At 40.6% G+C, this 57994-nt stretch overlaps 1 pseudogene; it reads right to left on the bottom strand.

Moving 5' to 3' along the window:
* Window positions 1–29837: 29837 nt before the first annotated feature.
* Window positions 29838–30417, bottom strand: LOC102425266 (annotated as a pseudogene).
* Between the last annotated feature and the right edge of the window lie 27577 nt (window positions 30418–57994).

Here is a 57994-nt window from a genome sequence, read left to right as displayed (position 1 = left end):
GGACAGGAATGGATTGCAAAAGCAGGGATTTGAGCACTTCAAAGAGAGTAGAATAGACCTGTCATGGTCTTTGGATCCTGCTCGCTGCTTTTACTATCTCTGTTTTCCCAGATGGCTCTGATGTTTCATGACAGCTCTAGCCATTTTCATGGTGTTACCCCCCAGGAGTTATGAGTACTGGACCTTTTCTTCCTGCCTCTGTCCCTCAAATCAAGATATGTACCAACTGTAGCCCTGACTGCAACTCAGATGATTGTATGCATGTAACTAAGTCAATGAGTGATGTATGCATGTGATCGGTTGCCTCATGTATGAATAGTTACCAGGGATAGAACCCACACCTGGGTTCTATCAGATGTGGATGTGGATTCTATCAGATAAATGTATGCATGCAAATAAGTTAATGAGTATACTGCATTTTCTGTTTTACCTAAGATGATCCAGCATTGGCCTCCAGATCAACACATGGCATACAGCAGCAATATTGAATGGAAGAAAAAATATGTACAAAAAAATAAAAATGTTTCTAAATTTTAAAAGATGTGTTTGGTAGTGCAATAACAGGAGTGCAATAAAAACAAGAACTCTATCCAGGAAGATTTACAAGCTGAAGAAAAGCATAAATTTTACAACTGTATGTACTCTGTCAGGATGAAGACACTCCTGAAATTCCAAGGTTTAATATGAGGCCCATATTTAATTGACACAATATTAATTCGTAAATTTTTATTATGGTTTAGAGAAGCAGTTCTTCCTGGGAGTGCAAGGCAGGCTATAAATGCTGTATTAAATATAAATTCAGGTTACTTTACAAAGAAGTCTCTAGTGGCCAATGAATTCATCCTTGACATTTTGTTTAAAGTCTTTTTATCTGAATTTTGAACTGCCTGGATATATTTTTGCATTTATATTGAAAAGATAATACTCTGTGTGTGTGTGTGTGTGTGTGTGTGTGTGTCTTGCTTAGCCAAAAAGAATGTGTGCATCAGCCTGTGCTGCCAAATAGTTAGAGCATCATTCCACACACTGAAGGGTCACTGGCTTGATTCCTGGTCAGGGAACATACCAAGGCTGTAGGTTCTATCCCTGGTTACAGTGCATACATGAGGCAACTGATCACATCCATGTTTTTTGCTCTTTCTCTCCCTCTCGTTTCCACTCTCTCTGGAATCAATGAAAAAAATGTCCTCAGGTGAGGATTAAAACTAAATAAATAAATAAAATGAAAATAATTTGTGTATGTTGTGAGTGATTGTTTATAGTCTAATGCAGGGGTCCTCAAACTTTTTAAACAGGGGGCCAGTTCACTGTCCCTCAGACTGTTGGAGGGCCGGACTATAGTTTAAAAAAAAACTATGAACAAATTCCTATGCACACTGCACATATCTTATTTTGAAGTAAAAAAACAAAACGGGAACAAATACAATATTTGTATTTGCATGTGGCCCGCGGGCTGTAGTTTGAGGACCCCTGGTCTAATGAAAATGTGATTTGACAAGCTTTTCTCATGTAAGGCATTTACATCGAATCTCAGATATAGGAATTTATTATAAAACTAGAGGCCCGGGGCATGGATTCATGCACCAGTGGGGTGGAGTCCCTCGGCGTGGCCTGCGGGAATGAGGCCAAAACCAGCAGTCCAACCCAGCCTGCCACTCCCGCCTGCCACTCCTGCTCATCCTGGTCCCGCTTCGCCTGCTGCCACCGCCACTCTGTAGGCTCGCTGCTGCTCCGCTGTGGTCTCTGGGCTTCAGTGGCCAGCCATGAGCCCGGTGTCTGGCACTCGTCTGTCAGCTGAGTGGCGCTCCCACTGTAGGAGCACACTGACTACCAGGGTGCAGCTCCTGCATTGAGCACCTTCCCCTGGTGGTCAGTCGCATCATAGCTACTGGCCAGTCCTCCAGTCACTTAGGCTTTTATATATATAGATATTTTATTCAAACATCATGCATTTTTTAGAAACTCTCTCAAATGTAAAGCAGCCTTCAAAAATGCTTTCCTAATATTTGAGCGATTAAACATAGCCTACTGGAATTGGTAGGGATAGAAGATCCTTTATCAATTCTGAAGGCCTTACATGGAAGTTAAGAAGCCATCACCACAATGCAGTGGATCCAACCAAATGAGCATGATTACATCTGATACTTGTGAAAGCTACTCTACTAAAATATATTTGACGCATTAGTCATACTAGTAGAATGATTGGTGTATTAGTCAGGGTTCTCTAGAGAAACAGAACCAATATGACATAGCCTATATAATAAAGAGATAATATGCAAATGGTAATCACGCCCTCATGCCTTCACGCCATAACGGCTCAGACACTCAACACTGGGGAGAGAGGAATGGGGACCAGCCAGGCATAAATGAGCTTGCAAGAGAGGAATGGGGACCAGCCAGGCTGCGGCCTGGAAGAGGGACAAGCCACCCGCCCCACAGTCCCAGGCACCAACGGCTGCACCTGCACCTGCAGCCTGGGAGAGGGACAATCTGCACACCCCACAGTCCCCATGGTCCCAGGCACCAGCGGCTGCACCTGCAGCCTGGGAGAGAGACAATCTGCACACCCCACAGTCCCGGGTGCCAGCGGCTGCGTCTGCACCCGCAGCCCGCCCACAGTGCTGGGCGCCAGCACCTGAGCCTGCAGCCCGGGAGAGGGACAAGCCACCCACCCTATGGTCCCAGGTGCCAGTGTCTATGGCTGCAGCCCAGGAGAGGGACAAGCCGTGCACCCTGTGGTCCTGGGCACCTGCGGCTGCAGCCAGCCCGAATCCTGAGTGCCTGCGGCCAGCCAGAGGGAGGGAAGCACAGATCCCAGGTGCCTAAGACCGGCTGGAGGAGGGAATCCTGGGTCCCAGGTGTGGGGCAAGGCAGATGCGGTTAGGGGCAATCAGGTCAGCAGGGAAGCAGTTAGGGGCAATCAGGCGAGTAGGGGAGCAGTTAGGGGCAATCAGGCAGGCAGGCAGAGGTGGTTAGGGACAATCAGGCAGGCAGGCAAAGGAGTTGGGGCTATCAGGCAGGCAGGCGAGCAGTTAGGAGCCAGTGGTCCCGGATTGCGAGAGGCAGTCGGATATCCCCCTAGGGGTCCCCAACTGGAGAGGGTGCAGGCTGGGCTAAGGAACCCCCACCCCATGCACAAATTTCATGCACTGGGCCTCTAGTAGAAATATATAGAAATAAATTTATTATTGGGCTTGGCTCATGCAATTATGGAGGCTGAGAAATCCCATGATCTGCCATCTCCAAGATGAAGACTCAGGAAAGCTGAACCTGAGGCCTGAGACCAGAGGAACCAATGGTGTAATCCCTGTTCTAGGTAGACATGAGAACCAGCAACACTGTTGTCTGGGGCAGGAAAGATGAACATCCAGCTCAAGCAGAGAGCAATTCACCTTTCCTCTGCCTTTTAGTTCTATTCAGGTCCTCCATGAATTAGATGATGCCCACCAGCACTGCTGAATGCTCAGGCTACTGATTCAAATGCTAACCATATCCAGAAACATCCTCACAGACATATCCAGAAATAATGTTTTATGTGGGCAGCCCTTAGCCCAGTCAAGTTGACATAAAATTAATCATCACATGGAGATTATGTATAGAAAATACTACAAAATCATTGCCACTTGTAGAAGGACTTAAAAAGTAGACAGACAGCCCTAGCTGGCTTGGCTCAATGGATAGAGCATCAGCCTGCGGACTGAAGGGTCCCAGGTTCGATTCCAGCCAAGGGCACGTGCCAGGGTTGCAGGCTCGGTCCCCAGAAGAGGGCGTACAAGAGGCAGCCAATCAATGATTCTCTCTCATCATTGATGTTTCTATCTCTCTCCCCCTCTCCCTTCCTCCCTAAAATCAATAAAATACATTTTTTAAAAGTAAAATAAAAATTACATAGACAATGAGCCAGCTGTGATTCCAAGATGGCTGCAGAGTAGCTGGAAGCTCCATCCACTTGCTCCCAGCCCCAGATCAGACTCTCAGCTAAACTACAGAGCAATCAACTTGAAAAACCAGTTGAAGTGTAGCTGTTCTGAAATATAAACAGGGAGCATGGAGGAAGACAGGAGCAGATTGGTAGGAGGGATGAAGATGCAGAGAGGGTGAGCACCTCTCGAATGTGCAGTAGCTGAGAAGCCAGAGGGATATCACAGCTGCAGGGCTCTCTCTCCCTGGGAGAGTGGGGTCTCAGCCCCACACAGGGATCCTCAATCCAGAGCAACAGAGGCAGGAAGAGTAGCCCATGTAGCATCGGGCAGTAGGAATCAGTGGGGATTCTGTCCACCTGGGAGACTTGTACCACACCATCCCAGGGAAGGAGCATTCCTATTCATAAAACACCAGCCTGGGAAGTTCACTCTGGGCTGTGACTGCTGGAGACGCCTTGCAGCTGTGCTCGGTTCCAGCAGAGGGGTCTGCTCTGTACACCCAGCATTGACTTTGAGGGGCCCTGTATTCTCTGGAAGGGCTTTGGGAAAAGAACTGGTCAGTGACTAAACTGTGTGGCTTGGGAAAAAAGATCAGTCTTGCCCACCTCAAGTGCACAGGCTGCACCCCTACCCCCATCCTGCTGGTGGGAATATAAATTGGTACAGCCACTATAGAAGACAATATAAGGCTTCTCAAAAAGCTAAAAATAGAACTACCATATGATCCGGCAATTCCACTTCTGGGTATTTAACTAAAGAATATAAAACTAATTAGAAAAGATATATGCACCTCTATGTTCACTGCAGCATTGTTTACAATAGTCAAGATACGGAAGCAACCTGTGTTCATCAATAGATGGATGGATAAAGAAAATGTGACATATATATATGAAATTCGTGCATGGGTAGGGTCTCTAGGCCTGGCTGGTGATCAGGGCCGATCTGTGGGGCAACCGGTGGGGTGATCGGGGGGGGGCCCCCACTGGCACCCACCTTGGCCAGCCTGACACTGTCCACTAGCCAGCCCTGCCCCCCACCGCCTCCACCAGTCGCCTCCCTCTGTGAGGCGACCGGCAGGGTGATTAGGGGGCCCCCACTGGCACCCATCTTGACTGGCTTGGGGCCTGCAGGCTGGGGGGAGCTCCTGCATTGAGCGTCTACCCCCTGGTGGTCAGTGCACATCATAGCAACTGGTCATTCTGCCGTTCGATTGATTTGCATATTAGGCTTTTATTATATAGGATATCCTCAACCATAAAAAAGAATGAAATCTTACTATCTTCAACAACATGGATGAACCTTGAAGGTGAAATAAGTCAGATGGAGAAAGACAAATACTATATTATTTCTTTCATATGTGGAACCAAAAAAAAAAACAAAACTAAAAAAATAACACCAAATCCATAGGTATAGAGAACATACTGATGATTATAAGAGGAAAAGTGCATTGTGGGGGGGAGGTGAAATGGGTGAAGGGGATCAATTGTATGATGAAAGACTGTAACTAGACTTTAATGGTGATCACTTTGTAGAGCAAGCAGACATCAAATTACAATGTTGTACACCTGAAACTTATATGATGTTATATACCTATTTTATCCCAATAAAAAATTAGAGCTTTTCCAAGGCATAAATTCTTATTTGGGATAGTCAAATATAAATCAGATTGTGAAGATAAATGAAATTTTGTTTATTTACTATTCCAAAAGTTTAGTTGTATTTGGATATTTTATTACTTTATTTATTTACTAGAGGCCCAGTGCACAAATTCATGCACGGGTGGGGTCCCTCTTGGTGGCCTGCAGGGATCAGGCCGAAACCCACAGTCCAACACCGCCTGCAGCTCCTACCTGCCACTGCCGCTCCTGCTCATCCAGGCCCCACTGTGCCTGACGCGGGTTCACGCCCAATCAGTCCCAATCAGGAGAGGCTCATGCTGCCTGCTGCAGCAGCACTTGCCAGCCATCAGCCCTGCTTCTGGCACCCTCCCAAGGGGAGTGGCCTGTGGGATTGGGCTGAAACTGGCTCTCTGACATCCCCCAGGGGGTCCTGGATTGCGAGAGGGCACAAGCCAGGCTGAGGGACCCCACCGGTGCATGATCGGGCCGGGGAGGGACCGCGGGAGGGCTCCAGGGCGTGTCCGGCCCATCTCGCTCAGTCACAATCAGTGGACCCCAGCAACAAGCTAACCTACTGGTCAGAGCATCTGCCCTCTGGTGGTCAGTGCACATTATAGCAACTGGTTGATCGGTCAACTGTCTGCCCCCTGGTGGTCAGTGCACATCATAGCAACTGGTCAACCAGTTGACTGTCTGCCCCCTGGGGTCAGTGCATGTCATAGCGAGCCGTTGAGCAGCCTAAGCATATCATTAGCACATTACGCTTTGACTGGCTGTCCGGTTGTTCTGCTGTTCTATTTGCATATCACCCTTTTATTACATAGGATTTATTTATTTATTTAAACTGTGTCAATTCTATTGTTAAAACCAGATATTGATTTTGATTCTTCTAAAAAACAAACACTAAAGAATAAAATAATTTATGTCAACAAATATTTTCTTCTTTTTTCTAACAGAAACTACTAGACGCTTTGGGTAAGAGCACACTTACTTTTCCATCCCAATCCCCACAATGACATACTTTCTTTTCACATATCATATTCATGTTTAACCCAGCACTGTGTTTAGAATAATTTTCAGTAATGGACCAAGCAGGAAAAGCACGAGGGCTTTAAAAATTATTGTGAGTGCCCTACCCGATACGATAGAGCATCAGCCCATGGAATGAAGGATCTCAGGTTCGATTCTGGTCAAGGGCACGTGCCTAGGTTGCAGACTTAATCCCCAGCCCTGGGTTAGGGGGTGAGAACAGGAGGCAACCAATTGATATGTCTCTCTCAAATCCATGTTTTTCTCTCTCTGTCTCTCCCCCTCCCTTCCACTCTCTCTAAGAATCAATGGAAAAATATCTGTGAGGATTAAAAAAAAATTTATTGTGAGTGAAAACAACAAAATGACATTAAAAGGCTGTCCATTTATTACAATTTACTATGGGAAGACATTTTGGTGTTGGAATAAATATTTCTTTCTTATTATGTTTTTAATTTACAGTAGGCAATGCTGTATTTACATACTGAGTTAGCACTTACATATTGAAATGCCAGCATCATTTACTAGAATATAGTAGAGGACAATCATTCCCATTTTATGCCTGAAGCAAATCACCACACTGTCAAAGGTCAATTTCATACAAGTGAACTTTTGAGAATACATTTTCAATTCTGTTTAGAAATAGTTATTTTTTCCCCTTCACATTTGTGTAGCATTCAAATTTCACCTGTAGGAATGACATCACCAAAATGGTGACATAAGTAACTCCAGCCTCCTCACCTGCCCCTCTCTCCCCCACCCTCCAGAAGGGTCAACAACTAGATAGCTATCACAAACAAAAACAGATCTGGGAGAGCTCTAGAATCCTATTAAGAAATTTTAGCAACACAGTAAGACAAAATACCTGAGAATAATCTCAAGAGAAGAGAAGGAACACAGCTTGATTTTGCCAGGATCATCCCATCCCCCAAGCCAGAATTGTTCAGCGCCAAGAGGGAACTCCCCAGCTAGAAAGAGCTCCCCTCATCAGGAAAGGAAGAGCAGGTGTGTAACCAGCTTCTCCCACCTATTGAGGCACTGCACAATGGTCCTACTTTGGTTTAACCCCCTCCTGACCAGAAAGCTGAGATGTATAGAGATGGCTAAGAGCAAGGAAGAAAAGCAAGGGCTACTAACAGCAGCCACCAGCAGGAACCATTGCAGTTCACACTGCAGACAAACCCAGGGTATTTTAAGATTGATGAAGCCTATGATTAACACAGCCACAGTGGACTACCTGCAGATTTCATCAAACTCTCACCCCACAGGTATTCACATTCACTGATGCCAGCCACCTGAGCCTCTCCCTGCTTCCCTGCGCCCAGGCCCTGTGGGAACACAGGAACAACACTAGCAGCCAGCTCAGGCCTCTGTAGCTGCGAGAGTGCAAGACACCAGTCTACACCACAGCAGCTGATCCCTACTCCCTTGCACATGTTCAGAGCTAGCCCCTCCAGCTGTGCACTTGTAAATGCCTGGCTCAAACTCCCATCACCAGCCTCCACTACAGTGTGCACACCCCCCAGGGGGACAGTATGCAACCATAAGAGAGCATTTCAATAGCCTGGGCCCCCACAGCTACTTGTGGGCCCAGATTATGCCATGTCTTCTATCACTGGTCTACACCACCATGCTCACCTATAGCTAGCCCTTCCAGATGTGCACCTACATAGCCTCACACAAACCCCCCATCACAAGCCTCCACAACAGAATGAATGTATGGTGAGGGGCAGGGGAAGTATATAGTTTGGAGAGCATGCTAATAGTAGGTACTATTACTATAGTACTTTCAACAAAAAAAGATAATTTTTAAAATATAATAGGTACAAAGGCCCTTGAGGAATCAGAGGAATAGCAAGGAAACCAGTGTGGCTGAGGTACCTTGACTCAGAAGTTTCAAGAAAGACAGTAGGGAATGAGGTCAGAGTAAGCAGAAGTCAATCCCCAAGGCTATGAATTATGATAAAGATATGAGTTTGATTCTCGGTGTGATGGAAAGTGTGGGGGGAATTGAGAGGAAAGGAGTGATATAATTTTATTTATTTTTAAGAAGAATCACTTTGTGTGTATATAGAGACTGTGGGAGTGATGGAAAGAGTGAACATAGGAGACAGGTAAGAAAGATACTGGAACAGTCCAAGTAAAATGTGATCATTGCTTGGATAGGGGAAATTGAGGCGGAGGTCTTAGGAAAGGAGAAAATTAAAGATTAATTTGGAAAACAGAAACAACAAATTTGCCTATAATTGGATATGGAAAATAAATGAATGAGAGGAATTCTGGATGAAGCCTAGGTTTTGGCCCTGAGCAAGGGGTGAATTATGGCGTTTGCCATCTCCTGAACAAAGAAACACTGAAAAATGAGCAGGTTTGGATGGATTTTTACCATGCTGATTTTGAAACTGGCATTAGACAGCAAAGTGGAACTGTCTAGTAATTCTTTAGTTATGAGTATGAAGTTCAAGGAAGTGTTCAAGGATGGAGACTTCCATTTGAATCACCAGATTTTTTTGTGTGTCATTTGGGGTTGTTGAACTGGATGATATCACTCCATTCAGTTATTCTAAACCTGAAACACATTCAATTCACTGGGGGAGCTTTCAAAAAAAATACTGATGCCCTCCCCCCATTCACCAGGCAACTGAATCCAAATCTCTATAGGGGGAGCAGGGTATTGGAGAATTTTTAAATCTCTTGTGAAAACATTCAAAATGGTGTTGGGAAGCCATGAAGGGAGAGTTGCCATGCACTACCACTCATCACAGCTTACATAACCAGCAAAAACAAGAAAGGTTTCTTCCCTGCTTGCCTCAGCAACAGCAACTATCCTCCACTTGCCGCCAATAAGAAATGGTCACAGCCTCGAGCTCTTCTTCCCCACCAATGGACTCCTGTTCAAGCCTCCCCCGTTTCCCCCTGGAACCCAATAAATGCTAAATTCTCTTCAGCATTGCCTATGGTTCACCATAGTTCACACATCCCAAGCTGAAATCCCTAAATAAACTCAATAACCTATTGTTTCATTTTTAAGGTTGACACTCTGATATGCAACCAGGTTTAAGAACCAGTGACTTATTGAAATGGTGTGGGTAAAGGTCTCAGCTCTGAACACTCCAAAATTTAGACATCTATATAAGCAGGTTACAACAAAGTAAGCTAGAAATAAGTAGTCACCAAGGCACTGGGAAAATTCGTGTCCCATAAGCCAAGAAAAGAAAGTGCTTCAAGGACAGATGAACTCAATGGAATGACATTGAGAGTTTGGTTAAGGTGAGGACTGAGCGTTTTCCAGTGGATTTGAAAACGTGAAGGTAGCTATACCAAGTGGATTTAAACAACAGACACTAAAGACTGATGTCAGGCATTCAAGAGAGGGAAGTAAAGAGAGGAAGTAACAGCATCTCTTTGCCATGTCCATTTGTCAGTTCTTTGCCCATTTTCAGGGGCCTAGTTAAAAGGCCCAGAAACGTCCACTAAATTTCACCAGCTGGAGGCAATGTCTCTATTGTTCAATTTCCACTTGCCCTTTCCTTTGAGATACCAACTTGAATTCTCATTTTATATAATAAAGAGCTAATATGCAAATGGTCATCACGCCTTCATGCCGTCACATTGTAATGGCTCAGACACTCAACACTGAGGAAAGAGGAATGGGGAGCAGCCAGGCACAAATGAGCTCGAGAGAGAGGAATGGGGACCAGACAGGCTGCGGCCTGGGAGAAGGACTAGCCACCCGACCCACAGTCCCAGACACCAGCGGCTGGGGCTGCAGCCTAGGAGAGGGACAAGCCATCCACCCCGTGGTCCTGGGTGCCAGCGGCTGCGACTGTGCCTGTGGCCCAGAAGAGGGACAAGCCACATGCCCCACAGTCCCAGGCAACAGCGGCTGTGCCTGCGCCTGCAGTCCGGGAGAGGAACAATCTACATGCCCAATGGTCCCCGGTGGTCCCGGGTGCCAGCACCTGCGGCTGGCACCCAGGACCAGCTGCCCACCCATGGTCCCCTGCGGCTGCAGCCACCCTGGGTGAAGCTGCTCCGGGTCCTGGGTGCCTGTGGCCGGCCAGAGGGAAGGAAGCCCGGGTCCTGGGTGCCTTCGACCAGCTGGAGGAGAGAATCCTGGGTCCCAGGTGTGGGGTGAGGCACAGGCAGTTAGAGGTGATCAGGCCGGTAGGGGAGCAGTTAGGGGTGATCAAGCAGGCAGACAGATGGGGTTAGGGGCGATCAGGCAGGCAGAGGTGTTTAGGAGCTATCAGGCAGGTAGGCAGAGGGGTTAGGGGCGATCAGGCAGGCAGAGGTGTTTAGGAGCTATCAGGCAGGTAGGCAGAGGGGTTAGGGGCGATCAGGCAGGCAGGCAGGCAGGCGGTTAGGAGCCAGCGGTCACGGATTGCAAGAGGCAGTCAGACATCCCCCAAGGGGTCCCGGATTGGAGAGGGTACAGGCAGAGCTGAGGGAACCCCCCATGCATGAATTTCGTGCACCAGGCCTCTAGTTATTTATGCTCTTTGTGAAGAGGGATCACATTTAGTTCATCTTTCTATGCCCCACAGTGAAGGAGTAATAGGTTCTCAGTAATTGTTCGCTCAAAATTCAGGAAAGTAAAAGCTTTGAAATGTGCTGCAAAACCAATAAGTGTTACTGAAGTACTGAGCAGAGTTCTAATGTCACATACCAGAAAGGGAAGACGCTGAAATTCACTTGGCTGTTTTGACTAAATGTGAAATATTGGGAGAGGAAAAAGGCAGAAGCAATCCAAGAGCTGAAAAAAGCAATCCAAGAGTTTTCTTAATTACCTTCATTATTGAGCACTGTGAGGCACTAAATGAGTTATATGACAAGCCACTGACCCATGCATAGATGACAACAAACCATGCATTCTCCTCTTAATCATATGTACACAACAGGCCTCACTTGAACCCCCAGCTCTGTCTAAAACCAGGTCATTGCCCAGAAAATGCTCCATTTGTAGTTAAGAAATTGCATGGTCATACTTTTTGTTTGTTTTCACTTCTCAATAATAAATATTTTACAACACGGGCAATTTTTGTAAAATCTGCCTAAATAAGTTAGTGAAAAATAACAACACAGAGGACATGGAGATTGGCAATAAGTATATATCCAGTCACAAAACATGGCATGTATTCTATTTTCCAGTGGCTTTGAATGTCCCAGAAGTGCTTAGTATTTACATAATTTTCTCTTTTATTTGTCTTTAGTCTATACCCAATAACAATTTTCAATTTAAATGTTTTGTAAATTAAATGTATCTCAAATATATGAACTATGTATAGACATTGGCTAGATTTTGTTTTTTAAAAATCTTACTGGACAAGATTGCCTCTCTTGAACCCCCGAGGCACTACACTCCCCTCCACTCTATAGACATGAGTACAATTGCTTCAGCTGTCACCTGTGAACTTGTTCCCCCCAAATAAAAAGTCTTTCCCCAAAATGATGAATAACCTCAAATGAGTAGAGCAAAGATGATTTATTCTCTCTATCTTCCTTTTTAAAAAATGAGATACACTGCCCGGCTGGCGTGGCTCAATGGTTGAATGTTGTCCTATAAACCAGGAGGTCACAGTTCAATTTCCGGCCAGGGCACATGCCCAGTTTGTGGGATAGATCCCCAGTGTAGGCATGCAAGAGGCAGCGGATCAATGATTCTCTCATCATTGAAGTCTCTATTTCTCTCTCCCTCTCCCTCCTCTCTGAAGTCAATAAAAATATATTTAAAAAATGAGATACAGGAAAACTAAACCAGAAAAAAATATTTTCCCCCAACTGTGGGAAAAAATTAAGAATGCATTTCTTATGAAAGAGCTCCATAAAAAATTAACTGCTAACTAAAACTAGAAATGAATTTTGAGCTTTCTCTAAATATATATGCTCCTTATTTTAACACTAGAGGCCCGATGCATGAAATTTGTGCATGGTGCAGTTCCTAGGCCTGGCTGGCGATTGAAGCACAAGTGTCTGGCATAGAAGGGCAGGTCCCAGCTGGTCTCTGGGCCCTGGACAGCACCTGAACCCCTGCTCGCACCCACGTTGGCCTGGCACTGTCCGCTCACCTGCTCCACTGTTGGGAGCCATTATAAATCACATATACATCTCCAGTTTACAGCATAATAGGTTTATGGCTCCTCCAAGCCAACTCCCGGTTTGGCCTGGAGTTAAAAGACAACCTTGCAGTTTAGCCTGGAGTTAAAAGATAACATACCCTCACCCTAAGCACACAACTGCTACATCTCCGCTGATAAGTTCATAGCTGCGACATTCCAGAGTCTGCTACATCCCTAGTGATAGGCTACTCCCTTGCCCACCCCTCTCCTCTAGAACAACATAAATACTACCCGCTGTAAAAATAAAATTGAGGCTTGATCAGAACTTTGTCTTGCCTCCATTTCTTCGCGTCTCCTATCCTCTCATTCCTTTGCAGGACTTGGTGTGGAGTACCCACGATGCGTGCCCTGCAGGTCGGGGCATAAACTGGCGCCCAGACCTCCATCATTATACCAAAAAATACTACGCAGGAACCAATTCCTGGAGCTTTAACTGTTTTTACTGATGGGTCATCAAATGGAAAAGCTGCCTATCATACTATAAATTCTGACCGAGTCATATTGACCAGTCATACTTCTGTGCAAAGAATTGAATTAAAAGCTATTAAGTCTGCGTTGCATATTTCCAACAGCCTATTAATATAATTTCTGATTCCTCTTATGCTTCGGGCCTAGTAAGTAGAATTGAAACTGCCCAGTTGAAATGGTTTAGCGACCAAAGTTTATTCTTACTATTTAAGCAGGTTCAGCAGATTGTACAGCAGAGAAAATACCCTTTTTTGGCTGTCCAATTTATTCCCCTACTTATAGGACTGGGGGTCTCTGGAGCTGTGGCCTCTGGCACAGCTGGATTGGGAACCGCATTACATACTTATAATAAATTATCTAATCAATTAATGATGTTCAGGCTCTTTCAGGTACTATCAATGATCTCCAAGACCAAATTGACTCCCTAGCAGAAGTAGTTTTACAAAATAGAAGAGGATTAGATTTACTTATAGCAGAGCAGGGAGGAATATGTTTAGCCCTACAGGAACGCTGCTGTTTTTATGCCAACAAATCTGGAATCGTCCGAGACAAGATAAGAAAACTCCAGGAAGATCTGGTCAAAAGGCAAAGAGAGCTGTTCGAAAACCCCCTTTGGAGCGGACTCAATGGCCTACTCCCCTACCTGCTTCCTGCACTTGGCCCCCTTGTCAGCTTACTGTTAATTTTTACCTTTGGTCCATGGGCTTTTAAGAAACTGACAAGTTTTGTCAAACAGCAAATTGATAGCATCCTGGCCAAACCCATTCAGATTCACTACCACCGTTTAGCTACTATAGACCGAGAACGTGATTATAATGATTGCCAGGGCTCCCTCCCCACAGGGACAGCATAAAGCCAGAGGAATGCTTACCTACACTCTATATAGAGGTATGGTATGGGTACCGTCTGGGTGCAGGGCAAAGCACTGCAAGGGAAGGTCAAAACAGAAAATCAAAATTTTCTCGACTGCCTCTGGATTTCTCTGTGAGCACACCTGGTTTGCATAGAGGTTGGTATCCATACATATATAATTGTTGGCTCTGCCTCTCCTCCCCAAAAGATACCAAGAGCCACCAGAGGTGAGATCTGCCGATCTCATGGGAGGAACCAGGTCACTACTCCCCCAGTCGGTTAATGCCCACCCTTAACTAAATGGAAAGGGAGGAATTGTTGGGAGCCATTATAAATCACATATACATCTCCAGTTTACAGCATAATAGGTTTATGGCTCCTCCAAGCCAACTCCCGGTTTGGCCTGGAGTTAAAAGACAACCTTGCAGTTTAGCCTGGAGTTAAAAGATAACATACCCTCACCCTAAGCACACAACTGCTACATCTCCGCTGATAAGCTCATAGCTGCGACATTCCAGAGTCTGCTATATCCCTAGTGATAGGCTACGCCCTTGCCCACCCCTCTCCTCTAGAACAACATAAATACTACCCGCTGTAAAAATAAAATTGAGGCTTGATCAGAACTTTGTCTTGCCTCCATTTCTTCGCGTCTCCTATCCTCTCATTCCTTTGCAGGATTTGGTGTGGAGTACCCACGATGCGTGCCCTGCAGGTCGGGGCACTCCACCATCCTTCCACAGACCCACTCTTGTCAGGGCTTATCGGGGCCAGCAGTGCTTCCACTGCTGCCCAATGCCAGTGCCATGTCATCAATGCCCACCATGTTCCACGTCGCCCCCTGGTGGTCAGTGCACGTCATAGTGAGTGGTCAAACTCCAGGTCTCCCTGTCAAACGACCACCCGGGGGAATAATTTGCATATTAAGCTTTTATTATATATGATGATATGTTTACCTGAAAGAATATGCTAAATCTGTTTAATGATTCAGGACTATTTTTTTCTGAATCAGAGCCACGAATCTCCCTTCTGATATTTCTCATAATGCAGATAAAATTATATATTGCGCAACATAGTGCTTACTATAACTAGTGAGGACTAAAGGGAAAATTATTACTCACTAGAAAGAATTGTCAATGCTTAGATATGTATGTATTACACAGAATATAGTTATTCTTCACAACAGAATACCCACAAAGCAAATAAGATATTAGTTTCATGCACTTTTATTCTGGTAAAACTACACATGAAAATAAAATCTTGGGCTGCTGTGAAAAATACTATATAAATTCCTGTCTCACAGAGATCTTAACATGTTTCTGATTTTATTAAATCTGATTGTTTTCATAATATCAAAGAGTCTCTGGTATATGTTGGAATGCCCTTTCTATCTAGTCCAGCCTCAACATCAACAAGGAATCTCCTTATAGCAAACTTGAAAGGTGTTCATATAGCACCTGAAACCTTACCAGCAACATGAAGCTCATGACTTTGTTAGGCAGTCCAATCCACTGTTACAAGCTCTAATTGTTATGAGGTTCTACCACAAATATTAAAATCATGAGCCCAAGTTACAATTAAGGAAGCCAGTCCAGATAGCACTGGCCTTCATCATTTAACACTAAGGAAATATCCTTAAGTCCTTTGCTGTCAAAAATTGCAAAAAGATTCTTTTTAACAAGCCCTGAATCAAAAACTTCTAATTGTTTGCTTTGTTGTTGTTGTTTTTAATATTTCCATGAGATAGAATTATGATTTATTAGAACAGATTTCATGACAAATCATATTACATACCCATTTTCTGAAAGACATCCATGAGACCACCAAAGGACATACTACAGAGGTACCTCTGAGAAGCCCAACAAATAAGTTAGCTATCCCAAGCGGAAGGCTGGATAAAAGAGGAGCATGAATTTGTGAATAAAAAAAATTGCACAGCAATCACCAAGAGGGGTGCGCATGAAGAAGGGCATCCTGAATAAAGGAGAATGGCCACTGCTTGTTCCCAAGGGACAGGCTGTGGGTAACGGTGCGGGGCATGAGGGGGGTGCACCTCCTCTGTGTGGACACAGCAGGCTCTCAAGGCCGGGGCCAGGTGGGAACCCTACTGCCTGTCACAAACATAAACATCAGGTGGGGGTTGGGACATAGGCGCACAGGACTCCTGTACTCTACCCACATCAGCTAAATGTAACCAGGGAGACACACATCACCCACTGCCTGCCCCATATTCCAGCACGAGGGCCTCTGGGTCTGGCCTCAGTGATTTCTCCCCCAGCAGTAGGTCCTGCCCTGCAATTCACAATCTCAAAGATGTAGAATTTGGCAAAAAGTTACACCCAGCTCATTTGTTTCACCTCCTACTTTACCACTGCACCCTGTCCTTAGCTTCACATATGTGTGTACATGTGCACATGTGTGCACATACATACATAGATATATGTGTGAATATATGTTGAATTCATAAGAATATTTATTACTTAGGAAGGCTTTGATTTTAAAAACTTCAGATAACTGGTGTATGTAAAACGGCAACTTAATATGACATTTGCAAATGTAGTTTACAATTGTTTCAAAGTGTTTTTAAGTGGGACCAAGTATTTTCCAAAAGTCTTTTAAAAGTGATTCTTACATTTTCTAGATTCTGAACAGTAAAATAGTAAGTTTTAAAGAGGCACCTAAAGCCCATGGAAGAATCAGGTGTTTTCATTTCTGACTTTCCTAAATTAAGCATCAGTGTTAAAAAAAACAAAAAACATTAACCCGATGCATATTATTTTCAGAATATAAAGGCCACCTTGAGAAGTCATGCGCAGACAGGCATATGCATGCAAACACAGCCTCACATTTTACATCTTATTAGTAGGATAGGTTAGGGGCACTAACTATTTCTTCTTTGACTCTGTACTCATAGTTTCTAGCTCAGTATCTTCCTGCTTGGTGTTCAGTGTCTTCCTCCTGGTGTATGCTAAAGGAATGATGCTCCCAGGAGATGGAGATAGGCGGGCAAGCTCTTTGGTAAGGTACTACTGTATCCTGCACAGCTATCTGTCCTCTCCCTGCTCTGACTCTGTGTTGGGAAGAGGAACTGATGTCCTTACTCTTCCTTACATCAATAGGAGCACTGTTCTTCCCAATATATAAAGGGTGGCTTAATGCAATGTTGTATTTCCTATTTCCCATGTCTGGGGGCTTTAACGATTGCCCATAAATTTCACCTCAAAATCCATAGGTAAATCCGATATTTACCTACCATGCTACCTCAGAGTCGCAGCATAGGTATGAAGATTTATTGTGGCACTCGACCATACATATAGTAAGCTAATATCATTATTCCTTCTGGTAAAACAAAACAAACTAAACGAAAATTTTGAGATTTTTTTCAAAGGCATTTGTTCTAAGAGCCTTTTAATGTCTTTTAGGGACTAAGATTTTTGAAAGATTGTAACTGATTTCCCCCAGAATCTGTACTCTCAGGGAAAAAAAAGAAAAAGAAAAAAAGAATACTGTTTTCTTTCCTTTCACCTTCGCTCTGGGTTACTTCCCTGGGGCTACATCTAGGTAGGATGAATTCAGAAAAGTCCTTTCTGAGCAGTACAATGGTACTCTTTCCTGCTGTGAACCAGACATTATTTCTTTTAATGCTGGCTAAGATGGCAGCAGATGGGCTGTGGCATTAAGCACTGCCAGATGTTTTGTGGCTTATATTCTGAGAGTCATCAATGTAACGCACGTAATTCTAACGTGTACTCATAAAGAGCTGAGCTGCAGTTCTAATAGGTGGTAGTTCCCACGTGCCCTCAGAAAGCTGTTTTCACCCAAAATCATTGCCAATCATGGCAAGTGACTACCTGGTCTATTTCCTGCATCTGAGAATATACCTATGCTTTCTCTAATATTAAACAGTGATTATTTCTTATCTAATAACTTCTAAAATTATCTATTTCCCCTTATACACAAGACTTTGGCTGGGTTCTGTTTTTATATGAGTCAATGCCTTTTTCTGAATTTGTTATCTTTTTAGTCCCTAAAAGACATTATTAAAAGGCTCTTTGAACAAATGCCTTTGAAAAAAAAAATAGACATATTCATTCTTTAAAACATCAATCTCTTTACTGCTACCCAAAATGAAAAAAAAACATGTGAAAAATCACAGATTTTATATGTTGTAAATGACATTACTATCTAATTAACTAAAAAAGCAATAAGGCATCTTAAAGTCACACATCTTAACTATAAATCTGATAGTTTCAAAATAATGTCTAAATCATTTCAGAGAGTGTATGTTAAAGTTGTTTACCATAAATTACTAAAATATTGGTAGAAGGTATGCTTTATTTTATCTCCTAACTAGTTTCCACTACTCTTCTATAAATCAGGGTGATGGTTTTCTTAGCACTGTCAAAAGTATATAGAGTATGGACATTATATGACCCTAAAAAATACCACAAAATAGCCTGAGTAACTTTTTTGGGTAACATTTTCAAATCTTTATGTGATTGTATGCAGTACAAAATATAAGATACATTTTCCTGCAAGGTCAATCAAATATGCAATTAAAAGTTACACTCACAGGTCTTCCTCCCATGCCTGTCAGTGCAAATTCTACAGGGCCATCTCTCCACCAATTTGTACATTTTAGAGAAACATTCATACAACCTGTATGACAAATGGCTTTAAACATTAAAAGTTCCAATTTACAATTTCTTCCGCACAGTGACCAGCATGGTGAATCTTCATTTGATAAAAGTCATGAAGATCTTTTATTCTTTAAAGTGACTGATTTTGGGGGTTGTGGCAGGGAAAAAAAGTGCAATCAGCACCAGGAAAGTGACAGGATAATGTTTAAAGAAGAACTAAACAAATGTCCATGTATTCTAGATGGTCTTTCTACCCCTTTCCTATACTTATTCAAGCAGATGGTCATTGCATATGACTCAACAGAAATGGAAAGAGGGGAATATAAAAATAACCAAATTTTGTCTTGTAGTTTCAAACATCTATGTTCAAAAAATAAGGGTCATTTTTATTCAGACTCTATGTTTAGAAGCTATCAGTAAATATAATTGAATTGCTCCTCTTCTGCATTTCCACCTCCTTAAAGTGAAAAAAAAATTCCTTTCTTTGGGTGAGACTAGTGATAGAGGAAGGGTGAAGCGTGGGAAAGGTCTGTCAGGGATTAGAAATTAGGAAGAAAGAATCAAACCTGGAATGAACAATAGACAGAAACAGACTAATAGAGACCACCAACCTATAGGACAATTTAGTTATCTTACTGCTGGTAAACGGTGAAGACTGAAAGCAAATTCTGTGTTGATAAATCAGCCTTAAGTAAAATCTTCCATTCTAAGTTTAATCAGGCATAATTTAGAACTAAAGGAGTAACTGAAAGTGGAAAATGGTAATAGGTCTCTCCGAAACCTAATGTCAGCCTTAAGCTAATACATCTATTATATATGCTCCCAGATGAGGGAAATAAAATTTATTTTCATGCACATGCAGAAATTTACACAAACATGAATAAAAGCAAAAATAAAGTTTCCAGTTTCCTGAAATTACCACACAAGAGTCATAAATAAAATACAGTAAAATAATCTTAGAAAAGTCAGCACACAGCACACTAACCCAAATATCTCAAAAAAAATGCACAATTTAGAATAATTTATAGGTAGAAGTGGGACTCAAATTAAAATTACAAAAGAAATCATAATGAACCACACTACATTTCAGACCTGGGTGTTTCAGCAAAGCATTGATAAAAGGGAGATGTATGGCCTCAACTGCATTTACTAGAACATAAGAAGGTCTGGAAATAAATGAATTCATACTTCACTGCAAGAAGATAAGGAAAAAACAAGAAAATAAAACACCTTAAATAGAAGAAAACAATAATAAACAAACACAATGATGAAACAAAAAAGCACCACAGATTTAGTAAAGAGATACATAACTTTTTACAGGAATAATGAAAAGAAAACTTTGTCTAGTATGACTTTATTTTTTAAAGAGAAGGAAGGTGTGAATACACATCATCAGTAATGAAAAATATTTAACTAATTATTAAGTAATCTATTACTTACAATTAAATACCATATGATCCAGCAATCCTACTTCAAAAGAAATGAAATCAGTATCTTGAAGAACTTTCTGCACTGCCATGTCCATTGCAACACAATTCACAATAGCCAAGATATTGAAACAACATAAATATCCTCCAACAGATGACTGAATAAAGTAAATTTTTTATATATATACAATGGAGTATTATCTGGCCATAAAAAGAGGAAATGCTGCCCTAGCTGGTGTGGCTTAGTTGGTTGGAGCATCATCCCATACACCAAAAGGTCATGAGTTAGATTCCCAGTCAGGACACATACCCGGATTGTGGGTTCAATCCCCGGGTCAGGGTGCATATGAAAGGCAACAGATCAATGTTTCTCTCTCACATCAATGTTTCTCCCTCTCCCGTCCTCTCTCTAAAATCAATTAGAAAAACATATCCTCAGGTGAGGATTAAAAAAGAAAAGGAAATGCTGACATATGTAACAATATGGATAAACCTGGAGGACTTTATGATAAAAGATATAAACCAGGCACAGAAAGACAAATACTGTATGTACTCACTCATATGTGGAATCTAGAAAAAAATCAAACTCATAGAAATAGACAGCAGAATGGTAGTTGCCAGGGGCTAGATAATAGAGGAAATGCACATGAAATTTTTTAAGGTAGTAAATCTTAAGCATTTTCACCATGCACACACAAAAATGGTAACTATATAAGGTGATGGATGTGTTAATTTACTTGGTTGTGGAAGTCATTTCATTATATATACAGAATGGGGCAAAAGTAGTTTACAGTTTTGAGTACACAAAACACAGAGTTTGTTCTTATATTATTATTTATTAATTATTGTATTATTTTCCATACAAACTACTATAAACGTATGTTTGCCCCCCCCCCCTGTATATATTCATCATATTACAGACTTGGAACATATATAATTTTTTATCAATTTTACCTAAATAAAGCTGAAATAAAGGTAAAAATAATATAATACAGTGGTCAATGTTCTAGGAATAAATATTAAAAATCTAGGTAACATGAAAAAAAACTCTAGAGCAATACAATACAGCAAAGTGGCCATCAAGAAGAACCTCATAAAATCAAAGAAAGAGTAATTAAATTTCTTCAATCACAAAGACCTCCAACCTACAGACTTCTTTTTTAAAAGTTAATTTCCACCATACAAAAAAATAAACTCAAAATGGATAAAGGACTTAAATGGAAGACAGGAAACCATAAAAATACTAGAGCAGTGGTTCTCAACCTTCCTAATGCCGCGACCTTTAATACAGTTCCTCATGTTGTGGTGACCCTCAACCATAAAATTATTTTCGTTGCTACTTCATAACTGTAATTTTGCTCCTGTTATGAATCATAATGTAAATATCTGATATGCAGGATGCATTTTCATTGTTAGAAATTGAACATAATTAAAGCATAGTGATTAATCACAAAAACAATATGTAATTATATATGTGTTTTCCGATGGTCTTAGGCGACCCCTGTGAAAGGGTCGTTCAACCCCCAAAGGGATAAATATTAAAAATTTTGATATTTATCAATTCACAGTTTGAGAACCGCTGTACTAGAGGAATCCAAAGGCAACAAAATCTCAGACATATGCCGAAGCAATTTCTTCACCGATACAGCTCCTAGGGCAGGGGTGGGCAAACTTTTTGACTCGAGGGCTACAATGGGTTCTTAAACTGGACCGGAGGGCCGGAACAAAAGCATGGATGGAGTGTTTGTGTGAACTAATATAAATTCAAAGTAAACATCATTACATAAAAGGGTACGGTCTTTTTTTTTTTTTAGTTTTATTCATTTCAAACGGGCCGGATCCGGCCCGCGGGCCGTAGTTTGCCCACGGCTGTCCTAGGGCATTGGAAACTAAAGAGAAAATAAACAAATGGGAATACATCAAAATAAAAAGCTTCTGCACAGCAAAAGAAACCATCAACAAAACAACAAGAAAGCCCACTGCATGGGAGAACATATTTGCCAATGTTATCACCGATAAGGGTTTAATCTCCAACATTTATAGGGAACTCATACAACTTAACAAAAGAAAGATAAACAATCCAATCAAAAAATGGACAAAGGACCAAAATAGACACTTTTCAAAAGAGGACATTCAGAAAGCCAAGAGACATATGTACATGCTCAAAGTCACTAATCATCCGAGAGATGCAAATCAAAACAACAATGAGGTACCATCTCACACCTGTCAGAATCTCATCAACAAATCAACAAAGGACAAGTGCTGGAGAGGATGCAGAGAAAAAGGAACACTGGTGCACTGCTGGTGGGAATGCAGCCTGGTGCAGCCACTATGGAAGACAGTATGGAGTTTCCTCAAAAAGTTAAAAATGGAACTCCCATTTAACCCAGCAATCCCACTTCTAGGAATATATCCCAAGAAAACAGAAACACCAATCAGAAAGGATATATGCACCCATATGTTCATAGCAGCACAATTTACCATAGCTAAGATCTGGAAACAGCCTAAGTGCCCATCAGCAGATGAATGGAATAGAAAACTGTGGTACATTTACACGATAGAATACTATGCTGCTGTAAAAAAGAAGGAATTCTTACCATTTGCAACATCATGGCTGGAACTGGAGAGCATTATGCTAAGTGAAATAAGCCAGTCAAAGAAAGAAAAATACCACAAGATCTCACTCATTTATGGATAATAAAGACCATTATAAACTGATGAACAAAAATAGATACAGAGTCAGAGCAGCATTGAACAGACTGTCAAACTACAGCAAGAAGGCCAGGGATGGTTGGGGGAGGTAAGAGATCAACCGAAGGACTTGTATGCATGCATATAAGTATAACCAATGGACACAAGACACTGGGGGGGTAGGGAAGGCCGGGGGAAGGTCAAAGGGGAAAAAAAAGGAGACATATGTAATACTCTTTGTAATACTTTAAGCAATAAAACAAAATTAAAAAAAGTTCATTTCAACTGTCTAAAAACTATTCCAATATATAGAACAGAAAAAAAGACAATTCCTAATTTTCTGAGTTTAGCAATGACTGTGGCTCCCCAAGTCAGAATAGCACAAAGAAGTAAAAACGAATATTAATCATATTTACCAACACAGAAGCAAAAATTCTAAAGGGTGTCAGCAAATCATAATCAACACTTTATTACAATAATAACATCATGACCAAGGGTTTTATCTCAAAATTGCAAGGATAGCACAATTTTAGAAAATGTGCCAACAAAGTTAATTCACTAAAATAGTATATCTAAATGAAATAAACATATAATAATTGACTGAATATATTCCAATATACCATTGGATGATATCCAGCAATCATTCTTTATGATAAAAATAAATAACCTTTGTAAACAACTTCCATAAATATAACACCAGATACCTATAGCAAATACATGTACAGTATAAGATGCAAAGTCTAGAATAATTTATATTAAATTGAGAAATAAAAAAGTCACCTCTAACCATGACTACTAATCAACATTGTCCTAAAGGTTCTAGCCACTGCAGTCAGACGAGAGAGAAAAGAAAATAGTGGAGAATGGATTAAAAATTGGAAAGTATGAAATAAAATATGATTTGTATAGGACATGATCATTTATGTAACCAATCCAAGATAATCAACCAACAAAACAATTAGAATTAAAAAGAGCATTTAGTAGTAACAATGCTTAGACACAAGATCAACACCGGACAAAGTTAATAATTACCCCGCAGAGCAACGAGGTATAGAAAAGAAAAAAAACGAATTCATAAGATCAAGACGTACCATTAAGTGCAGGTGCGACTCAAAACAGGACTATGAAATGTGGAATGGAGGCGTTTGGATGGATTTGAATGAAGCTGAGAATTATGAACTTTAAAGTTACCTCGTCTTCGCCAGCCACAGCCTCCATCCCTCCTTCCATCTAAGAAAGCCCCGCCTTCTGGTCTGGAAGTTTCAACACGGCGCTGGGCGGGACTTCCGGACTTGCGCACTGGAAGTCTTTCTTGGTTTCGGTTTCATCGCTGGTCGAGGCTTCTCCTCCTCTGGTTCTTCCACACCAAGCAGAGGGCGGTTTCGAGGTTGAGACCCACCTCCGTGCCTTTCCGGGCTCCAGGTTCCTGTAGGGCAGTGGTTCTCATCCTTGGCTGCACACTAGAATCACTTGGGAATCTTTTTAAAATCCTGATTTCTGGGCCTCACCCTCCGGAAATTCTGTTTCTTTGTTATGGGGTGGGGCCACGACATTAGTAACAAAGAAACAGAATTTTACGGAGGATGAGGCCCAGAAATCAGGATTTTAAAAAGATTCCCAGGTGATTCTAATGTGCAGCCAAGGTTGAGAACCACTGCTTTAAGGAGACTCCCTGGCCCTGATGGGCGCCCAGAACCTCACGCCTGGAGTTGGCCTGCGGTAGAAAAGCTCACCTTCTGGGGCCTTGGTGCTCTAGCGATGGCAGAGGCTGCAGCACAGAAGGGCCTCCGCCCAGAGTTTGGAACTTTCTAGCATGTGCACATGTACTGCATCCCAGAGAGAAGCAAGCTACTTGATAATTCTCAGAGGCCCCTGTGCTCTTCTGTGATGCTGCAGAATTTTGCAATGGCGGCTTTACAGTTTGGCAAGTGGGACTTGCAGTTTGCGGACACCTTATAATTATGCAACCTGGGCCTCAGAGACAGCCCAGTGTTCCTGACAAGGTAGACATAGCTCCAGCCAAGACAAAGATGATACAAGGGAGCTCTGGCCCTGGTTGTGGGAATCGAGTAGGGGATAAAAACAGATCTTCTGAGAGGGGTGTTGCTGTTCGAGTGTCACAGGTGAGAACTCTCAGGGTGGGTCCTTCCATCCAAAAGAGCCACCAGTGTGACCTGTGACCCGATCTTTTATTTAAAATTTTTTTTATTCATTTCAGAGAGGAAGGGAGAGGGAGAGATAGAAACATCAATGATGAGAGGGAATCATTGCCTAGCTGCCTCCTGCACTCCCCCACTGGGGATCAAGCCAGCAACCTGGGCATGTGCCCTAACCAGGTTGTATTTTTCCTCTCAGCATGATGAGGCAGATATTAGAGGAAGGAAAAAAAAAGTATATAAATGGACTGAATTAAAAGATTGGACTAGGCTGGTGATGCTAGATGGAGTAAATTGGGTTGTGTGATATTGAAGCTTTCCCAGGTATCTTTGATTACTTAACTCTGGAATCAACATATCAACTGCTGTATGGGCCACTGACAAACCACTAGATGCAATGCCTAGATAGTATTGCAGTAGCTTCATTCAACCGTGATATTCATATTTCCTATTCTTGCAGGAGTGCCTAGGAGGAGGATGGAAAATTTGTAAGCATATTTGCATTACCTGGTCTCAGAGGGAAAGTTTTGATGATAAACTCTAGCTCCTAACGGTTTATATAAGTAATCTATAGTAGCCCTGGCTGGTGTGGCTCAGTTGGAGTGTCATCTCTTACTCTGAAGGGTGGCAGATTCAATTCCCCATCAGGGCACATATCTGGGTTGCAAGTTCAATCCCCAGTTAGAGCGTATCTGGGAGGCAACAGATCAATGTTTCTCTCTCATCTCTCTCTCTCTCTCTCTCTCTCTCTCTCTCTCTCTCTCTCTCTGTTTCTCTATCCCTTTTCCCTCCCTCCCTCTTTCCAAAATCAATAAAAAGCATATCTGTGGTGAGGAAAAAATTAACCATAAATAATCCATAGTTAAAATTATTGTCTGATGGGCTTAAAAAGGATGAAAAGAGAAAGTAAACTAGGCTGCCCGTCTAATTGGTACAACTTTAGGGAATCAATCATTCTAAATTAAAATTACATATTTTTATTTATCAAAACATATCAACGTTCTGGTAATATTGAATAATATGGTGTGCCATTATCACTTTTTATTCTTTTGTTCATACAACACATTTATTGTTCACATACTAAAAATCGAGCACTGCACTAGATGGAAGTTATAGATTGTCAAAGAATAGCAACAGATGCTTACCTTCACAGAAGTTAAGGTTTAGTGGGGGAGACAGTCATTAAAGAAATAAACAAAAAATAAATCCATAATTATAAATTGTGATAAATATTTTGAAAGAATATACAAAGATGTAGTGGAAGAGTATATCAGGGAGAAAATAGTAATATTGGGGAGGTCTGAAAATGGCATTTTGAGAAAGTGACAAGTAGACTGGGATCTAAAAGATGAAAAAGGGTTAGTTTGGGTAAGAGTGAAAAATATGGATCATTCTAGAAAGGAAAAACAGCAATTTGATAATAAGAGAAATTCAGAGGTATTATCAAAACATTTTACATTATAGGGTATTAGAATTGGTTTAAATAATGGAAGTCAGTAGTTTTTATAAGAATTGTCCAACTTTAATTATTATTATCAAACAATCATACTTTTTTTCCTTTTTATTGAATTTTTGGGGTGACACTGTTAACAGAACAGGTTTCAGGTGTACAATTCCACAACACATCATCTGTACTCTGTATTGTGAGTTCACCACTCGAAGCCAAGTCTCCTTCCATCACCATTTATCACACTAATTTTCTAAAGTATTATTCCTAAAATCTTTCAAGATTCAGACTTTTTATTATAATGTATTGACTGTATCATTTGTTCAACTTCGAGTTATGAGCATTTAATATTGAAATTTTCTCTTCTAATTATGTCCTTGTCATTAGATTAGAAGAATGTTTCTTAGCTAGTAAGTTCAAAAAATTTTATAGACTTTTATGGTGTTAGATAACCACCTATTTAAACTGATTTTCAGTAAAGAATCCATATGGTAGAACCTTCTAATTCTATCAGGTAAACTAGAAACAATAAAATAGACATTCCAGACTGGAACTGAGCTGTTCTTGGCAGAGAATCCTTTTATTTTTGTTTTGTTTTGCCACAGCTTTTCCTTACCTGAAATTTCCTTAGTATCATTGGTCCTAGTGTCAGGAGATTAAACTGAAGTCCACTGTTTGATGTGGCGTAGAGTATATGGTACTTTGGCCTTGCACATCACGTTGTTAACCAGTTTTCTTCGAGTGGCATTATCTTTTGTTCCTAGGTGGAAGATTTGTAGCAGAATGGCATCCGGAAGTCATTGCAATTGTGGCAGTATTTCATGCAATTGTTGAAGAGTATTCTCTGTATAAGGATTTCAAAAACACTTTTCCAGTGGTTCATTACCTTCACAATATTCCTCTCTGTAATCTGCAAAATACTGGAGCACAGAGAGAAATAGTTTACCAAGATCTAGTGTTGATTTTTTTTAGCCAACAATTTTGTTGCATATCTACATGATGACCCCTTTGCTGGAGACAGTGAAGAGTTTCGACAGAAATAAAAGACAAGTTTCCTGGTCAGTCGTTTGATTTAATGAGAAAGAATAAAAAAAAACAAAGAAAATTATGCATATGTCAAAAACATTTGTAGAGCCAACTATAGATGTTCCCATTAAGTGCTTAAGTGTTTAGAATGATAAAAAAGCTAAAAGAAGAGGTTTCATTGTAAAATTGTAATTGCTGGTTTTGATAAGGTTTTTAATGAATGAGGCATATGATTTTGACACTGAAATGTGGGGATGACATTCTGGCAGATTAAGTGGCATTTTTTAGTGATATAGAGGCCAAAGAGAACACAATTTATGTGGAGGTTGGCCTGCAGGATTGACAAATACAGCCAAGAGTTGAATAGTCCAAAATCAGGTAGAATTAGAGGTCCTTAGGTTAAAAGAAGGGTTTCTGGCAACAAGAACACTGGAGTATTTTAAAGGCAAAGATCAAAATGACACCAAGGTAAAATCCTTACACTATGTATCAAAAATTAGACTACAGAAGGGGAAGGAGAAATATAGAGGAAGAGATATCAGTAAGAATTATTTGGTCACCTTTATGCATTGGGCAATAGTAGGAATGGAGAATGAAATCTTTAGGGAAGAATATTAGAATCAGTCATAACAGAAACCTTGGACATTATTCAATTCACATTTACTCTTCATCAAATTTTAACTGTGGAAATGAAATACATATTTATGTACTGTTATAATAACTAGGAAATACTTGCATGAAACAGAGATAGAATCAGAAATATAAAATGTTAATACTTGGTAATAGAACAATGTAAAGAGTTTCCAGAAATTTTACTGGGACATAATTCCCTTTACCTCTGTTCAGTTCACCAAGTCCCTCTCTCTTTTACATCATGTACTCATAGATCACTTGCCTGACATTAAGAGCATTGGTCGGAAGCAAAAATCATTAGAATTCCAACAAAAATAGGAATAGCAATGACAAACTATTTTTAAACTTATCATTACTATAGTATAATCTTATTTACAAATTATCTATAATAAATCATATCTCCTGGTATTCATTGCTTTTGTAGTCCCCTTTCCTTGAATTGGCACTGAATCAGTGAATTGCTGTGCCCCAATTAAATGCAATAGAAGTGATGCTGCCTAAGTCATGAACAATGGATCTGGTATGTAATGTGAGTCCCAAACCCTGGGATTACAGGTCTGGAACAGGAATTCTTGGTTACATATATAGACAATCCTCACCTAATCTTGGCTTCACCTCTGTGCCTTTCACCTAGCCCAGCCTCTCCTAACCTCTGCACCAACCACCTATTCCTGTTCAGACTAATTTTCAATCTTCTAGGACAGTGGTCGGCAAACTCATTAGTCAACAGAGCCAAATATCAACAGTACTTCTTCAAAATAGACTCGCCCAGGCCGAAAACCGACTTCTGCGCATGGGCCACGAAGTTTCAATCATACTGTACGTGCGTGCCAGCACGTGGTGTTTTGTGGAAGAGCCACACTCAAAGGGCCAAAGAGCCGCATGTGGCTCATGAGCCGCAGTTTGCTGACCACGGTTCTAGAAGAAGGAGATCAAGTAATGGGGCCACTCAGTTAAAATCTAGCTTTTCACAACACATTGTAGGTAGAGGGGCTCTAAGAGGACACTATGGCAGAAAAGCCAGCTCTAATTGGCTTATACATTCCAAATAGTTGATCTCCCTGATGATAAAACAAAGTATTCTTGCTGTGCAGACTCAGAGTTGCTGCACACCTATCCTGAGATTGCTGATGCAGCTGAGAACACAGTGCAGGAGTGAGGGCCTTAAAGTACACAAACACACAAAACCAGAATATGTATATTACAAAAAAAGTTAAAATGCATTAGGTATGTCATTCGCACATAACTGATGCAGTTGGCATCCTGGAGGAAGTGGGACCCATGGTGCAGTTGTCCAAGGGACCAAATAAATAAAGTTGCATTGGCCCAGAAATGGGGTGGGAGTGATCTTAGGGGCAGCAGGTCTGCAGCTGTTTCCCAACCAACCCTTTTGCCTATTGTCACAACCCATTGCTTGGGACAAGTCTCAGCACCCTATCCCAAGAGTGGGTTATGGGGAAAAACCCTGCCGTCTCCCTGAGAGATTCCCTCCCACAGAATGTAGTCCTTTTTGGTCTGATTTCTGTCCTCATGTTAATTTTTTTCTCTCTGGCAGGGGAAATATTAATACATACTAGTATCCTTCTTTAAAGGGAAAACAGCTTCCCTATTCAGGCCGTTTTCAAAGCTAGAAATCCTGGGGATGGAGACTCAAAGCTTGCAGGGAGGGAGTCTCCCCCAAAGCCCTCACAAACATTTGGATAGAGTATGGTTGGAGTTCCTTTGCCCCACCCATTACCCTGCTGCCAAGAAGGAAGAGGAGTGATGCTGTGGAACCCGGCCTGAGACACACGGCAGTACCAGCTGCTTCCTACCCATCCTGTCCCAACTTTCTCCATTGTGCCGATTGATGCCTGTTCCTTGAAACTTCCTGATCACAAAAGGACAGCCCCACCAAATGACTGATGCTCTGGCAGAAGTGGCACATCTTGGGCTGGGGTGTCAGCTTTCAACCCTTGGCATGATGGTCTAGACCTCCTCAGTTGTGCCACCTGTCTCCCTGATTTGCACTTCTGCATATTCTTCCCTTTTGGACTCCTCTCACTCCCAATACACAACACCCAACCAGCGCCAGTGTCTCGGATAGATTCATGGCCCTCAGAAGACTTCTTAAAAATGAACTCCACTGCCTCACCCTCCTTCAGCCTCCAGCAGCCCTCCAGGTACAGCTTACTCTGTTGCACAAAGACATCCACTGGTGGGTTCAGCACGACCCCAGTGGGGGAAGTCATGGACCGGGAGCCAAACCCCATGTGCACACTGAACACGTAGAGATGCAGGGAACGGTGCAGTAGCTGTGGCTCCACTGCTGCCCTGGCCGAGTCATCTGGTGCCTCCTCCAGTACCTTGTCACAGCCACCTGCAAACTGCTGGGCTGACAAGGAGCCCATGGTAGTCGGCTAAGGCCACAGACCTGGGCCCCGGGTCAGTCAGCTGCCGGCCCCAGATAAGTCCGAAGGCCCCTCCTTTCATTTTTATTTCTGGAATATTTTATGACTACATCCTTAATGGTCAAGGTTTTCACAATGATCTAATAGAATATGTATTTTATGAAGAATTTGACCTTGTCCCTTACAAATATAAATGGATTTTTCTCGACATAGAATTGTGTTAAGGAATAAAAATATTTTTTTCTGAAATTGATCCGTATATGTACAAAAAGAAGAGAAAATAGATAACCTTATTTCTTAGCCTTACTAAAAATTAGTTTCTATTGCTTCTTTTCAGCAGGTCTGATATTTGAATATAGTTGCAACTCTGACTTAATGGAGTAGATTGGCCTTTTGCACAAAGGACAGACATGTAGTTAGACAGCTGGCTTGACATTTCTTCCCACCTCCAATCAAGGAGATTTTAAAAGATAAATGGTGGACTCTTGGGATCATTATTATCAGAACTAAAATATATATAGCTATGAAGAGGCTATTTTCTTGAAAATTATCTCTAGGTGTTAACATAATTCATGTAGATGCATTTATTATGCTTCATATTCAAATGTGAACCCTTTAAGAGTGTTCATGCAAACATCCAGTTCAGTATGATGTTGTATAAGACACAATTTGAAGAAAAGTATGGGCCTCATTTTTCCTTTGGGCCCTCTAGAACAATATTATCCAATAAAAATAAAATGGCGGCCGCATCTGTAATTTTAAATTTTCCAGTAGCTTCATTTAAAAGTAAAAATGTAATTTCAAGAACATATTTTATTTAACCCAACATAAGTAAAACATTATCATTTCAATATTTAATCAATTTTAAAAATTATTCATGAAATGTTTTACATTCCTACTTCATATTCAGTCTTTGAAATTCAGTGTGCACTTGGATGTACAGCACATCTCAATTTAGACTGGCCATATTTCAAGTGCTGAGAACTGTTACAAGATAAACTGAGGCATATTAAAAACTTTAAGAGTTTATTTAAGCAAAAACAAATTTGAATTAGGCAACATCCAATCTAGCCAACAGGAGCTCTGAGGAGCTGTATAAAGTGAAAGATTTTTATAGACAGAAGAGAGCGGGATCAAAAAAGTTAAGCTAGGCAAAAAATTGGGTTGGTTATTGTAAGGTTACTTTTTTTAGGGGTAGCAGGTGTCTATCAGGCAGACTACTTAACCAGTGCTGATCAGTTGATTCCTGGTTGACTGGTATAAGATTCCATTTCTGGAAGGACAGAAACTGTAATTCTCAGTCTGATAATGTGGGACTTAGTATAAGTGACTCCATTTGGGGTCTGTTGTCTGTTTTAACAAAGCACACAACTACAGTATTAGACAGCATATCCTTAATGGTATGATCTTTATCAGTAACTTTAAAAAAAAACAATTTTGGAATGTGTGTTTATTTTAAGGAATAACAGCTTATTGGCTCTACTTTCTCTACCAATGCCCACGTGAAAAACAAAAATACAAGTAATTTGCCTCCTGTTGCCCAGCTTTAACCTGTCACTACTTTTCTTGAGGGCTACAAAAGTTGCTGGATAATAATTTAGAGTGGGAATAATGGTTCTTTGAGAGTTTAGTTCTAATGCCAGTAAAAGTGTACAATTCATATCAATCATCTGGAGGAAGAATAATAAAATTTAATATTTTCTAAATATCTATACAGTTTAATATACCTGAAAGATAGGTATTATGTTCAAATCAGGAAACTGTGGTTTACTCAGACTGTACAACTACTGTTATTCAGGCTTTCTGAGTATGAATTCGGGGTGGGGGGGTGTTTATTTGTTTTATTAGAAGGAAAAAAATAGTATAAAACCACATTTGATTTCATTTGTCAAATATTTATAGGCTACTTGAGGAATAACATAAATTTATCTGAATATACACTAGAATTTTTAAGGAAAATAAATCTTTAAAAAGGGAAAGAAAAAATCTTCATGGAACTATAAATGAAATAATATTGGGACATTCATTTTTTCAATCAAAGAATTTCAGAAAGTTACTTCAAATTTTTGTTGGGACCTATGCTATATTTTTTAGAACCTATAATTTTTTTATTAGAGATTACTTTTCCAGTGACCTCTAAAGACATTGTTAAATTATTAGTGGTTAATAGGGTTTTATTATAGCTTTGTTTAATGCCATAACAATAATAAACATAATATTTTAGTACAAAAATGATTAGGTTCCATTTTAGGGGGGGAGAATCCCTTCTCCCAGTTTAATTAGTTGAAGTGAATATTAAGCAAGCACACATTTTCAAAAGAAAATTCTCCTTTTTAAAATAAGACTATTATGGAATATAGTTTATTCAGCCTTACAATATGCTTCTTGATTGGAATTTTCATAGCAGAATGAATAGAGGGAAATCAGTTATATCTTTAATTTGTCTCTTTCAGTTTGTCTCTTTCACTTGGGGTTTATATCTTTAGGTCTTTAATTTATTTTTAGTTAATTTTTGTATGTGGTATAAAATTGGGGTCTGTCTTCGCTCTTTTGCATGTGGATATCTAGTTTTCCCAACACCATTAGCCCTTCCCCATTGTGTAGTCTTGACATCCTTGTTGAAGATAATTTGATCATATGCACAAGGGTTTATTTCTGATTTTTCTATTCTTTTCCATTGATCTATATGTCTGTCTTTGTGTCACCAGCACACCATCTTGATTACTGTCATTTTATACTGTTTTGAAAATAGGAGGTGTGAAGCCTCCAACTATTCTCTACTTTTTCAATATTATTTTGGCTAATGCATGTTTGTGGTACTGCAGACTCTCTGAGTCTAGTCTAAGCTATGGTATTCTCTTTTTTCAGAGGCCTTCAACCTGTTTCATGTTCCTGTCAGCATTTAGATTCAAACAAGACTTAATATAGCCTCTTAGCCCACTGAAAAGTCAGAATGTTGGATGTCTGTTCCACTCTTTCCTTCCCTCCCCAGTGAGAAGGTAGGCATTGGGATTTCCTCCACCACCACCACCCCCCCCCCCCGCCCCAATCATGCAGTACTGTCCTGTGGGGAGTGACTATGGAGAGTAAATGCCACAAATTTTTCTACTGGGCTCAGTGTGGTTCTTCTTGTCTGTGTCTCACCTGAAGTGCAGGATCCTCTTGACTGGTTTCTGGATTGCTCAAAAAGGCAATTAGTGTTGTTAAGTTGTTGTTTCTGTGAGTAAAGAAAAGTTTGGGGCTTCCTATTTCACCATCTTGCTGACATCTCTCTGATGGGAAGTTTAATATTTTAACTATAATGAAAAATTCCTTTCTAGTGAGTCTCTTACTTATTTAGAGACCCTAGAGAATTATATTTCAGGGATTTCCAAGAGATTGCATTGCTGGCAGCTCTTACCAATTAACATTGGCTGTGCAAAGTGCTGCTCTGTAAAGGACTTTGAAGAGGTGTCCAGGCCTACTGATAAGAGTGAAGTGATCAGTTAGTGATACTTGCCATGAATGTGGCAAGAATCTAGGAAGGAGCTGGTCATAATGAAAGGAGTTAAAGCAGAATCAGGTAGGCAGGAAAAGGGGTGGAAGAAGGAGGAATCGTGGAGCTAGCTGAAACCGCAAAATGATCTGCAAAAAAACAGGATGGATAGCAGAAAAACAGGAAAGCAGAAAAACAGGGTGTTTTGAAACAAGGATTTTTTTTTCTTGCAAGTGAAAAATAAAATGTTGCAAAAAGGCCAGAAACCAAGACACTGGGGGGTAGGGGAGGCCAGGGGAAGGTCAAGGGGAGAGTAAAAACAAGGAGACATATGTAATACTCTTTGTAATACTTTAAGCAATAAAAAAAAAGGCCAGGAACCAATCAGAGAGCAGCACAGACAAAGAGTGGGCCTTTAGCAGATGTAAGGGGAAGGGCAGAATGCTTAGGGGCAGCCCATTTGAATCCCCTCCCTGTGCGAGGAGCCTGTGTTTGTTTGCAATAAACTCCTGGCCTTATTTGAACTCCTCTGGTCCATGGCTTCATTCTTTGATTCCCTGAGACACGACCCCCGGGAAGGATTCCTGCTCACCGGTTCTGGTATCAATAAATGCCCATAGCTGCTATTCCCAGTTCCCACTCTTAAGATTCAGCCAACCATAGAATGTTATAATACCTTTATAACATGAGAGCATGCTTCTGTTAGATAGGTTGTAGTTCACAGAGAAAACAGTAAGTTTAAAATGGTTTTTTTTTTTGCTTTGTGTTCAAGGCTTATAAATGATGATAAGACCTAGATAAATTCTATGTTCCAGTATTTTGTTTCTCTATAACCAGGATTTTAAAATATGCAGGTGTCAGCCCATGAGGGGATTAAAACTAGCAATACTCTTTTAAATAAACTGGAATAAAAGAGAATAAAAATACTAGGGAACCTCATGTGGGTAGGAAGAAACTTTCCCCTAGCCTCAAGGTTCTTTGGCTAGTTTGGTGATGTCATTACGGGCAAAGTCCCTAGTTTAAATTCTTTGAGAGGTAAACGTTTCTCATAAACTTGCAGGGTCTCAGTAGCTTTCAGCTCAAAATAATTCACGAGCCAAAATAGTACATCTTAGGGAAGCCTGATTTGAACCTCTTCAATCACATGTGGCAAAGGTAGGGATTGTTTTGTGATACCCTTTTCAATGCTGTGTGTGTATGGACTGGATGATGATGTACAATAAATTACTCTGATTTGTGGTGACAACATTGTGAAAATCATTGGCATCTTTACTTCTGTGATAAAGCTGTAGCATTTGTTTGAACCGACATTGATCGTCTCTAATAAATAACTGAGTATTAAACCAGAACAAATGTCTAGGCCCAAATATATCATGTTACTTTTCTGTCTTAAACCCTAGACCAATTTTATAGGGCAATATATGGTTGATGATGTTTCTTACCCTGGCATATTCCTTTGTTTTAGTTGTTGATTTCTTTGACTATTGGAAACTTCCTTGGAGGCCAAGTCCTATTCCAGTTTTATAATGTATGCTAGGTTGACTAGGAAATTGATCATTGTCCAGTGTTTTACATTTTTATGTTTCCTTCTTTATAATTATAAGCATTGAATATTTTACTGTAGTATTTTAGATTTCCATTTATTATATGAATCCGTGGTTGTCGTATCTTCTGGAACTATTATAGATTGCCATTTCCCATTGTTTTTACAATTTAAATTTATTTGTAATAAATCATGTCTGCTGAAGTTGAATTATAAACTTGTGTATATCCTTGATTTCTATCTTTTCTCATCAGATGTCATTCATTGCCCTAAGTGTTGTCTCTATTCTCCTAAAATATACCATTTCCCCACTTACTTGCAAGCAAGGGTATTTTCTGGGGTCTGGGCCCTCTGAACCTGCCATGGACCAAGCTGTTGTGGCAATTTTGAAGATATGTTTTATGAATACCTCCCATTTCGCCACCTTATTATCAAAGTCGTTTTGTAGCATTCGTGACTGCATAAATGTTAAAATATCTCCTTGTTCTAAATTACATTCTCTTATCACTTCTGATTTATACCCAAAATGGCCACACTTCTTCACGTAAGATGTTATGCACAACTGTTCCTTGCTAAAATTAAAATGATTCCTGCCTAAAAGTAGCCTTATTAAATATTGAATTAAATCATTCCTAAATTACTTTTGACCCCTCCCTCCCTTTTATCCATTTTATTTGCTGAAAACAAAAATTAGAAGCAAATGAGCCCTGGCTCAGTGGTTAGAGGGTCAGCCCACATAGGTTCGATTTTTGGTCAAGAGCCATGTACCTGGGTTGCAGGTTTGAACTCTCTCTCTCTCTCTCTCTCTCTCTCTCTCTCTCTCTCTTTTCTCCTTCCTCCCATCCTCCCTCCTTCTTTCCTTCCCACTCTCTAAAAATCAATAGAAAAAATATCCTCAAGTGAGGATTAACAACAACAACAAAAATTAAAAGCAAAGGAAAATGATTATATCAGAAGAATTAAACTTTTCAATGTCTTTAATTAAAATTAATGTCTTCTTAAATTATTCAGTAATCACATAGTACTCATTTGGAGAACAAGAAATTTAAATTTAAAATGCTGACAGGTGCTCTTTTAGTATTTAATTTATTGATGAAAATTTATTTGTGAAAAGACACATACACATATGTATGTGTATATGCACATGGACAATATAATTACTTTAGTCAACTAATTAACTTTATGTGTTTAAAATTTATTTCCAAATTATTTATTGCTATTTCAAAGTCCTCAAGTGGCTTAGGTATGATTTGTACATTGCATTTAAATTTATTCTTTGAAAATGCTTTTTCTAAATATAAAAGCCAAAATTATAAAAGTTGTAAGTGGGAAGATGGTGGAAAAGTAGCACCGGAAATCTGCAAAAAAAAAAAAATCTTTTTGCTACTCTATGAACTCTTTCAAGGTAATAACAATTCATACTTGTTTCCCTACCATTCATCTGTCATGTAATCAGAACCAAGTAATTACCATCTAAATGCAAGAATATATAACTTAATTTGTGAAATTTTAAAGGGTAAAACTATTTTGCAATGTGAAGCAAGAAAATAAGGATATAACTTATTATAATAGGCACTGTTTGATAAATTGCCTCTAGAAATGTAGCCTTGTTTCATCGCCTATATTAGTTTCATAGAGTGGCCATAATAAATTACCACAAAGTGGGTGGCTCAAAACAACTGAAACTTATTTTCTCAAAGTTCTGGAGGCCAGCCTTCTGAAATTAAGGTCTCAGCAGGGTCACACTCCCTCCAAAGGCCCTGAGGGAGAATTTGTCCCTTCCCATTTTCAGCTTCTGTTGGCTACAAGCACTTCTTGTCTCTCTGCCACTCCAGTTTCTGTCTCAGGGTCACATTGCCTGTACCTCATCTGTTTGTGTTCTCTTTTCTATCTCAGATATCCCTCTCCCTTTGTCTTATAAGGGGTTTTATTGTAGTATTAAAGGCTGTTGACCAAGTGCAAATGAATCAGGAGCCTTTGGTTAGCTTTTGAGACAGCATAGAGGGACCTGGAGAGTATTATGCTAAGTGAAATAAGTTAGTCAGAGAGATACAAGTATCACATGATCTCATTCATATGTGGAATCTAAAGAACAAAATAAACAGATGAACAAAATGGATCCAGAGACATAGAAGCATGGAGCAGACTGTTGAATCTCAGGGGGAAGGTAGGTGAGGGTGGGTGGGAAGTGATTAACCAAAGAACTTAACTGCATATAAGCAGAATCCATGGACCCAGACAATAATGTAGTGAAGGCCTGAGTGGAAGGTAGGTGCGGGGTTGAGGGGGTTAATGGGTAGGAAAAAGGAACATCTGTAATACTTTTGACAATAAAGATAAGTTTTAAATAAATAGAATAGATAAAATGATGCAATAATGCCAAAAAAAAGAAATAAATTATAAAAATTGATTCCAGGGTCTTAGTGTTTGCAAACTGGAACCACAACTAGGCAATACCCAGAGTATCCCAAAGAAGAAAGAGAAGCTAAGCGTTCTCTTTGTTACTACTAGTTCTAGACTACGTTAGCTTCTTTGGCTGCATTTAAAAGTTATAAAACCTATGGCCAAATACTGTTCTTATAAATGAGATATTTTCCAGTATCTAATATGGAGTAACATTTGGTCTCAAAAATAGAGAATCAGGAATTACTGAATTGAGCAAGATGTTTTAGTTCATACGTGATTATTTTATTGTAAAACTCACAAAAGTCATCGAGCTTGAGGAATGATTATTGAGCAAGCAAGTTACCTAAATTTGTTTTTTCTCTTAGATATGCCATTTAGATCATCCTCTTGGTTAATTTTACATCTGGAATCTTGGAATTATGAGAAATGAACAGTAATCCTGGAGATTTTGTCCTGGATGTTAACAGGGGATTACCATTAAGTGCATTGAAAATGCCAAGTAACTTGCTGCTACTAGAATATTTATCACTTAAGAATTTGGGTCATCCCAGAGTATTATCATTTGAATTATTGACAAGTTTGTAAGTTTCTAAAATTTAAAAATAATTTTAAGACTCTCTTATGTAGTTTTCTTTCCAAATATAAAATATGAAATATAAACTTACAAAAATATATATGCTAGTCATGATCATAGCTGAGTTCCAAATAAACTGGATATATTTTATTTCTGGCCATATTAATAATTAATTATTGCAACACTCTCCAAGTTATTTGACTTTCTTTTTGTTGTTGTTGTTAACCCTCACCTGAGAATATTTTTCCATTGATTTTTAAAGAGAGTGGAAGAGAGAGGAAAAAACAGAGAGAAACATCGATGTGAGAGAAACACATGGATTGATTGCCTCCTGCACGAGCCCGGACCAGGGATAGGGACAGGGAGGAGCCTGCAACTGAAGTGCGTGCCCTTGACCAGATTCGAACCCTGGACCACGCTCTACCACTGAGCCAAACCAGCTAGGGCTCCAAGTAATTTGATTTTGACACACGAGCCATTATCTTGAGTTCAGGGTCAAAAGAAACTAGTCTTTTCTTGCCTTTCCTGATTTCCTGCCCATATTCCACCCTACTAGATAGTGCTGACAGCTCTGCTCCTCTCTCCTTGTTCTACCCTGTTTTCTCATTCCTTGGTCCCTGGCAGACACTAGAGCCAGTCAATCTACCTCAGTCACTTTTCTCTTCCCCCATGTAAGAGAACAAGCTCTGAAGATTTAGCATGACTACCTCTGCTTTCAAAGCGTATGATATCAAATATTTGCAGTGAATATTAAAAACCACATACTTTAGGATAAACAACAAAATGATAATTGCAATAGATTATTTTCATCGGAGGTTCTTGAAGTAAATTTTGAAGTCCTACTAAATAGATGTCGTCCCACATCTATTAAAATTTTTTTTATCATTTTTTATGTAATGATTTTAACAAATCTACAATCTAATTTATATCTTCTCAATACCTGACTCTTGTCAATGACTGGTGGCCAACAAATAATATCATGATATGATATTAGCTCCCAACTATCCTAATATACGAAATTAGAAATCACTAAATATTATATTGCTAAAATTCGTGTATATATTTTTATACTATAAAAATTATATTAAAATGTATATATAACAGTTCCTCAAATAACATCATTTGGTTCAAAATCCTTTTGTTATAATGTTAATGAAATGCCATAGGAAATTAATTCCTGCTTATATCAAATAGCCTACAGTAAAATTCATTTCATTATACATCATTTTACCATAGTTCCAAGAACTTATAACAAAATTAAGTGAGGACTTACTGTACATGCAGGTATCTAAACACTGTATTTTCCTGAATCATATATTTTTCCTGAATCATGATATTTTAGGACATACTTTACTTGTAACTGAAATTCATCATTAGAGGGAAATATTGTCATACCTTTTATATTATTACTTTTAGAGATGAGTCAAATCTGGGTTCCAATGGAAAACAAATGCAATATATAGCAGATGACACCTTACACTATGTTTTAGCATCCCTAACCGTGGCTTTCTAGTCCATTCATTATCATTATTTTATGAGTTAATCAAACATTATTGAACACCTAACATATACAGTATACCCCAGTATTAGGAAACAACTAAAAATAAAGTTATATGTGAGAAAAAAAAGCTATTCTATTTCATAGAACAAATGTGGGGGATATTGAAATTAATGGTAATGATAATAAAAAATAAAAATATATAGTTATGGTTATATTTAACTCTGGCTTTGCTTTCATTGCATAGTATTCATGTTTACATAAGAAAGTATTTAAAAATAATGATTACCCAAAAATAATCCAATAAGTAAGCATGGACTACTTACTAAGGCAAATAAGATAGAAAAAGACTTGTTTCCCTCCAACTTTTTATTATGAAAAAATATATAACCTGGTTATTAGTTTTTTAACTGTTGAGATATAGGAGTTCCATATATATTCTGGAGATTAACTTTTTATCAGATAGATGGTTTGCAGATACTTTCTCCCATTCTGTTGGTTGTATTTTCAATTGTTTTTTTCTTTGCCGTACAAAGGATTTTAGTTTGCTATAGTCCCACTTATTTATTTTTGGTTTTGTTGGTGCTTTTTTTTTATGTCATAACCACAAAATCATTGCAAAGACCAGTGCCATGAAGTTTTTATCCTATGTTTTCTTCTAAGAGTTTTATGATTTCAGGTCTTATGTCTAAGTCTACAATCCATTTTGAGTTGATATTATCTTATGGCATGCCTCCTGCATGCCCCCTACTCAGGATGGAGCCCACAACCCGGGCATGTGCCCTTGACCAGAATAAAACCCGGAACCCTTCAATCCACAGGCTAATGCTCTATCCACTGAGCCAAACCAGCTGGGGCTCTTTATTCTTTTTAATTCCATTTTGGTTTTGCTCCTATGAATGACAAAATTATTTGCAATGACCTGTCCTTGATGTCCTTGATGTTTTCTTCTGCTTGATATAGTCTGCTACTGAATCACTCCAGTGAGTCTTCCAATACAGTTATTGTGTTCTTCAGCTCCATCACTTCTGTTTGGTACATTTTTGTATTTTCTATATCTTTAGGGAAATTTTTATAATGTTCATACATTGTTCTTCACCTCAGTATCTTATAACAGTTATTTTGAATTCTATGTCAGGTAAACAATATAACTGTTTAAGGTTGTTTTCTAGATAGTTAACTTATTTCTTTGTTTGGAACATCTTTACCTGATTCTTCAACTTCCTTGACTTTCTGTGTTGGTGTCTACATATGAGACAAAACGTGCACCTGTCCGAAAAATCATGGATTGGCCTCGTACAGAAGAAGAGCTCTACCAAGCTGCCCAGCCAAAGATTCTGGAGGGCCTCTTCCAATGTCTTACCTCCACAGGAAGAAGCAGGTCGCTGTGGTTTTGCCTCTTCACTCTGCACTTATCCAGGTATTGGATACGTATGACATTTACCTGTTCAAACCACCACATGTGTCCCCCCGCTCCCCCCAGCAGCTAGACTGCACCATGCCTATCAGAGCGCCTAGAGTCCAGTTCAGATGCCATATCTAAGATGCAAGTCAGATGCCAGTTCTTTAGGCATCTCTGGAGAAATTGAGGCACAGGACACATGGACAAACTTTTTCCCTAGCCAGAGTGAAGCTGAGAGTTGGGAATATTCATCTGCTCACTCTGCTGAGCAAAGGGGATTATCTTATGGCATCTGTGAGCCCCAGCTATCGCCTGTACTGGACTCATCAGAGCCCCAGAGCTTCTGGAAAGACAGAAGCCAGTCTCTGGGGAGCCTGCTAAGAAAAGCTGGAGTCCTGTACAGGTGAACCAAGCCCTTTCCTCTCCTGGGTGGAGCTGAGAGATAGGGAGTCTCTACTTAATTGTACAGTAACGCACCAGGGGAAGGGAATCCAGTGAGTGAGTGTCCTGAATCTCCCCACTGGCTTTCGAGGGTCCCTGGGATGTAGGAGCCTTTCAGTTAGTTTATAGAGTTCTCACAAAGATAATTTGTTTATTACGTGTTGCTGATTTGGTGCGAGAGGAATGAGAGTCTAGGATTTCCTACTCTACCATCTTTTGACATCACTTCTCGACACTTGTGGTTGTTTGTGGGGGTTTTTATAAAATATTTTTAAAGATTCAAAAATTTCCTGCATTTAACATCTTAAATATATCCCATTTCACTAATCCAGTAGTTTGCTGCAGTTAATTTCTTGCCAATGATATTTATATTTCTTTCCTTGAAACCATGGAAGATATAATTTCAGTGAGTTTATATAAATTTTTGGCAAAAATAAATGATTTTTAATTGAATTACTAGTGGTACTATACTACCTCAATTAATCCTCACTAGTGTCCTCTCATATATAGTTATAGAAGAAGACCTTGAGGCCAGAGAGGCAAAACTACTTAAACCACATGGCTAGTAAGTGGTAGAACTAGAATAAAATATGAGTTTATGTAGTAATGAGCTTTCCAATGAAATAGATGGGCCCTTATATGTAATTATAGACTGAAAAACAAAGAGATAAAGATAGAGAAAGACCCACACATTGAGAAATTTTTTCATATTTGCTAAGTTGCAAGAGTATATGGAATGTAATTTTTTCTTACTTGCTTTTCAATATTTTTATGATAGAGCCAATAGTGAAATTAATTTACACACCTAATGGATGGTAGGTATACTTAATTTTATATATATATATATAACAACATATATAATCATATATATATATGTATATATATAACAACACATATATATACATATATATATATATAACAACATATATAATCAAGCTAATGCTGCTATAAAAATAAAGTTTAATTTTTCTTTATATTTCATAATAATTATCAAAGTTTATTGAGTATCAAGTGCTATGCTTTACAAAGATTGCATTACACTGCTAAATTGAAATTTCATTTTTTGGAAAGTTATCTGGAAAAATGCATTAGAAAAAATATAATTGAGTTTTCAAACATTTATCACTCATTTTGCAAATGTTGATATTAAATATTATATTATGCCCATTGCAGCATTTTTATTACAGCAAATACTTTAGCTCTCATTATATTCTTTTTGAGTTTCTGGCTTCTTTCACAATTCCTAAAATGGCACCTTAATCTAATATCATACAGTCTCAACGTATTTCAACTAATCATATTCACACCCTGAATGTATATGTGATAGGAGGATAAGTAAAACTTCATTGCACAATAGAAAAGCATGTTTTACATTTGTGCTTAGAATCAGTTTATTTCTTCTGACTTTATCAAGCCCAAAATTTAGTTTCACCGTGTTTTTATGTGTACCATGGGATAGACAATACACTATGAGCTTCAAATAAAAGGTATATTTCTAATATTGGGGATTCTAAAACAGCTTAAAAAATAATCCTGACTTCCTTTTATACACCCAGTAATTCCATGTGGTTAATGTACTGTGAGTACCACTAAACACCATTTACCAAGAGCTGCTCTAGGAATATTTATCGAGCAGGCATGCTGAAAATGAAACATGTGTACAAGGCAAGACATTAATCACATGAATATCAACCCTGCCTATACCCACTACACAAATATGCTGATTCAAACAAAAATATTGATTTTTCTCTTTTGCTTCTTTGCACAGCTGATCATACTTCCTCACTTCATCATAGAAGTATCTGTTCAGTTTCTTCCTTCTGTACTCAGAAAGGTTGTTCATCAAGCTTTAATAAACTTCCACTATGCTAAGATCTGTGTGTATGCTTAGACCAAGTCAAATTAATTAAATTTCAATAAGTATTTAAATCACAAAATTGCTTGAATTAAGCATAATCTATCCAGATTTTTTTTTGTTAATCCTCACCTGAGGATATTTTTCCATTGATTTTTAGAGAGAGTGGAAGAGAGAGGGAAAGACAGAGAGAAATATCAATGTGAGAGAAACACATCATTTGGTTGCCTCCTGACCAGGGCCCAGGCTGGGGAAGAGCCTGCAACTGAGGTATGTGCCCTTGACCGGAATCGAAACCGCGACCCTTCAGTCCACAGTTCTATCCACTGAGCCAAACTGGCTACGGCAATCTACCCAAATTTAAAAGATAGGTATAAGGTCAATACCAAATTGCAGGTATCTGACTTGGTTTTTATTACTCTACTTTTTATTAACATGAATACAAAAATGTAGCGGGTATTATTTTGCACATGATGTAAGTTTTCATTCCATTTTATCTGTACAGTATGCCTGAATAATAATTTTTTAAAACAACAATGGTTAATACTTTTTTTAGTGTGCCACACACTATACATTCTCACCACATACTATAGTGCAAGTATTGTTTTCAACCTCATTTATGGATCATGAAACTGAGACAGAGAAATCAAGATAAGATAGGTCAGGTCATAAGAAGTTGAGCAGAGATCTGAACACAGGATATCTGGCTTCAGTTTGTCTTCATGACATTTCAAAGCTACCTATAGTTTGCCTAGCAATTTTAACTCTCTTAGTGCCCATGGAAATTTTAGAAAGCATTTTAATGTTATTGTTACTCATTTTTACTTTAAGTCTTAATTGGGAAGAAAGTCAATGAAGAAATGGACTTTATATCTTGAAGAATACCAAAGAGCTCTGAAAACTGTCATCTGAGATGCAGTGGAATCAAATATAGTACAGGAATCCTGAGACCAATCAGTGCCTTTGGGTGACTAACATGTCTTTTCTAAAAATGTGTAATTTACTTTTAGAATAGTTATTTTGAGATTAACAGATATCTGACTAATACATGATCTCAACCAAATATTTGTGAAATATTCTTGATTGTCCAAAAAGTAAAAGAAATAAAACGCTAATCCTCATATAGAAGAGGAAATATAGATGAGATTAGTTTCTTTTATAAACTAAAGGAGAGCTAGATTAGCATGGTGATAATCAGTTCTGAATCTTAGTAGCTTTAGAAAATCTTAGTCTAGAAGTTGCAAGTAAAATTATTTACCAAACAAATCAAACAAGTAAGTAATCAACTCAAATCTTTTGTGGACCAGTTGAGTACTGGTTCTTGATTTCATTGTGAGTATCTTCTTCCAAGTTGTAACAAATCTCCAAGGATTTGTCTAAAGCTGGGCTTCAATCAATAACTCATCCTTTCAACTGCTGGTTCCAGCCTCCTTCAGCCTTTTCAATATATTGCTCTAACCTTTGTGATTGTTTTTTCCTGCCCCTTTCATCCTTGAATCATTTCTGTCTTCTTATTTTATTTGATTCATTTGGTTAGCATCCTTTTCAAACAAAAAACCCAGTTCATTGCAAAGTGTTTATTGAATGAAGTTTTGAAAATACATGATATATCATGTAAGTGCAGACATCTAAGGGAATTTTTAAAAATAAAACTTCAGGGTTTGTTTTTCTAGGTTGCTGTAACTATTGCTGATCGTGTCTCTTTTCTGAACTGAGGGAAATGGCTATGGATTATTATCTGCTTCATCTGTTTCTAGTTTAGATTCATGTAAAGAGATCTGCATTTCAAAAATCTTTAGGCTAGAATTGTTCTGTGCAGATTTTGAATCTTTAAATTAATTTGGCTGAGACATCCAAGTGCACATAACATACTCATTATGCTACTAGAATATCTAAATGAGATTGCATTACTGCATATCAGAAAAAAAAGGAATGGGTGGGAGCAGGGTGAATTGAGTACAGGGGGTCAAATATATGGTAACAGAAAGACACTAGACTCAGGATGGTGAGCATGCAATAGAGTATGCAGATAATAAATTACACTGTTGTACACCTGAAATTTATATAATGTTATTAACTAATGTTACTTCACAAATTTTTTTAAACGATGCAAACAGCAGCAAACAGCAAATGTGGAAATTGGGTGTTCTATTTGGTGTCATCTATACTAATAAAAGGGTAATATGCAAATTGGTCAGGACACCCTCACAGTAATGACCGAACAGCAGGCTACGTGGGTGACCAGGCTGTCAGGGGGGTTAGTGAGGGACGACCAAATGACTGAACAGCAGGCTGCATGGGGTGACCAGGCCGGCAGGGGGCGGCAGTGAGGGGCAACCAAACAACTGAACAGTAGGCTGTGTGGGGCAACCAGGATGATGTAGGGGGGTGGGGGGCAGTGAGGGGCAACCAGGCCAGCAGGGGGGAGGTAGTTGAGGGCGATCAGGCCGGTAGGCAGAGGCAGTTAGGAGCCAGTGGTCCCAGATTGTGAGAGGGATATCCCTGATTGAAGAGGGTGCAGGCTGGGCTGAGGTTCCCCCCACCCCCGCACAAATTTCGTGCACCAGGCCTCTAGTATATTATATTCTGATATTTTCTTTCTTGATTTTCAGTTGTTCTATTTTTAATTTTCAAAGAGTGAGCATTATCTTTTGATTTTTACTTTAATATTAGACTCCCTTGACTAAAGGTCAGAATAGCAAAACTGAAGGCAGAAGATATAAAATCAGAATGTTTTAATAACCCAGCATGGCTCTATGATTCCTTGCAGCCTGTGTCTATGGAAAGCTCTGTTGATTTCCAGTAAGCTAGAACATCCTGAAGCTCTGCTAAGTGTGCAAGCCAGATTTTGTCTCTTTACCTCTGCTTGTTTTATCTTTTAGAAACATTGAAATTAAAGCCTTAAAGATTTTATTGCCTGTCTTTTACAAGATTCTGCAATTAAGATGAGCTAAAAATATTAGTTGTTTTCTAAAACTGCACATGTTCACTGAGTTAATCTTTTTTCTTGGTCAAACTTTCATCACTGGGTATTTTTTAATTTTCCTCTCTGCACCCAAGTGGATAATTTAAGCAATGGCTAGGGTAATTGTGGATATTAATATTCTACTGCATATTGTGTTCAATAACAGCAGTATGTGTCTTAGCAGAGAAGCACAGAAAAACACCAGTATTCCAGGACATTTAGGGAAACAAGAAAAGCTGACTTTCTTCTTTCTGTAGCTTGTCTCATCTCAGTGGTTTCAAGTTATCTGATTTATATCATTCACTTAAGCCTTTACATATAATTATTCAGATACTCAATGTGCTTCTAAAAATCTCTTAACATAAATCTGATTTAAAGTCCCAACAAATAGAAGCTCTAGAAACAGATTGTTGGTGTTGCAATAAAGTAAAAAATATGTCAAATATCTGCAATGATGGAGTCTTCCTGCCAGGGCTCAACAAACTTTATCTGTAATGGGATAGATAGTAAATATTTTGGGGTTTGAAGCGCAAATGGTCTGTGTAACAACTATTCAACTCTGTCGTTATAGTGCAAAAGCAGCCATAGACTGTACTTATACAGATGTTCATGGCTACCTTCCAATATGACTTTATTTATAAAAGCAAGCATTGGGCACTAGTGCCAGTTCCTTCCTTATCCTCTTGACAGTAGACATTTTATTTTTTTAATATATTTTTATTGATTTCAGAGAGGAATGGAGAGGGAGAGAGAGAAACATCAATGATGAGAAAGAATGATTGATCGGCTGCCTCCTGCACTTCCCCTACTGGGGATCAAGCCTGCAACCCGGACACATGCCCTTGACAAAAATCAAACCCGGGACCCTTCCGTCCAGAGGTCAACACTATCCACTGAACCAAACCAGCTAGGGCTAGACCAGGGGTGGGCAAACTTTTTGACTCGAGGACCACAATGGGTTCTTAAACTGGACCGGAGGGCCAGAACAAAAGCATGGATGGAGTGTTTGTGTGAACTAATATAAATTCAAAGTAAACATCATTACATAAAAGGGTATGGTCTTTTTTTTTTTAGTTTTATTCATTTCAAACGGGCCGGATCCGGCCCGCGGGCCGTAGTGTGCCCATGGCTGGGCTAGACATTTTATTTATGTAAGTTACACTATAATTGCATGCTTGGCCATATACATATGTGTGTGTGTGTGTATAATTTGAATCATATAATAGCAAAGAAAAATGATTTGTCTTAGAGTTTCTTGGCAGAAATCTTATCAAAGATCAAATCTTACCTAATAATAGACAAAGATGTAATTTGACTGTACCTTCGCTACGCTAACCAGCCAATCAGGAGAGTATGCAAATTAACCTAACAAAGATGGCGGTTAATTTGCATACATAGGCTCCAAGCAGTGGAGCAAAGCCTGATGGCCAGGGGGCCAGAGCAGGGAAGGTCCAGGGGCCAGTGGAGCAGCGAAGCCTCACGGCCCTGGGGCCGGCTCTGGCTGGAGCCCGGCCAGAGTGAAAGCCTAGGTCCCGGGTGCCAGAGGAAAACCGGTGCCAGCAGCCAGGGGAAAGGAAGGCCTATTGCACGAATCTCTTTGTGCAACAGGCCTCTAGTAATTAATAAAGCATTATATGGATATGAAAGTGTTATGAATATACAGTTGGATCTGTATTTTAACATTAAAAATGAATTGTGAGGCCCTGGCCAGATAGCAGAGTTGTTTAGAACATCATCTGGTATGCCAAGGTTACAGGTCCCATTCTGAGTCAGTGCACATACAAGAATTAACCAATGAATGCATCAATAAGTGGAACCTCAATTCGATGTTTCTCTCTTTCTCTAAAAATAAATAAATAAATAAGTTGTGAAATAATTTGTCTTAATTTATCACAATTGGTATAAACGTCTTTCTGCTATATAGCTATAACAAACAGTAAATTTTCCAATCAAACATATACCAATTTTATTTTAGTTCAGAACAGTCCCTTTTAAGTAAACTCACTCTATCTTGGGTTTCTCTCTGAGTTCCTCCCCTATTTTCCTTCCTATAGCCATGTAGGTGGGAATGAACAGTAGAGTGCAGTGTTTTTCCCTTCATGAGAGTGGTATCTCTAGATCACCAACTGAATCCTGTTACTATCCTTTTGGTCTTTGGTGGTATTTTTCCATTTAAAACCCAAGTCTGGTGAAAGGCTTGGGCTGTTCTCTTGTCATAGACAAGTTCTAAGGGCCAATCATCAGTTTGACTACAACTTTTTTAGGAACCACAGAACAGGCATGACCTTCTCCCTTTTTTCCCCGCATTCCTCCCTCTCTCCTTCCCTTCCCATTTTCTTCCTTCCTTTCTTTCTCCCTCCATCTATTCCTTTCTTCCATTCTTCTTTCTTTTGCATTAGTTTTCAAATGCATTTCTTTTAATGGAAGGTTAGACAAATTTAGAATATACATTATGAATGATTTTGGTTATTCATTGTATATGCTTAATATCAATTTTGAGAGTAAGAGTTTTGGTACTCTGTAAAACATTGTTTGCAATCCAGAACAAGACAATGTGGCATTTCGATCCATTTTTTTTTATTTGAAAGAACTCAGTAATAAAATTCTTTGGATCAAGAAATTGATATAAATAAATTAAAGTGGTAAATTCGTGGCTTTCCTAGTAATTTTTCAGTGTCCTTTCATAAAATGAAAAGTATGTACATGTATGTGCTTAGCTATAAAGAATGTAGGAGAAATTAATTCTTAATAAATTAGATACCAAGCTCATTTCCAAATATTGAACATCTGCTCTTTGGAAGACACTGTGCTATTGCTTGCAATGCTCAGATTTTTGTGTCTACAGTTGGGAGTGAGATAGCATGGTAAACCAAAGGGAAAAATAAAAAGGAGTGAGCAGACATGAGTCCAAGTGAGGACAGCCAGCTATAGATATCCCTAGGCATGGCCTTTTGTGCATGCAGAAAACTGTATTTAGTTCAGTAAGAATAAAGTTTAAATTTAGCTATCGAGTGGGCAAATCAAAGGTATTGGAGTATTCGACAGAGGCCAGTTGCAAACACATGCTACCTTCCAAAGCAAAAGAAGGATAACTCCAAAGGAGGTACCAAGAACACAGAGAATGGCTTTTGGAAAACTCTTTGCGAGTATTAGAAATGTAATTGATGAATTCATGATATTTGCCCAACAGGATCTCATAATGATGTGGTTCAGGAACTGCTTTATACCTTTCATTTTTCCTCTTATAGTAAAACAGCAATCTCTATAGCTATTTTCCTATGTCTGTCCCACTATTATATCTTGGGTGTGTTGGGTCAGATAATTTGTTTCTTTTATTTCAGAGGTCCAAAAAGAGAGAAGCATTGTGCCCCAGTTGGTATATATTCTCTGGATTTCTATATATTCTCTGGATTTCTGCCCTCTTCCCACTCAGACTTTCCTTAATCTCAGCAAGTAGAAAGAACTGTCCCTTTGCCATTAAATACACTGAACCCTCATCAGGGGCATCTATAATAGGGTCTCTACACTAAACAACAGAATCTGCAGGACACTTTACTTGGTCAAAAAATGAGAGAGAATTCCACTCCCCAATTTCTTCACTCCCAGCAGGAACACTTTTCCCAGTGGAAAAATAGGTAAGACTCTCTTCCTACCATACCTGGACAGCCTGACAAGGAAACACATTTAAGTCAATATGTCTTCTTGGTTCTCAGTGTGTCTGCAATCAACATGCTATTTCCTGGTGTCTCTTCTCTGGAACAGTCCAGTCCAGGGTACAACTCTTGGAGGCACTGACCCAGCATGGGGAGATGATGTAGCATTCTCTCAATCCAGCAACAAGCCCCAGTTCCCACTTTTTGAAAGTAAAGGCCCAAGAGGGAAAATTACCTGTGGGACATTAGGAGAAAGAGCTACTGTTTCTTTTTTTCTCTTGCTCCTGTGCTCTGAAGTCCTATTACTGACATGATAAATATCCCCAGACTTTTTCACTCTTTCCCTTCCAGATCAATTGATGTCCTTAATGATCAATGTTGCTGGCTCTATGGTTAGTAAGATATGTGAAGATTCTTTATGCTATGTATTCTGTTATGTAAGATCTATATCACAGATAACTTATAAGTATTGTCAATGACAAAAGTAACAAATGGTATCTATATACATAAAAGCCTAAGCGACCGAATGACCGAATGACAGGTCTCTATGACGTGCACTGACCACTAGGGGGCAGACACTTGACGCAGGAGCTGGCCCCTAGTGGTCAGTGTGCTCCCACTGCAGGAGCGCCACTGAGCTGATGGGTGCCAGACGCAGGGCTCACGGCGGGCAAGTGCTGCTGTGATGGTGCGAGCCTCTCCTGATTGGGACTGACTAGGCACGAGCCCATGGCAGGAGCAGCAGGCCAGGATGAGCAGGAGCGACAGGCGGCATTGGACTGCTGGTTTAGGCCCAATCCCCGCAGGCCACACCAAGGGACCCCACTGGTGCACGAATCCGTGCACCAGGCCTCTAGTTAGTTAAATAATTTTGTATCTATAATAATAAAAGCATAATATGCCAATTAGACCGGACATCCTTCCATCTTTCTGGATGAAGCTGGGGCTGTGAGGGAAGCCCGGGTCCCAGGTGTCTCCTGGCAGCCAGAGGGAGGCCTGGGTCCTGGATCCCGGGTGCCTACCGGCAGCTGGAGGAAAGCCCGGGTCCCAGGTGCCAGAGGGAAGCTGGTGCCTGCAGCCAGGGGAAGGAAGGTCTACTCTTACACGAATTTTGTGCATCGGGCTTCTAGTAAAATATAAGTACAGCAGAGATTTAACTATTATAAAGGAACACTTGAAATAGGTTATAAAAATACCACAAGATAAACAAATAGCAGACAAGAAGAGATATCCCCCTATAGAAGAATTTCAGGTAATAAGTTAAAAAGAAGTGACAGAATAAGAGATTTAGCATTCTATAGCCCTTAATGCAGCTTGATAATGGCCATAAATATCAGAGTGCCAGGATTACCAAAAAGGAAGACACACAGACATTACATCCCTCCTAATGGAAACTATGTATCACCTCTATAGTGATCTTGCCAAAGAGCAAATATATTGAAAAAAAAATACTAATCTGACCAGGCTTCTACTTATACCTATTGATGATTGTCTTTGCTGAGTGCCAGGTAAACAAGCTTCATTGTATTGTTTTGTGTACTATAGTATATGCCTAAAATTCAATGCAAATGGTTGATTATAAATATAATACCTCTAAATTTGAATACCCAAGTGAAATGATATTTTTTAGAAAAATATAAATTTAAAAGACAAACCATTAGAAATAAAAAATTCTAATGGAAACTTACAACATGAATATCAAGTCCAAAAGGTCATAGATCAGATCAGGTTTGAAAACCAGTCACATCATATGATCAGGCAAAAACTAATCAACATCATAGGTAATATTTTCCTAATCACACAAAAAAGATATAAAATTACTGCAAACAGTTTCACAAGCTAAGTCTCCTTGATACAGATCTGATAGATGAGACCAAAAGAAAATACTTGAGCCAAGACCACTCCACTGTTCAAAGCCGGATATGAAGACATAACCAGAACAATGATAGGAACAGCAAAATAAAAAAAAAGTATGAAATGTAAGGAGAGATAATATTCATCATCTAGATATGATTTCTGCATATTGCAATATCGAATAACCTAAAAAATCAGCAACTTTCAAAATCATTCACCTCAGCCCCTCCCTGTTGCAAAGTAATTTTTTTTATTCTCACCCAAGGATATGTTTATTGATTTTAGAGAGAGAGAAAAAGGGGGAGAAAAGAGAAAGAGACACAGAGAAAGAAAGTTCATTGTCTACAGTACCTGCCCCAACCAGGGATCTAAACATAATCTAGGTAGGCAATCAGACTGGGAATTGAACCGCAAGTTTTGGTGTACGGGCAACACTCCAACCAAGTCAACTGAGCAACACCAGGCAGGGGTACAAACTAATTTTTTTTATAGAGTAAATTATATGAGACAAAGTCTAACTGTTGAAGAGAAGGAATAGGTCAGCGTGATATTTCTCCTGCAGCCGCCCAGCTGCCCCGCCCGCCATGTGCTCTGACTTCGTCTTTGACACGGAGGCTGGCACAGGACTTAGTCCAAGCCCTGCACGTTGCGGAAAGTAAGCGCACCCAGCGTTCGCTGGGATGTGGCCTTTCCCAGGAAGCCTTGGGTCCTGAGAAAGGAGCCAAGCGAAGCCCGAGAGTGAGGTCAGCGGGCCACCACCAGAGAATACAGGCGGGGTGGGGGTGGGGGTGGGGGTGGGGGTGGGGTCACACAGAGAGGGGCCAGCGCCTGCTTTCAGCCCTAAAAGGCCCTGCAGAGCTCTGGTCTGTGGCGACCCCTCAGTTACTCCACAGGCTCTCCGGGGCCCGAGGACATGGGCATGAGGGGTGCGTCCCCCTCAGTCACTCCGCAGGCTCTCCGGGGCCCGAGGACATGGGCATGAGGGGTGCGACCCCCCAGTTACTCCGCAGGCTCTCTGGGGCCTGAGGGGTGCGTCCCCCCAGTTACTCCGCAGGCTCTCCGGGGCCCGAGGACATGGGCACGAGGGCCATGAGCTGGCTCCGCAGCCGGAGGGATTCCGGGGCCTGAGAGACCTCAAGGCGAGGACTGTGAGCAGGACCAGCAACCACCGCGTTCGGAAGCCCGGCTGGAAGCGGGGAGGGGGTGCGCAAAGCCCGCCCCTGCGGGGACCCCAGCCACTCAGGGGTGCTAACCACTAGCCGGATGTACCGCCCCTGGACTTCCGCCTCAGACTCGGGGTGAGAGGGCTTCCACTTGCGGCGGGTGCGGCGCGTGGGCTCTCCACTGCTGAGGGGTCACCGGCAGGGCTGCGGGGCGCCAGGTGAGACTTTCCCTGAGGAGTCACAGAGAAAAAAGGGAGCCCCACCCGCTAGCAGCCCCACCCTGCCTTTGGCGACCCGCGTGGGGTGTGAGGTGGCCTGGCCCACGGTGCCTCCTGCGAAACCGGCTGAGGGGACGGCGACCATTCTGTGCGGGCCTTTCTGTGTGAGCGGACATACAGTGGGGGGAGACTGGGGGAGACTGGGTGGGGGTTGGGTGTTGGGGTGAAGTGTGGGTGCGTGGTAATGGTTTCAGAGCCCCAGTCATCATGGAAAGGCTCATGAGTGAGGACCTAGGGCTAGGGGACCGAGACCATTCTGTGCGGGCCGCCATTTTGTGCTGGTGGCCATTGTGTGGGAGCGGACATGCAGTGAGGGGAGATGGTGTGGGGGTTGGGTGTTGGGGTGAACTGGAGGTGCGTGGTAATGGTTTCAGAGCCCCAGTCATCATGAAAAGGCCCGTGAGTGAGGACCTAGGGCTAGGGGACCGCGGCCATTCTGTGCCGGCCGCCATTTTGTGCGGGCCGCCATTGTGTGTGAGCGGACATGCAATGGGAAGTGGTGTGAGGGCTGCATGTTAATGGTTTCAGAGCCCCAGTCACCGTGAAAAGGCCCGCGACCATTCTGGAACCGTGACCACCGTGAGGAACCGCGAGGAACCGCGACCATTCTGTGCGGCCGCCATTTTGTGCGATCTGCCAGGCTGTGCGAGCGGACATGCAGTGGGGGGAGACGGTGTAGGGGTTGGGGGTTGGGGCAAAGTGGGGGTGCGTGGTCATGGTTTCAGAGCCCCAGTCATGAAAAGGCCCGTGAGTGAGGACCCAGGGCTAGGGGACGGCGCTCCCCTCTGGGCCCTTCCCTCAGCCTGAGGGCCCGAGCAGCGGGGCTGCAGTGTCTCTGACGGATTTCGGGCTCCGAATCTGAGCGATGTGAGGCCTGGGCGGAGCTGGGCAGGGTCATGTCAGCAAAGGAAGGCATCCCAGGCCCCGTGGAGGTCCCGAGTGCACCGCGGGGGATTCTTAGGCTTCCACCGACTCCAGGGCCGAGAGTGTGACTGCTCCCTTCTAGTTGGGGGTCTCAGAGAGCTGGCGCCTCCATTGGAAGGTGGTGCCTGAGGGAGTAGCGTGCGGCGAGCATGTGGCCATCCTGTACCAACCTGAGGACAGCATTCGGAGACTGAGGGACTAGCCAACGCTTCCCCTGCTGTCAGCCTTGCATGGCCCCGGGACGGATGGCAGCCGCCCCTCCCTTGCTACTCTGGGTCCCACCAGGTGAAGAATTGGTTCTGAATAGATTATTCGGCAGAAGGAGTCCTATGCTTTGGCAGGTGTGAGTGATGCCTGAAGGGCAAACTCAGCACGTGAAAGGGTGGCCCAGGGGTCTCGGGGAACCCTGGGGAGATCCAAGCCGTGACAGTCAGATGAGACAACTAATCACTCTGCCATGGTGTTCGCTGGGAAGTGAGGCCTTATGATAATGGGCAAAATCAGGACAAAGGGACAAGTCCCCATGACAAGACCATCTCATGTTTTGCTTCTCAGTGTCTCAGTGAAAAAAAGCCTTTTCTGGCAGAGTTACATCAGGTATCAGAAGCTAGGGACTGAGCGAGGTCTGACCAGTCGCCAGAGTAAATACCTCGACCAAAGGCTGAGAAAGCCGTCCATCCCATAAGTCAGGAGCCAGCATAACTCTGCTGAGCCTGCTGTTGCCCCTTGGAGGCCCTGGGCAGAGCTGTGAGGCTGAGATATCACCTTACATCCTGTTCCTTGAACTCAGGGTGAACATGAGTGTTCTGTGGAAGTACTGTCTGATCTCAGTATCTATAATTAGTCATGGGAAGGACCCTAAGTGAGGCCTGAGTCATGGGGACACCCACTCTAGAGCAGAATGTTCTCGACAGAGCCCTGTCCCGCTGTCACACTTGGGAAACTTTGGATGTGACAGCCCCTTAATTCATCCTCAGTGGTCACAGGGACAGAACTGTTTAGTGGGAGAGAGTGACATCAGGTTAGCAGAGGGGAGGAGTCTCAGATACTGTCAAGTTTCAAGGCCTAGACCTTGTTTGAGCAAAGAGCTGACCATCCACTTGTGAAGATGGGATCCCTTCGTATGTATCTACCCTGCCCCTGTAGTCATCCCTGGGAGGTTTCAAGCAAGTATGGTTAATAGTCTTTTTTTCTTTCTTGCAGTTTACAAGTTTAATTAAGTTATACATGATTTCAATTTCAAAATATTTTTGTGTTTCCTGATTATAAAAAATGATACATGCTTGTATGAAAAAATTAAAACAGTACCGCTATGAATAACATTCTCCAAAATACCCCACCTCCACAGACAGCCCGAGTAAATATTTTGCTGTATATCCTTCCAGAATTTTCAATATGCATATACATTGTTTTTAAATATAATAAAATGATGCCTATTGCAACTTTTTAATTGAAGTATAATTCACATATAACATATTTTTTTAATTTTAGCAAAAGTTTGAAACCACCACTGTACATCAGTAAGCATATATTATTAAATTATAAGGTATCTGTATAGCAGAATACCTTGCAGCAACTAAGAGGAAGAGATAGATCTATACACATCGTCGACAATGACAGATGCTCACAGTACATTTTAAGTGAGAAAAGTAAGGTTTAGACTAGTAAATGGCATTCCAAAGTTTAAGCATCATCCTTGTCATTTTATCTCATTTTGGTTACTTATATTTAGGTGAATGCAAAACTATGTCAGGTCAGCATATAGGAGGCCAAGGGTACTCATTCTCTGGGAAGTTTTTCTTTCATTCAGTGAACTACTTCCTGTGGACCACCAGCACTCTTCAGGTAAATTGCTAGACTGGCTGAAGCCGGTTTGGCTCACTGGATAGAGTGTCGGCCTGGGGACTAAAGGGTGCCAGGTTCGATTCCGGTCAAGGGCATGTACCTTGGTTGCAGGCACATCCCCAGTAGGGGGTGTGCAAGAGGCAGCTGATCGATGCTTCTCTCTCATCAATGTTTCTAACTCTCTATCCCTCTCCCTTCCTCTCTGTAAAAAATCAATAAAATATATTTAAAAAAAAGAAAAAAATTGTTAGACTGGTCCTGGGGACCAGTTCCCAAAGGACCTCATCCTCTAGTGAGCTCTCCCTCTAAACCAGCTCAGGCCTGAGACCTCTGGCAGAGTTTTTCACCACCAATACCCTGCATGGAAACTGGTAGACATGCAAATTCTGTCCTATCTTGTAAATGCTTAAATAAATTTCCTTATTCTTCCAGTGGGAAAAAAAAAAGTTTTGGCTCCCTTTGCCTGTTCATCTCAACATTCTTTATTCTGTATACATTTGTGCTTTGTGACTTTTTTTTTGAACCAGTTAAAACATCAGCTTGTTTTTCTCATCAGTTAAATAAAGTCTGTAACTTGTGTTTATTTTTTAACAATGGTAAGAAAGTATGACCAGCTATTAGTTTCCTATTGTGGCTGTAATGAATCAACACAAACTTAGTGACTTACAGCAGCAGAAGTCCAAAATGAGTCTCACGGATCAAATCAAGATGTCGGTAGGGCTGGTTCCTTCTGGAGGCTCCAGGAGAGATTCTGTTACTTCCAGCTTCCAAAGGCTGCAGGCATCTCCTGACTTGTGGCAGCATCATTATAATCTCAGCTTCCATCATCACATTCTTCTCATTTCTCACTCTGAATCCTCTAGCATCCTCCTTTCTTTTTTATTTAAATTACAGTTTACATTCAATATTATTTTGTACTATAGGCCTGGTGCATGGATTCATGCACTGGTGGGGTCCCTCAGCCTGCCCTGCACCCTCTTGCAATCTGGGACCCCTGGGATGTAGTAGTGTGCAAAGCAGCAGGCAGCCTGGGAGGAGCCTGAACCTGGGCTGGGCGCTGCACACTCCTGCTCATCCCAGCCCCACTGTGCCTGCTGCTCGGTAGTGCTGCCGCGGGGGTGGGAGAGGCTTGTGTCACCTCAGCTGCGCTTGCCAGCCATGAGCCTGGCGTTTGGCACCCATAGGTCAGCTGAACAGCGCTCCTGCTGTGGGAGCGCACCGACCACCAGGGGGCAACGTTGAACAGTCGACCAGTTGCCTAAGGTTTTCTATATCTAGATTTGTTTCAGGTGTACAGCATAGTGGTTAGATAATCATATACTTGAGAAAGTTTCCCCTGATAGTTCCAGTACCCAAATAGCACTGTACATAGTTACTACAATATTGGTTGTATTTCTTATGCTGTACTTTATATCCGCATGATAATTTTGTAACTACTTACCTATCTATGTGTGTGTGTATATACATATATATATATATATGTGTGTGTGTGTGTGTGTGTGTGTGTATTATATATATATATATATATATATATATATATATATATATATATAATATATATATATATGTATATGTATATATATGGCTAAGTGTCTGGTCCGTCCGACTGGGAAGCTATGACATGCACTGGACCACTAAGGCGCAGATGCTCAATGCATGGAGCTTGCCATGACGCAACACTGCATGGAGCTTGCCATGACG

The sequence above is a fragment of the Myotis lucifugus genome, unplaced genomic scaffold (assembly GCF_000147115.1).
Source record: "Myotis lucifugus unplaced genomic scaffold, Myoluc2.0 scaffold_192, whole genome shotgun sequence".
Taxonomy (NCBI): Eukaryota; Metazoa; Chordata; class Mammalia; order Chiroptera; family Vespertilionidae; genus Myotis; species Myotis lucifugus.
The sequence above is the reverse complement of the archived record's forward strand: the minus strand, read 5'-3'. Positions and strand labels throughout refer to the sequence as shown.